This window comes from Hemibagrus wyckioides, linkage group LG29 (assembly GCF_019097595.1).
Source record: "Hemibagrus wyckioides isolate EC202008001 linkage group LG29, SWU_Hwy_1.0, whole genome shotgun sequence".
Classification (NCBI taxonomy): Eukaryota; Metazoa; Chordata; class Actinopteri; order Siluriformes; family Bagridae; genus Hemibagrus; species Hemibagrus wyckioides.
The window spans coordinates 14,155,003-14,222,336 of NC_080738.1; the positions used below are offsets into that span (position 1 = coordinate 14,155,003).

The 67,334-nt window shown below is 38.4% G+C and overlaps 15 protein-coding genes and 1 pseudogene across 15 annotated transcripts; 7 read left to right on the top strand and 9 right to left on the bottom strand.

The window, feature by feature from the left end:
• Positions 1-11,536: 11,536 nt before the first annotated feature.
• Positions 11,537-12,369, top strand: LOC131349298 (gamma-crystallin M2-like). Its single transcript, XM_058384887.1, has 3 exons — positions 11,537-11,659; positions 11,745-11,990; positions 12,087-12,369. The coding sequence occupies exons 1-3, from the start codon at positions 11,645-11,647 to the stop codon at positions 12,360-12,362; spliced, it is 537 nt and encodes a 178-aa protein (XP_058240870.1). The 5' UTR covers positions 11,537-11,644; the 3' UTR covers positions 12,363-12,369.
• A 1,989-nt stretch (positions 12,370-14,358) lies between these two features.
• LOC131349299 (gamma-crystallin M2-like) lies at positions 14,359-15,077 on the top strand. Its single transcript, XM_058384888.1, has 3 exons — positions 14,359-14,373; positions 14,461-14,706; positions 14,802-15,077. Exons 1-3 carry the CDS (start codon positions 14,359-14,361, stop codon positions 15,075-15,077), a joined length of 537 nt encoding a protein of 178 aa, XP_058240871.1.
• Positions 15,078-17,151: 2,074 nt separating this feature from the next.
• Positions 17,152-17,918, top strand: LOC131349135 (gamma-crystallin M2-like). The gene is made up of 3 exons (XM_058384548.1): positions 17,152-17,160; positions 17,296-17,541; positions 17,643-17,918. Exons 1-3 carry the CDS (start codon positions 17,152-17,154, stop codon positions 17,916-17,918), a joined length of 531 nt encoding a protein of 176 aa, XP_058240531.1.
• A 1,902-nt stretch (positions 17,919-19,820) lies between these two features.
• LOC131349136 (gamma-crystallin M2-like) lies at positions 19,821-20,713 on the top strand. The gene is made up of 4 exons (XM_058384550.1): positions 19,821-19,836; positions 19,947-20,014; positions 20,103-20,348; positions 20,438-20,713. The coding sequence occupies exons 1-4, from the start codon at positions 19,821-19,823 to the stop codon at positions 20,711-20,713; spliced, it is 606 nt and encodes a 201-aa protein (XP_058240533.1).
• A 3,320-nt stretch (positions 20,714-24,033) lies between these two features.
• LOC131349137 (gamma-crystallin M2-like) lies at positions 24,034-24,798 on the top strand. Its single transcript, XM_058384551.1, has 3 exons — positions 24,034-24,042; positions 24,174-24,428; positions 24,523-24,798. The coding sequence occupies exons 1-3, from the start codon at positions 24,034-24,036 to the stop codon at positions 24,796-24,798; spliced, it is 540 nt and encodes a 179-aa protein (XP_058240534.1).
• Positions 24,799-26,947: 2,149 nt separating this feature from the next.
• On the top strand, positions 26,948-27,664 carry LOC131348935 (gamma-crystallin M2-like). The gene is made up of 3 exons (XM_058384183.1): positions 26,948-26,962; positions 27,042-27,287; positions 27,389-27,664. The coding sequence occupies exons 1-3, from the start codon at positions 26,948-26,950 to the stop codon at positions 27,662-27,664; spliced, it is 537 nt and encodes a 178-aa protein (XP_058240166.1).
• Positions 27,665-29,000: 1,336 nt separating this feature from the next.
• LOC131349297 (gamma-crystallin M2-like) lies at positions 29,001-29,740 on the bottom strand. The gene is made up of 3 exons (XM_058384886.1): positions 29,726-29,740; positions 29,369-29,614; positions 29,001-29,276 (listed from the first exon to the last, which is right to left on the bottom strand). The coding sequence occupies exons 1-3, from the start codon at positions 29,738-29,740 to the stop codon at positions 29,001-29,003; spliced, it is 537 nt and encodes a 178-aa protein (XP_058240869.1).
• Positions 29,741-32,819: 3,079 nt separating this feature from the next.
• Positions 32,820-33,597, bottom strand: LOC131349138 (gamma-crystallin M2-like). Its single transcript, XM_058384552.1, has 3 exons — positions 33,589-33,597; positions 33,208-33,453; positions 32,820-33,095 (listed from the first exon to the last, which is right to left on the bottom strand). Exons 1-3 carry the CDS (start codon positions 33,595-33,597, stop codon positions 32,820-32,822), a joined length of 531 nt encoding a protein of 176 aa, XP_058240535.1.
• A 2,074-nt stretch (positions 33,598-35,671) lies between these two features.
• Positions 35,672-36,417, bottom strand: LOC131349344 (gamma-crystallin M2-like). Its single transcript, XM_058384949.1, has 3 exons — positions 36,403-36,417; positions 36,042-36,287; positions 35,672-35,947 (listed from the first exon to the last, which is right to left on the bottom strand). The coding sequence occupies exons 1-3, from the start codon at positions 36,415-36,417 to the stop codon at positions 35,672-35,674; spliced, it is 537 nt and encodes a 178-aa protein (XP_058240932.1).
• A 2,315-nt stretch (positions 36,418-38,732) lies between these two features.
• LOC131348933 (gamma-crystallin M2-like) lies at positions 38,733-39,451 on the bottom strand. The gene is made up of 3 exons (XM_058384181.1): positions 39,437-39,451; positions 39,104-39,349; positions 38,733-39,008 (listed from the first exon to the last, which is right to left on the bottom strand). Exons 1-3 carry the CDS (start codon positions 39,449-39,451, stop codon positions 38,733-38,735), a joined length of 537 nt encoding a protein of 178 aa, XP_058240164.1.
• A 2,539-nt stretch (positions 39,452-41,990) lies between these two features.
• LOC131348932 (gamma-crystallin M2-like) lies at positions 41,991-42,709 on the bottom strand. Its single transcript, XM_058384180.1, has 3 exons — positions 42,695-42,709; positions 42,362-42,607; positions 41,991-42,266 (listed from the first exon to the last, which is right to left on the bottom strand). Exons 1-3 carry the CDS (start codon positions 42,707-42,709, stop codon positions 41,991-41,993), a joined length of 537 nt encoding a protein of 178 aa, XP_058240163.1.
• A 4,306-nt stretch (positions 42,710-47,015) lies between these two features.
• On the bottom strand, positions 47,016-47,735 carry LOC131349291 (gamma-crystallin M2-like). The gene is made up of 3 exons (XM_058384880.1): positions 47,721-47,735; positions 47,387-47,632; positions 47,016-47,291 (listed from the first exon to the last, which is right to left on the bottom strand). Exons 1-3 carry the CDS (start codon positions 47,733-47,735, stop codon positions 47,016-47,018), a joined length of 537 nt encoding a protein of 178 aa, XP_058240863.1.
• Positions 47,736-49,262: 1,527 nt separating this feature from the next.
• On the top strand, positions 49,263-50,041 carry LOC131349139 (uncharacterized; annotated as a pseudogene).
• Positions 50,042-50,410: 369 nt separating this feature from the next.
• On the bottom strand, positions 50,411-51,175 carry LOC131349292 (gamma-crystallin M2-like). Its single transcript, XM_058384881.1, has 3 exons — positions 51,161-51,175; positions 50,827-51,072; positions 50,411-50,686 (listed from the first exon to the last, which is right to left on the bottom strand). The coding sequence occupies exons 1-3, from the start codon at positions 51,173-51,175 to the stop codon at positions 50,411-50,413; spliced, it is 537 nt and encodes a 178-aa protein (XP_058240864.1).
• Positions 51,176-53,387: 2,212 nt separating this feature from the next.
• LOC131348930 (gamma-crystallin M2-like) lies at positions 53,388-54,107 on the bottom strand. Its single transcript, XM_058384178.1, has 3 exons — positions 54,093-54,107; positions 53,759-54,004; positions 53,388-53,663 (listed from the first exon to the last, which is right to left on the bottom strand). Exons 1-3 carry the CDS (start codon positions 54,105-54,107, stop codon positions 53,388-53,390), a joined length of 537 nt encoding a protein of 178 aa, XP_058240161.1.
• Positions 54,108-56,374: 2,267 nt separating this feature from the next.
• Positions 56,375-57,087, bottom strand: LOC131348931 (gamma-crystallin M2-like). Its single transcript, XM_058384179.1, has 3 exons — positions 57,073-57,087; positions 56,746-56,991; positions 56,375-56,650 (listed from the first exon to the last, which is right to left on the bottom strand). The coding sequence occupies exons 1-3, from the start codon at positions 57,085-57,087 to the stop codon at positions 56,375-56,377; spliced, it is 537 nt and encodes a 178-aa protein (XP_058240162.1).
• Positions 57,088-67,334: the final 10,247 nt, after the last annotated feature.

Sequence of the window (67,334 nt, forward strand, 5' to 3'; positions counted from 1 at the left end):
GCTGGTTTACGTTAAAAATCTAGAGTCATACTATTTGAAGGTTATCTACATACAGCCTTTATAACACATTCATAAGCATTGCATAAATATTTGATAAACAAATGCTGGAAAATGTTCACGCTGATGCTTATGAACTCACATGAGGTAGCAATTTTAGCCTTTGTTGTGATCAAGATTTTTTTTTTTCCCTCTTCGCTAACTACTGCTTCATAACGGTTTTATACGCGAAAATCCAAAAATGCTTAGCCGTGGAAACACTAACGTCTTTTACGCTGTAAAAAGAGAGTTATGTATATTTTCCGGCCCTCAAATGAAGAGAATGTCGTATTTCTGCTTATGGCAAGTGCATGAGACTGTTAGGGCAGATTTACGCACATTTTCTCTAGCTTTTATGCGAAGCTCATAGTTTTATGACAGTGTCGTAACATTAGTTATGTGGCAGTCAGAGAATTATGGGTATTTTCTCTGATCTGGAATTCCGGGAGCTTGTTTGATTTAGATTTTAAGTCACATGACTGAGCTTATATGAATTGCATTTTGCTCTAAGGGCTGTTATGTCATAAGCTTTAAGAGTTGCGCATGATTTGATTAAACTACAGAGTAATGGACCTTGTGTTTAGCAACATGCTCTGTGGTAATGTAACATTTTCAGTCATTTAGCACTGTGATGGTTCCTCATTTATTCTTGGCACATGCTGACAAGAGGCCTTAAATGCAGCAGTCACCACCACAACACCCAACACTCATCCTGTTTCCAGCATTCATATTACACTAATTACAGATTCGATCCTCGATCATTACGACTGCCAGACCCACTCTCAGCTCAATGTTCAGCAGCAATTCATCCCACCCCCCCAGTTTCATTCCCCCATGAAGAACTAGAACATGACACTGGTGCGGTGATAGGAAAATAATCAACAACGGTGGTGATGTGGATTTAATGGAGTTACTGTTACCAATCAAAAGTTCATTATTTTCCAATGACAGCATGTGGTTTTGGTTTGAATTCAGATTGTGTGTGGCGTTGGCACAATGAGTGTGTGGTGGTGGTGGTGTTTTTACTCTTATTATTACTACTACTACAAAGAGTGCCATGGTGGCTTACTTGTAAGCTTTTTAATTTGCCCCACACCACTGGCTGGATTCCTGTCCTCGCCTGGTGTATGTGTAGGTACTCCAGTTTCCTCCCTCAGTCCAAAGACATTAAGTTGTCTTTATATATATTACTGCACAGTGAAATTCTTTCTTCACATATCCCATCCTTGGGGGTTCGGGTCAGAGCGCAGGGTCAGCCATGATGCAGCACCCCTGGAGCAGGTTGGGTTGGGGGCCTTGCTCAAGGGCCCAACGGTGGCAGCTTGGTGGTGCTGGGGCTTAAACCCCGGGCAACAACCCAGAGCCTTAACCACTTGAGCTACCGCTACCCCATGTGTTGTAAGCTGATTGGCAGCTCTAAATTGTCCATAGTCTGTGGATGTGTAAGGATGTTCCCTGTCTTGTGCCATGAATCCCCAGGGTTCCTTGCAGCCCTCAGGTTTAGAAGAGGGATGGATGGATGGATTATTTACATAATTTACATTTAACAAACACCCAGAGCACCACACAAGTAGTGGTGGTGGTGATGACGATGATATTTAAACTTAGACTGTTGGATATAATGTATCATCAACTTTAATTATCAAGCTATTCATTTATTTTTGCTCTCACATCTAATTAAGAAAATATGATGTATATATTCACTGTAGAAAACATAACATATTAGAGCATACATGAGTGCATTAACACAAACCTGCGAAATCGCCGTCCAAGCAGCGCTGTTATGGACAATTCACACCTTCTGAACCAATGAGAACTGAGAATTCAACACCGTTGTGGTTTAAAGAAACTGTGTGTTTATTCGATTGCTAGTTTTCTCTCTTGGCTCATCTCAGGCTGATTTCTTTATTCATGACTGGGCTTTAATTGACCGAATTCTCCACTGGATATTAAATCTTACAGCGAGCTATCTGCTCTGGTGTCGGTGCGAGTCAGCTTATATTTCATTTAGGGAGAACTGAGCCAACCTTCTAGATAGAGAGAGGAAACTTTCACTGCCTTCATTCTCACTCATGCATGTCTTCCTTTCTGACTTTTTCTCTCTCTCTCTTTCTCCGTCTTTGTTGTTTTTTTCACTATGGCACTGTCAGAGAGAGAGAGAGAGAGAGAGAGAGAGAGAGAGAGAAGGAACTGTGATACAGAATTGGCGACAGCTGCCGCCGCATAGGATTTGCATAGGATTAAGAACATCCAGAAACAAAAGCAGAGATGAAAAATGGAAAACAGGGAAGAAAAAAAAATCATGGAAACGTCTCTGTTGGGGGGAAAGAAGTCCAAATTAACGGCAGTGGAGATTCGCATCAAATTATGCCAGTGACAGATCTCATCTCTTGCGGCGTCTTCCATTAAAAATCTGCCAACTTGTCTCAGTGTCCCTCTCGGTGTCAGTGCTGATTTCAGATCAGCAGTCTATCAGAACGCCCAATCAAAAACTGTCGGCACCACATGATGGCACAGTGGCACAATTATGCAACATGGCAGATGTGACCAGGGAGATTTTTGGTCACAGACTTGAGCTCTTGCTCATTTTGAGATTCCTCGACTCTTTTTGAGGCGTTTTTTTTGTTCCGCAAAGAAAACCGATGTTACCGTAATAGCACATAATCATATCTATCATTTATTTTGGAGACTTTAAAGATTCAAAAGCATACTCTATAATTAAAGATTAAAAACAGATAGTGTTTTGGAAAAAAAATCCCAATTCCGCTGTGTATCCAAGCACTAAAAAAAGTATCAACAAGCTTACAGAACAAATCAAATTATAGTTTCTGTGGATCGCATTTGCATATTCCAGCTTCCTAATATATTTACTTTTACAACAACTCTGCATGTGCTATGCATGAATACATTAATCTAAATATCTCTGTTGCTGCTTCTGTGACTAACCTCAAATTTCTTTTTGGAACAATCCCCAGTGTTTTTTTTTTTTTAATACTTAGAAATAACTCCAAGGTAGAACTTTCAAGGACACATTTAATCACACACACTGTCATATCAGCTCATCTTTTTCAATCAATGTCCTCCTTCTTCCTGTTTATAACATGGAAGGTCTTCGTTCTTAGTGTGTTGCAAATTGTCTCCCTTACATATGCATTAAGGCTAAACACCTAAATACATTCACCCAGATTTACTTTTCTTCCATAGCATTACCTAATTCTCCATCGTTATGATACTGCATTAGTCATCTGCTTGGAAATGTGGAGGTATTTGGCCACAGTCATTCATCGACATGAACGTTTCTTTCTTATAACACACACATCTAGTAAAAAAAACTACCCCAGATGATTTATTCTGTATCATCTTAATGCGCAAGTAAACAGATTATACCAGCACAGTTAATGCCATTGACATTGATCTTCCAAAGTCTCCATGGCTAATTATTATTCTATGAATCCATACAAATTCTGTTAGGCAGTATTTGAGCACACAAGCCCCATTTTTTTTTTTTTAAAGAATTATTTATTTGCATGATTTCTTCTTTGGATCCATAGAGATCATAGAAGAATTAATGTAGAATGGTAAAGTGTTTATCTATACCTCCTACAAACCTCTAAATTCAATTAAGTGGCATCAACCTCTAGCGTGGTTGACACAAAAGTGTCCCTAAAGGAGTGTTTTTATACGCTTTTCTTTTCTTTTTTCTATGCAGTTGCGTGAGGTGAAAATACATTATTCATTGAGCGAGAGACACGGCTAAATATAAACAGATTAAAATTTGAACATTAGAGACAAACAGATCTCAAAGGGAATTGGCAATGTAACCCAGTTTCTGGATTTCTCTCCTTCACTGGCGCTAAACTGGAGGAACAGTGACTCGTCGGGCATGAGAGCGTTAGAAGTTTTGTCTTCTAAAGTACAGAAAAAGTGGAGTTACACAGAGAATGAGGTGAATTACATGGCGTCACGCTTTCACAGTGTGGAGCTTATGAAGGAGACTGGAAGTTGAGTAGTCTGTGTAATGATTGACGGCATATAAGTGTGTGTGTGTGTTCTGATTATCATGCACGATTACTCAGAAAGTGGTGATTAATTTTGCGCTTCCAGTTTCTCAGTAACATGACAAGCTGCATTTCTTTCATTTTTTTTTTTTTATTATTTGTTTGTTTGTTTTATTAACAGCGGGAATAAGAAAATGGCGAGGCCGATAAGGAAACGAGTCTTCATAGACGTTATAAAATGAGTCATAACAGAAATGTGTGTCATGGATGTTAGCTGATATTGTCAGCTGCTTCCTGTTCGGGGTCACCACAGTGGACCATATGCATAAGTTGTCTTTATTTGTCACATATACATTACTGCGCAGTGAAATTCTTTGTTCGCATATCCCATCTTTGGAGGTTTGGGGTCAGAGCGCAGGGTCAGCCATGATACAGCACCCCTGGAGTAGGTAGGGTCCTTGCTCAGGGACCCAACGGTGGCGGTGTTGGGGCTTGAATCCCAATCCACAGGACAGGTTTTACGCAATGTTTAGCCCTTCATGATGCAACCCTTCCATTTTAATCCAGGCTTGAGACTGGTACTGAGAGTTAACCCCCTATAGTGTCTAGGTTGGATCCCTGCTTGTGACTTGAACCCAGGCCATGATGGTGAGAGTCCTAACAAGATCCTTAACAACTGGACCACCAGTCTTTGTATTTGGGCAAAATTTAACTTTAAACAATAAATCCAAATCTTAATATGAATCAGAAAAACTATTCTAGTACTTCTTAGAATGTTTGCTTGTCTCCTACTCTGTTTGTATCCCTAGTTTCCTCTCCTAATTGGCTGTATTTTGACTACACCACATTATGGATCTGCCTATATTAACCCAGACTGCCAGCACTCAGCATCCTGCTGTGAATTCTTCCAGAAAAAGCTTAAATAATATGCAATTCTATCCTTCGCTGTCAGAATAATGGACTGTACAGGTTTGCCAGGGTAAAAATAATGTATTTGTGCCATCAAAGGTAAAACAGTGGTCCTTAAGGCCCAATTATATGATTTGGATGAGTTCTAAATGTAGACTACTTTCACATTCCCAGGAGGAAGGTGCATACTAAAGGTACAAATGATGTACCCTTGAGGATACCGTGTTAGTGACAAGCATTTGTGCTCTGAAGGGGACGGTTTTGTTACTCATCAGGGAAGATGAGGCTCGGTGGATAGCTTTTTGATTAGAAGGTTGAGAGCTTGAAGCCAACAGCTGGATCTTTGAGGATGAGCTCATCACTTATCACTCAACTAGCTTCATTCGTCTGTTTGGATACAAGAGTAATTTTATTCCTACTCAATTTCTTATAAAGAATTTTTGATTCGATTTAAGGTACAGCTTCATGAACAGACTAATCTAAAGTTACCCTGATGGTAAACTTGATGCTGTGGAACATCTGTACTGACTCAGATGTGTCACTTCACCTCTTCGTGATCACCCAGTAAGGCATCTTCTCCAACATGATAACAAGCTGTGCTGCTGTTTGCTCCTGTCAAAACCTGTTTTTTTTGTGATGCAAGGCAAGACACCAGTGACAGAGGAAGACAGGAATCATCAGGGGAGCCCGAAAAAGAGCCGATGGATCTCCTGCAATCTCGCCGTGTCCATTCACGGCCAAATCCAAATAAGATTCCACTCTGCCCTCGCCACACCTCACTGTCCTTCTAATCTCAGCCGCACAATAGAGGGAGGACATGAGAATGAAGAAAGAGAGAGTTGTGGGGAGAGAGAGAGAGAGAGAGAGACGGATGAAAAGAGAAAGCCGATAGGACGATACTGAAATGGACGTGCACTCACTGAAACGACATTAGTGGATCAGCCCGAAGCCATCAGATGAAGGAGAAAGCAGATTGAATAGAATGAGAGAAAAAGGGATGGACTTTAGAGTAATAGAGAAACGGATGGAGAATGCCTAGCTGTGCCTCCTGCTAATCCTATGGTTTCTGGTGCACTTGGTTTCTAGCGCATACCCACGGAACGGCTCCATAACCGAGAACACTTCGGTGTGTGTCAGGAATAATTATCAAGTCAACAGGTGTTGCTTTATGTATAACCCGATCTGTTGTGAAATAAGAAGTCAGAAATTGGTGTGATACGCCACTAAATCGGTAGACCTTTTTGAATCAATTCAGCGCTAGACAATTCCCAGTGTAAAAGCCCTCAAGCTTTTGCCAATCTGGGAATACGGTCATTTTATTCTTAACAGGTATTTATTAAAAAAAAATACTTAAAAGAATCTCAAAAGGAATTTGTCTGTTTTCGTCTGTTTTCAGTGATGTGTCTCACTTCTCTGAGCAATTAGTAAATTAATAGGACCACACAGAACGCTCAATCAAATCTAACACGCGTGCACTAATAACACAGGGAGCAAGGGAACGTTCTGGAAGAGCGTTTCGTGTTTAAAAAGATACTGTTATTTCGCCTTATACAACAGTCCAATTATGGTAATTACTCCGAACATGATAATTAACTCCCTGCAATTCAAGCACACCATATCTAGTTAACTGGCACAGAAGAATGAAACCAAATCAGCGTAATTGCTAGTTAGATTAAAAGTGATGTACGTCGAGGAAAACAACGAGTCTGAGGTTACGGGAGGAAGATGCATGCTAGGGTAAGCGAAAAAAATGAATGTCAAAACATGGAAGTGAAGCCGCTCTGTTTGACCTTCTTAGCAAAACAGAAACATGAGCGGAAAGGTCCGGGCACACATGATACTACGTGATGGTTCCTTGAAGTATGAGATCATGCTGCATTTGTTGCTCGCTGTATTGTAGATGTAACCCCCACCCCCCGGGTCCTACTCTCCAGTATGGGAGGCAGGCGCACTAACAAGGAGGCTAAAGACTACGGCCTCTAGCATCAGTCACTATTGTGCCTCTTGAGATCAGGGGAGTGAGGTTTACCTGCAAAGCACCTACTGCTGGCCTCCGAGACATAGCGGACATGCTTTTTATGTTTCTTCCACTCTGCTTATTTGTCATCAGCAGGTCCAAGCACAGCTCGGACTTCATGAAGTCGTAGTGTCATGTCTGCTAAAGAAATGCGTTCATATTTTCATCTAAAATCTGTACACTGAAGTCCAAATTATTTCCCTGGCATGTTGTTGTAGCATGTATTTATTTCTAGGCTATGACTCAGTACCCTGCCGCGTTATTGGCAGCCGGTACAGCACCAAACTCGGACGATGGCACCCTGAGGGAAATGTATGTGCGCACAGTGTGTGTTTCGGAGCTCTTTATATACAGTAGGTGATTTTCACTCATCCTGAAAAGTGATGAAACAATAGTAACTGTGAAAGCGCTCCCCAGCTCTCATTTATAACACCTTTTTTTTTTTTTTACATCAGTTTTATCCATGCACACACAGGCTCTTCATCTCTCTGCCACATACACCAACACTTTTGCCCCATACGATTACCCTTTCAACACCAGATAATCGGTGAGAAGGCTGCATTAACACATTTACATAACCGTCTTGTTTCGGTCATGCTTCAGTCTTCACACGTAAGAGGTGAAGATTGTTCAGAGTTAGGTGAACCAATCAAAAATGCATAAGACTACAAGCTTTCAGTGACCACGAGGAGCATTTAATTAGTTAGTATGACTTCATCACAATGAGCTCCTGATGTTATCGAGTTGCTTAGGTCTGCTTAAAAGTGCGTTCTCGAGAGATTTGTTTGCAATGAGAAAGCGATTCGACTCTGAATCGACTCACAGACGGAAAGCAGATCAAACATGGTTCATATTAGGATTTTTTGATAAGTGTGAACTGCGAAGCTCAGAAAAGCAGAAATGTGTTCGAAACAAAAAGAGAAAATAAACACTGGGGAGTGACAAAATTATTTAGATATTTCTATAATTATTTAATCAGAGCTGGTCCTATGTTTTCTGTGCATTTTTTTGTGATTTCTATGCCCACTCTGGCAGATGTCTGAACAGTGAACTTTAAGCAGAATTTTAAGAGTACCCTACTTGTCTCTTGACTAATTGCTTTTTCATCTCCTGGTGGTCCAGCAGCAGGATCCTGTGCTGTCGTGGTCCGGGTTCGATTCCCAGGTAGGGCGCTAACCAAGCCACTAAAGAGTTAGCTCTCAGTGCTGGTCCCAAGCCTGGATTAAATGGGGGGGTTGCATCAAGAAGGGCATCCGGTGTTAAACCTGTGACGAATTAAAACACGTGAACTAAGTGATCCGCTGTGGTGACCCCCAAACAGGGAGCAACCAAAAGAGCAACAACAACTCATATGGAATGAACCCAAACCAAAGCAAATAGAATTTGAAGACAAAAACCAATCAATTTTGCTCTGATTCTGACTTGGCAAAATAAGTGTGAAAGCTCCCTTAAGATTTTTTCCAGTGCCCTTGGATTATGATTACTTGCCCGACATTTTATCCGACGCACTCTGCAATAAAGTCCTGCAATCTACTCAGGTTTCAACTGTCTGAAATAAAAAAATCTTTGAAAATAACAATATTAGAGGTGTGAACTGGAAAATAGTCCCATCCGGAATCACAATACAGTGAACAAAGATTTCCAGTTGAGTTAAGGCTTGGCAGTACACAATTTTAATCTAGCAGACAAGGTCAATGTGTGTTCACCTGTTATGCTATTGATTATTTGTCAGAACAGGGAACATGTTTACACTGGCCAGGACACAAGCTATAAATAGCCGTGACAAAAAAAAAAAAAGCAAACCTGCTCCATTGGATGAGCAATTAGAGGCGGCCATTAGCGAAGTGTCCTGTGTAGATGGTAAGCTGGAAAGAAATCGGATAACCCGCTAACCCTACACATGATATATTGCTGTTAATCAGAGGCTGTAAGTGCTTGCCACGAGCAGCTGGTGTCACTTTCTCCGGGTTTCCTGCTGTTGCATCATTAGATGTGCTGGGAGGAAGTTTGGATGTGCAGATATTTCTGGCACATAGCACAAGGTTGAGACAAGGGAACTGTTACATTGAGATGGAGATTTGGTGTTCAATTGTACTCAAGGAAAGAAAAACTATATATGTCTAATATACTAAATACTGGATGATTTTATAATAAGATGGATTTAGAAGAAATTTTGATTCTCCTGTAATGGAGTTACCTAAAAACAGGATTAACATTTAGAAAGTTTTTTTTTGGTTGTTGTTTACCCATACACTGTGATATGATCTAGCCAGAACCCTGATTAGCATAAATCACAGCCTCACATTAACCAGTTACTGTTCTCAATACCAGTTGGAAGTTGTTATAAAGAAAGAAAAAAGTTTGATTTGGTTTGTATTTCGAATATGGATATATGATCAATCAACTCCTCCTGCGCCGTTCGGCGCATTGGATGGTGAGGTATCTCCAGTGAGATCGATCAGTGGCGGCCATGTCCAGGGTCCTTAGGTCGTCAATGAAAGTCCGGCGCCATGTTGTGCAAGGGTGGCCTTGTTTCCGTCTTCCTCGTGGTGGAGTCCAAGTGATGGCAAATTTTGGGAGCCGTGGATGCTGCTTTCGGAGGACATGGCCCTCGAATCGATTCTGCCGCTCAGTCACGATGTCACTGAGCGGTTGGGTTGAGGTTCGGCGATGAATCTCCTCGTTGGTGATGTGGTCACGATATGAGACTCGTATGGATATATGATATAATGTAGAATACAGACTTTTAAAGCAACAAAACAAAACACCAGATGTAAACTGCCAAATCTATGAGGAGACGTTAATTTAGGATTCATGGAAGGAGTCTCCAGTGCCGGCACTATGTCAGAGGTGAAGCGGTAGCTTTAAGATTATTTTATAATAAGAATAACAAGAACTAAATTCTTTTCTAGATGTTCTAAAACATTAAATAAAACTACTGAATAATATTATAATGTAAAATATAAAAATGTAATATTATTTAACAGATAAAAAATGTTAGATTTGGAACTAAGCTGCAGCTATTTACCCTTTACAGCATGTAATTTTGTAAATTTGTATTACAGCATGCGGCACATATATTGACCTTTTGTGTACCATATAAGCCCTTTTAAGTAACCATAAATATTCTTTAAATTCTATATTAGTTACTTTCCAGACAGAACTATAATCTATATATTTATTCTAAACAGAATAGCGGTAAAAACTTTTGCTATGTAATTTTTGCTATTTGACTGAATCAACCATTTCTCAGATGAGCTCCGGTTTCCACCTGCTTTCCATCTCTCAAATATCTCGAGTCATTTTTCTTGATATGCTCTTTAATGCCCGTGATGGACAGAGTGTCTGAGACAGACCATACAGCGAGCTATTGAACGTTCATTACGACACATTGAGACAAATCACCTATTGACATCTTAGACAAAAGCCCATTTATTTCTTTTTGAATAACCTTGCCAGTGGGACAGTTTTACAAATGTCCACAAATCTGTCACCCCAAGTACCAAGACACCTCTGATCAGTGTGTGTGTGTATATATATATATATACTCTATTTTTCTGTTATTGTACGGTTCTGGAGATCTATTAACAACCATATCCACAGCCTTAAATGAAAACATATACAATATCAAATCATCTTTTTAAAAATCTAAATATCCAACATATTTTTGTATATTATCTTGTATATAGAAAGATTTATTATTATTATTATTATTATTATTATTATTGTGATTACTGTTAGCATTATTTGTGGTTATTGTCTGAGGTAAAAATAGAAAAAGCTTCAGATCCATAATAAAAAAAGTTAGCAAGTCATTTACTATATAATCATACACCAGTCATTACTCATTAAGTTGATTATGTTGTGATACATACAGTTAAACTTCCATCATTTCAATTACAGTGTTCTGCAGAGTGACATATGGAGTCATTTGGAGTCATGTGGAGTCACCAGAATAGTAGAAGATAGATATAAGCGAGATGTTATTCAAAAACTCTAGGCACATCATAGAAACTCCTGGATTTTTTTTTTTTTTAAAAGAGAGCTGAAGTGAAAGTTACTCTTCAGTTAGACTTTAGTAAGATGGCGAGCTATCTTTTAACATTTTCTCAGTCATTTTTGTGAATTTGAGATTAATCCGATCTAGCGAAATGTGAAATAATTTTAGATTTATTGGCAATAATTCTGGGGTTCACTGGATTTATTGTACACGTCCACAACATACCAAATATTCTGTTTGCTACTCGAATGTGGCGTGCAATGAGAAAATAAACCAAGGCAGTCCTGGAAAACAGGGGTTAACAAAACATGGAGAGCTAGAATAGTTTTCTGGCAGTTTCAGAAAATATCTCCAACTATTTTTGGAGAAGAGGTTATGATACAGAAGGAACAAACATAGAAATGGCCCTGGCAGGTCTATAGGATGCACTGACCAAAAATAGCAAGGTACAGCAGATGTATTGTCTTGCCAATGGAAACCTTTCAAAAGTCTTCTGTGTCATATGAAAATGTAACAAAAACTCTCTGTGGGCCTCTCTCTCTGTGCTGAACTGCATATTCATGTGTTTTCCAAAAAAACAGAGCCAAGTTCTTTAGTCCTGGTCGGGTATAAATACAACAGTTAAACCAGGCAGGATGTCAGTTCACCTGGTGGATACAGTTTGGACCAGCCAAGCCAGTAATCATGACTATGGGCAAGGTAAAACTATGTAAAAGACAGATTGGTTTTAACGTTATGTAATTTGTGAAAGCTCAACTGATTCTGAAACTCTTCATCCAAACAGGTTATCTTCTATGAGGACAGGAACTTCATGGGGCGCTCCTGGGAGTGCAGCGGTGATTATGCCGATATACAGTCTTACATGAGCCGCTGCCACTCCTGCAGGGTGATGAGCGGCTGCTGGATGGTCTACGATCAACCCAACTACATGGGAAACCAGTATTTCATGAGGAGGGGCGACTATGCTGACTACATGAACATGTGGGGCTGGGGCAACAACTGGATCAGGTCCTGCCGCATGATCCCCATGGTACGCTATCAGACATGACATATCCTTTTTACCATACATATATCCCACTAGGTGATTTTATCCTAAAATGACAGTGTTTGTCTCTTCCCCAAACAGTACAGAGGATCCTACAGAATGAGGGTCTATGAGAGGGACAACTTCATGGGTCAGATGCACGAGATGATGGATGACTGTGATTCCTTCATGGATCGCTACCACTGGTCCAACGGCTGCATGTCCTGCCACGTGATGGATGGCCACTGGCTCATGTATGAGCATCCCCACTACAGAGGCAGGATGTGGTACTTCAGGCCTGGAGAGTACAGGAACTTCAGGGACTACGGTGGCATGAGGTTCATGAGCATGAGGCGCATCATGGACTCCTGGTATTAAAAGTAAACTGAACTAAAGTGAAAATAAAGAAATTTTGAATGAAATACAGGGAAGTGTGTCATTTCTCTGTTTGCACAACCTCTCTAGCAGCACAACAATAATAACTGATTATAATCTGAATTGATTAGAAGCTTATGTCTGCTTATGGAGATGGGTAACAACTGATGACCATCACAAAGCATGTATCAGATCAGATAAAATACTAAAACAAATGATAGGAAAATTAGTAAAATGAGTCTTTTTGTTTAATCTACAATGTATGTATGTTATAGATCAGATTCTCAGATTTCTGTCTTTTTAACCATTGTGAGGAATTATAATTTATAACTTATGTAACTTATGTCAAGGAATTTATGTAACATCCTATAAGCCCAGATCAGATCTTTTTAGATCTATAGATCAAATCAATTGTAATATAGTTACAATTAATTTGAGAGTGTATGAATTAAGTCCTTCTAAGGGAAAGTAAACACTGAGGTCTATTAGAAATGTAAATTTGTTAATGTGTGATGGATTGTGAGATTGTGAGTGATGAGAAACTGTAGCATAACAAGATGAACAAAGGTTGAGTTGCTTGTAACTTTGTATTAATTACAAGCAGCTGATCAGTTGAGCCTCATGGGCCAAGTCTCAGTTGTCTGACTGTAAATGGAGGTTGGTGCACGTAGTTTAGTCTGTCAGAAGTTTCCCAAAAACATGTAGAAGTTATTTATAGCAATATTTGTTCGACTTGTACTTATAACCCCAAGGTACATAATTATAAATCTGAGGTTAAATGTAAAAGTGTACTAGAGCAGAGTCTTGGTGCTGAGAAGACGTAAGTCAGTAGTTAACTGAACTGGGCCTATTACATTAAAATGTTTAATCACACAGAGTCCAGTGTAGTTTCCTGGTTTAACACCAGTTAGTTCCTCATGAAACATTTTCCCTGTTTGCACACTTGCAGTTTTCATGAACAGAAATAAATGTGTTGATGCGTGAGGTATGAAACCAGTCAGCACAGTACCATGATCAAACCTACATTGTCCATGAATCATATATGGGCTACTAATATCCCCTGTTATTACAGTCACAATGCTACTAAAGTGCTTTCTTTGAAACTTAAGCATCAGCTTATAATTCCTGTCTCATATCTTAACCCTCAGATTAAGATAAATATGCAAATTCACTCGAGAAACTAAATACAACAACTAATTATATATCTATAAATATTTATATAATATATATCTATTCACTTTTCTTGACTGATATAAATACATGATAAATATTTATATCAGTCATGAAAAGTGAATCAGGTCATGACATTACACACAAAACCTCAAACAATTAGCAAAGAATTCATGAAGAAAGTCTAATAAAACATTACAATTATTTATTTTATGCAAATAAACAATATTAATAAAATGGGCTCGTAAATACGAAGCAAAACTCTCTGGTGTTTGTTAATTAGCCTAGATAGATATAGTAGCTAGCTAACAAAGGTGCATGCTAAAGTAGATACAATGTGGTTGTTGTTTTGATTGAAAGGTTTGTTTTGAACATTTTTCACTCCAGCTGCTTCTGTACTGATTAACAAAAGATGTTAGGATTATAAAATTAAATTACATGTATGAAACACGTATAACCCATAAATAACTAGTTTAAACAGTTTCTATATTTTGTATAAAGAAAAAAAAAGTGAAGCATTACTAGAATTTATAAATACATAAATAAATAAATATTTTCAATAATGTATTTGTATTAAATTTGGACACAATATGTAAGTTTGCCATGCAGGCAGTATGCATTTATTTCTAATGTATTTATGAAGAGTAGAGTATAGGTACCGAAAAAGCTGGTTCTCTATGGACCCACTGTGCTGTGTTGCTTGTTCATTAGTTTTTACAAAAGGAAACATGTATTCTTTAGTCCTGTTCAGGTATAAATACAAAGGTTAATGCAGAGAGGATGTCAGTTCACCAGTTGGGAACAACTTGAACAAACCAAACCAGCCATCATGACTATGGGCAAGGTAACAGTATATTAGTGAACATGACAATGCTACTGTGTTGCTTGGACACATTCAGCTAACTTCCTGTGATCCTCTTCATCCAAACAGGTTATCTTCTATGAGGACAGGAACTTCATGGGGCGCTCCTGGGAGTGCAGCGGTGATTGTGCCGATATGCACTCTTACATGAGCCGCTGCCACTCCTGCAGGGTGATGAGCGGCTGCTGGATGGTTTATGACCGGGCCAACTACATGGGAAACCAGTATTTCATGAGGAGGGGCGAGTATGCTGACTACATGAGCATGTGGGGCTGGGGCAACAACTGGATCAGGTCCTGCCGCATGATCCCTATGGTACGCTATTAGGTGTAATATCCTTTTTACCATACATATATCCCACTAGGTGATTTTGCCTAAAACTGACAGTGTTTGTCCTTTTTCCCAAACAGTACAGAGGATCCTACAGAATGAGGGTCTATGAGAAGGACAACTTCATGGGTCAGATGCACGAGATGATGGATGACTGTGATTCCTTCATGGATCGCTACCACTGGTCCAACGGCTGCATGTCCTGCCACGTGATGGACGGCCACTGGCTCATGTATGAGCATCCCCACTACAGAGGCAGGATGTGGTACTTCAGGCCTGGAGAGTACAGGAACTTCAGGGACTACGGTGGCATGAGGTTCATGAGCATGAGGCGCATCATGGACTCCTGGTATTAAAAGTAAACTGAACTAAAGTGACAATAAAGAAAATTTGAAAATTCTAAATAGAGAAAAAGTTTTTCTTTCCATAATAATCTCACTGCATCTCCATAAAGATGTTTTAGAGAAATCTGCTCCATCTGAGAGTAATGAAGTATAATAGGTCCTCTAACAATCATGTCTGAGGGCTGCAGAATTTTCTGTAGTGGTTATCTTGCACTAATGGAGATTTATCCTTAAATTCTATGACATTAAATAAAGCCAGTCACATTTTTCCTGTAATTTCATTGATGATTTATAAAGTTATTAAACACTGAGTAAAGATGCCTCATTCCAGGTTCTGACATAAAACCACACCAACCACACTACGACTTTTCCACCGTTTACCTTCAAGCAAAAAATCTTATTAGAGTAATGTTTATCGAATCAGGCACATCCTGACATTTCATTAAAAAAACACATTCCAATCAATATGCAACAGAATTCAACAACAAAGTGTTGCAGTTTATAACCAGCCATCGCTAAATACCGACTCGGATCATATTTTAACCAAGTCACGTTTATTTCAAAACAATGCAGTCGACCCAGCTTGAGATTTTACTCCAGGTTTTTAGTTTTCAAGCACATGTTTTAAATCAGAAATGTTTTTTGGGCAACCTGACCAGATCTGACTCATAATTACACAGTTACTTTCCAGACAACATTTGGTTCATCAATTGCTGATGATTTGTGAGTGAATTTTATAGAGCAAAAGATATGAGTGTATACTCGCAGCTGATGTGCCAAAACGCAAAGATCTCTGCTGCTCATTTGGATTAATGTTAAATATTGACTTTCTTTTCAATAACCTGGTTCTTGATTTATTAATAGAAAGTGAAGAAAAGCAAAAGAATCTAAGTTAGTGATTGTGTCAAGGCAATTTTTTTATCATTTGAAAAAGTGATTAAACTTTAAGATTAGTAATTGGCAGACTCTTGCTACAAGTGAAATGCTCAGATAAATCTTCCAGTATGAAACTTTTGCCAAGCTTCCACAGAGCAACATCAGGATGATGAGCGTCATTCTTCCTTTACTTGCATGTTTAAAGTCTTCTGCACCGAGCTGTAAATATGAAGAATTTACTGAGGACATTCATAATCTGGTCTGAGCAAATCTTTTTAGTCTACTGTAAAATACTGTAATTAATTATGAAGTCCTGGAAGAGGACACCAATGGCACATCACTGTTTTAAAGGGTTAAACTTTTTCTCACTGTGTACTGGATTTCTGTGGCTGATATCAAGGTGTGTAGTAAAATAAATTTCAGGGTTCCTCGGTGTGGCCAATACATGAAATCACATATCTTGGGGCATTGCTTCTGGCCTGAAATAACATCATCTGTGCTAGAATATTACAGGACTTACCCTGTGTGCCAGTATGTGGAAAAATATAAACTGTGATATGAGGAAAAATACTGAATGTGTTTTGTTACCTTGGGGTATTTCATGACCAGGGAAGGAATTTATGCATAAATTGGTCAAGGCAGCACATTGGTGGAGTAACTCCGGTTTTATTTGTTCATTTTGAAACATTTTACTTTAAACTACCACAGAGATCTATTTAGACACACAGAAATGTCTATTTAAGCTTCTCAGAGCAATCGCTGTGTAATACTCCAAAGCCTCATTTGTATATCGGCCTGGCGAATGGATTATGCTACTAAACTCAGGGAACAACATTCTGCTTGTGATGACAATGCACTTTTGTCTTTACAGAAACATTTTGTCTTTTGCTTTGCAAAAAAGCATTCAGAGAAGTCAGGTACATGTCATTCACATGATTCAAAAGAACACAAAAGCGTGTCTGTAGACTGTAACGACCAAAATAGCTGACTACTGAAAGGTATATATGGGTTTAGCTTGTCATTTAAAGCCATCTGGAAAACACATCACATGGAAATGTAGCGAAAGCTCTTCAGCTCTTTGTTTATCTGTGTGCGTTATGTCTGGTCAAGAGTTTCTTTGGTGTAAATACAGGTATAAATACAGGAGTGTAACCAGACAGGTGGACAGTTCACCAGTTGGAAAGCGCTTGGACAAGTCAAACCAGCCATCATGAGCAGGGTAAACACCTCAAACATTTGTTTAATTCAAAATAATTGCTGATGTTGACCAACAACAGTTTGCTGAAAGTTTCTTTCTACCAAAAGCATTGGTACACTTTTGTAAAATTAATACTGAAACTCTTCATCCAAACAGGTTATCTTCTATGAGGACAGGAACTTCATGGGGCGCTCCTGGGAGTGCAGCGGTGATTGTGCCGATATGCACTCTTACATGAGCCGCTGCCACTCCTGCAGGGTGATGAGCGGCTGCTGGATGGTCTATGACCAGGCCAACTACATGGGAAACCAGTATTTCATGAGGAGGGGCGAGTACGCTGACTACATGAGCATGTGGGGCTGGGGCAACAACTGGATCAGGTCCTGCCGCATGATCCCCATGGTATGCTGCCAGCTTTTCAGAATCATTTTAGTCTCAATTTGTTATATTTCCTAGTTAAATGATGCTCTAAAATGACAGTGTTTGTCCTCTTCCCCAAACAGTACAGAGGATCCTATAGAATGAGGGTCTATGAGAAGGACAACTTCATGGGTCAGATGCATGAGATGATGGATGACTGTGATTCCTTCATGGATCGCTACCACTGGTCCAACGGCTGCATGTCCTGCCACGTGATGGACGGCCACTGGCTCATGTATGAGCATCCCAACTACAGAGGCAGGATGTGGTACTTCAGGCCTGGAGAGTACAGGAACTTCAGGGACTACGGTGGCATGAGGTTCATGAGCATGAGGCGCATCATGGACTCCTGGTATTAAAATATTTGGGAAAAATCTGAAATTTTTAAATAAAATTTTTAAATATTCACAAAATATGTTGAATTTTTTTTGTCTTATTATCAGCACATATTTCGCTAAACTCTGTTACATATAAATATGTTACTATAACTAGAACAAGGTACAAGAATTTGGTTAAAATAATATTATAAAAAATATTTTCCCAAAACCCATTTGAATAAAAATACATATATTTTCCCAAAAAAGTTTGAGATGTGGCTAGATCTGCATGTTTACCTTTCTTATGACTGCATATATATGAAATTAAACAATGCCCAACCACATCATCTTCAATCATTTAAATTCATATAGATTTCTCATAAGAATGCCTAGTAATGTGTCCACTGTAACCCAACCCCTTTTTATAAAAGCACCACTCTTCATTAGACTTCAATATCATCTATGTTGAGAGCCACAAACCCACAGACCATAGGAATTCAGAGGAGCCTATCAAGGAATGAGTGTGTGAATATGTATGTGTGTATCTGTGATAAACTGGTGCCCTGATAAGGATGTATTCCCACCTTGTGTCCCTAGGACAGTTTCCACCAATCTCACCACGATACAGTGGTAGCTATGCATAATAATTGATAACAGTTAAATTGTTATGACCACTAGGGGCAGATGATTAGTGAAAAAGATCCTGCAGGGAATGTTATCATGAAGTTGTGAGGAATGACATGGATAAATGTATCTGCCTTTCATGCTTTGTGGCTCTCACAAACAAGTTCTGCACTCCTTATTAGGGATTAATACAGCAATGATTAATAATACGCTGGAATACTACTTCGTACTGTATATGGACAGTCTGCAGACTTGGTATCTACCCTGTTTGTCTTTGTTTATGCTGAAATGCACAGACAGCTATTCAGTCTATGTAATGATGTAATGCAGCCAAGCTAGAATTCAGTATACAAGACAAACCCATAGCTATTATTAGCCCGAATCTATATATAGACTAATGCTCTAATTTGCTGCAGAATTACTACACTGTGATCAATAATGGAGTGTAATACTTCATACATGCACAATATTCCAGATCTTTACATGTCCCGGTCATATGTACTCTGATTAGAGTATGGATTAAGGTGATATAACGGCTTGTAATATCACTACATTAACAAATCGTTCTTTATATAGATGCAGTTTCATGATTTCAGGTTTATTCTCCTATATTTGCAAAGCAGCATGGCCAAACAGAATACATAGCCTAAAGTCTCCACAAACAGTAAACAAAGCTTTGCGGTACATTATTAATAGTGGCTGGAGTAATCTCACACCAGCAATGCAACGCTTTTCATATATATGCAGCCTTTAGGTGATATTCTATATTTGATATCATTGGATAGCTTCTCTACCATGAATCATCAGTATAAAGTATAATGCTTTAATATGATGCAGGATTATAATCCATGATCAATAATGTATGTATTTTATCTGAAGGGGAATGAAACTGACTGTGTGTGAGTATTCTAGAAATATGTCTATGGTCTGTTATGTAGGAAAACAAGAGAAAACTGTAGAAGGAGTGATATTACAGTGTAGCCTGGGATTTCACTTGCACAAGATTAGCTCGAATGTCATAGAGTAATGACCAACACAGGAACCTGTGTCTCTCTGTATCACTGTCCATCATTTTAATTTTTGAAGAGCGTCTGCTTGATACTACAAGGCCCCAATAGAATATTCTGGAACATGCTGCTAAATTTAAAGGGCAATTTTATTCTGTTTGTCCTCTTGTCTTTGCAAGCCCATTTTCCCATGCTAACAGAAAAAGAAAAACAGATCTGATACAAAAGAAACAAAACCACAGACTGCCTATATGTCTGAAATGCCTGAATGGTTTAAATATATGTGCATTCTCTGGGCAGTGTAAGCCTTTTAATGCCTGTGTCCATTGGTACAGGGAATAGAGACATGGCCTCTATTCACCTCTGAATTTTGTTACTGGTCATGAGTTTTCACAATAGAATTCATCTGTGCTTTGGAGCTGGTTGGGTATAAATACAGGGGTTGAACTAGACTTGGTGTCAAACCACCAGTGGAAACAGCTTGGACAAACCACAACCATGGGCAGGGTAAGCATCACAGATCAAACAAATGTCTACTTAAAAGTGTCCATTTTGAAAGCTACTATTTTTCATCTTATACTTTCTACTCAAACAGGTTATCTTCTATGAGGACAGGAACTTCATGGGGCGCTCCTGGGAGTGCAGCGGTGATTTTTCTGATATGCACTCTTACCTGAGCCGCTGCCACTCCTGCAGGGTGATGAGTGGTTGCTGGATGGTTTACGATCAACCCAACTACATGGGAAACCAGTATTTCATGAGGAGGGGCGACTATGCTGATTACATGAGCATGTGGGGCTGGGGCAACAACTGGATCAGGTCCTGCCGCATGATCCCCATGGTATGTTTCAGAAAGATAGAGTTTCAGAAAATGAGGTTTCTCTCCAAAAAAGTTACATTTGAATGGTATTGTTTTCTTCACCCAAACAGTACAGAGGATCCTACAGAATGAGGGTCTATGAGAGGGACAACTTCATGGGTCAGATGCACGAGATGATGGATGACTGTGATTCCTTCATGGATCACTACCACTGGTCCAACGGCTGCATGTCCTGCCACGTGATGGACGGCCACTGGCTCATGTATGAGCATCCCCACTACAGAGGCAGGATGTGGTACTTCAGGCCTGGAGAGTACAGGAACTTCAGGGACTACGGTGGCATGAGGTTCATGAGCATGAGGCGCATCATGGACTCCTGGTATTAAAAAGAACTCCTAAATGAAAATAATTTCCAATAAAGTCATTTAAAAAAATCACTGAAATGCGTAAATCCTTTTTGAATCTAAAAAAACACAGCATTAACAGAAGCTTAAGCTGATTATCACAGATCCAAGACTTACAAATCACTAACAAGCTGAACATTTGTTATGTTTTGAAAAAGGCACTAATTTTGATAAATGGTTACCTGCCAACAAAAAAAAATCAAAGCAAACAACATCTGGCCTGCTCTAAAACTGCAAAGATGTTCATATCAAATTCTGATGTTAATGTAAAACATCAAAATCAGACCCACCTTATTGGATATTATAAGTGATTGTTTCTAAATTTGGTAGACCAATACCAGTAACCATGCTGGGTGACACCTGTGTGGTACAATCTGTCATGTAAAAGCTAAATATAAACATGAGACTACTGTATTACAGCTGTGTGCACCTGCTATAACTTCCTCAGCTTCTCTTAGTGGCGAATATCCAAGTTCCTGTTGTCTGTACTATTGAAAAAACGAAAAAGCTTGAACCAAAAATAAACCTCAGAATACTGCAAAGCCAGCATTACAAATAAAGTCTTCATTTTGGACTTTTTGAAACATTGCAAATAAGCTGCACATTCTCAACTTTGGCAACAATAGTGGAAAGACCTCATTAGGAACAGAAGAATACACCATCACCTTAAACACATTTTGGAGCAGCAAGCACAGAATCACGATAACAACATAAGGCAAATATGACAAGTGGAAGTGAATAATGGCAAGCACCTTTACATCAGCTGCCCACACCTGACCCTGCTGGAGCTGCTTTTGCAAATGAGTAAGCACTTGCACTTTGCTAGATTTCTTGTAAGGTAAGCATCTTTCAAGCACACTTTCAATGCTGCCCAATTAGACTAAATGCATCACCAGGTCATCAGGTTAGACATGCCTCAGAATTACTAGTTAGAAGTCCTGTATTTGCTGAAAGGAGGTTTTTAGTCCAAAACACATTACCACATATTGGAGAATAAAATGGAGTCTTCTCCAATCCTTTTCTAATATATGCTTGGCTGACCTAAAGAGCAGATCCGAACATATTCATCTATCCATCCATATAAAGAACAGTAAAGAAATCTGCTTCAGTTATTGTGTTATCTTTCCTTTAGGCAGTATAGCGACGTTCCAGACATATTAAATGACTTTATAGGCATGCTAAATGGCTTGCTTTTCCAAATTAGTAAGCACTTTAGAAGATTTCTTGTAATATAAGCAAATTACAAGCACACTTTACAATTTAGCAGTTTGTTGGGGCCAATTATACTAAATGCATCACCACTTCGCCTGGATAGACCTCACAATTACTATTTCCTGAAACGCTTTTTGATTCTTTATTTGATGAATGGCAGTGGAAGTGTTTCAGACCAAAAAGCATGACCAGATATTAAAAGAAAAGTTTTAAAAGTCATTTGAAGTCCTTCTGAAAAGATTTACTTGGGCAAAAGAACAAGCAGATCCTTCTCTATTCAGCTAAGGATTTGTAAAGGAATCTGCTTTACCTTTACTGTAGGCAGAACAGAAGTTATTACACAACTAGAAAATGGTTTTGGTCAAGACTCTTGCTGGCAGCAACACTTTGGTGTATGGCTTGCCAAAAGAAGCATGGATAAGAAACTTGTTCAGGAGAACCTGTTATTTTATTTCAAGTACAATCGCTCATGCCAAGTCTCATAACCATGAAGGTGCCAGTAATCAGTTCTCAGAAAGCAGAGGTTGTGCCATTACCAGACTCCAGTGTCAAGTATCCGACATTTGTTATAGAGCCTTAGCAGAGAAATGAAGTGCAGGTGAAAGGGGTTCAACAGACTAGACTGCTCCTTCCCACTTTACACTAGCCTTCTGTTTGTAAGGCTTAATAGTAAGTGAAAACAGAATATTGATTTTGGCTTGCTTATTTGGGAGTATCGGCTGTGTCTGCTGATTCGGAATGGAACGTTTGTGTTAAATGTTAGCGTTGTCAGAATACATAGCATACTGTAAAATATTGCAAGACCTTTCAAGCTCCAGGGGTTACTAGAACATACAATAGCCTCTTAGAGCAATTTCCTGACCAGCAATTAGATCTGCTCAGAGTTCTATAGAAATTTCCATTTGTTCCAGTACATGAGGAAAAACATCATTTGGATCAGTGCTTGTTCAGTGAGTGAGCATATAAAACATGACTGGTTAAGTGGAATCTATTGATTATAATATATGTTGATACTTAATACTCTAGGCTATTCCCTTTGAGCGAGACTTTGTTAAAAAAAAAAAGGTTTGCTTGGGCCATGCCATGAATTTCAAGTCTAAATGGTTTGTGTGGATCATACTTGCATATTACTGAGAGTCAGAGGCTGCTTTTGAACGTTTGTGACAGAATAAAATTCATTGGAAATGAGAGATCACTGAAATGTTTTTGGATTTTGTTTGTGGTTTGCAATAAGTCAAGCTGAACTCTTGTTGAGACAAATTATGCGTTTCGAAAAAAACAAATCCTGATACTGGTGACATTTTTGTATAAGGATTTTTCTTCAGGTTTAACTTGGCTTAATAATAATAATAATAATAATAATAATAATAATAATAATGTAGACTGTAAACACTATCATTGAGGAATGTGTCGTGACTCTTCTTCACGTTGCTGCAGAAGCAAGTGTCTGGTTTGAGTGTGTTATCTATAAGCACTTTGTTGACTTACAGATTATTAGGAATTAGTTGAGACAACTGAATTACTACATTATTATTATTGTTATTGTTCAACGGCTACTCTTTTTTTTTGCATCCAACTGGCTAAGTAGCTAACCATCTTACAAGTACACAAGATTTGAATGTACAAAACAAATCATTTAATCTAAAAAATCAATTCAGGCAATTTCTAATATCTTTTAACACAGACTTTGGCTATGGCTGTATAACATGCTAACACAACAAGGAAAATGGAACGGTTTTGTCCATATGCTTCTAATCACAACCAATGTTTACAAAGATCGTTCACAATAGGCAAAAGCAACAAACACATCCAGTCTAAAATGCTCTTTTTTTTTGTATAAGCTTACATGTATTATCCTCTAAACGTTCTCTCTATGGACTTCTGGAGAAGTAGAGAATGTGGAACATTGGTGTGTAGAAAAGGCTCTTCAGCTCTTCTCTATGGGCCTCTGTGGTGTGGTGCTTGCTCAGGAGTTTCCACAATAGGAATCACAAACTCTTTGGTCCTGGATAGGTATAAATGCAAGGGTTAAACCAGGCAGGATGTCAGTTCATTAGTTGGAAACTGTTTTGACAACAAAGCAGGTCATCATGGGCAAGGTACGCACTAGAGATGTTGGTGTGATATAGAGTATAAAATAATATTATATTATATATACTGGAAGTAAGTCACCGTCAACTGTATTCCTGAAAAACTAACTGTGAAACAAATGTTGTTTTTATTTTTTTAACTCAAACAGGTTATCTTCTATGAGGACAGGAACTTCATGGGGCGCTCCTGGGAGTGCAGCGGTGATTGTGCCGATATGCACTCTTACATGAGCCGCTGCCACTCCTGCAGGGTGATGAGCGGCTGCTGGATGGTCTACGACCAACCCAACTACATGGGAAACCAGTATTTCATGAGGAGGGGCGAGTACGCTGACTACATGAGCATGTGGGGCTGGGGCAACAACTGCATCCGGTCTTGCCGCATGATCCCCATGGTAAGCTATCAGACATAACATCCTTTTTACCATACATATATCCCAGTAGATGATTTTATTATAAAATGTCAGTGTTTGTCTCTTCCCCAAACAGTACAGAGGATCCTACAGAATGAGGGTCTATGAGAGGGACAACTTCATGGGTCAGATGCATGAGATGATGGATGACTGTGATTCCTTCATGGATCGCTACCACTGGTCCAACGGCTGCATGTCCTGTCACGTGATGGACGGCCACTGGCTCATGTATGAGCATCCCCACTACAGAGGCAGGATGTGGTACTTCAGGCCTGGAGAGTACAGGAACTTCAGGGACTATGGTGGCATGAGGTTCATGAGCATGAGGCGCATCATGGACTCCTGGTATTAGACGCAATCAAATTTTTTGATGTAACCTTTTCCATCAATTGAAATAAAATCCTGAACAATCACAAAAATCTGTATTTTTTCTGATGCAAATGGTTAACCTTGTACGCTTTTTCCTCTATTATTATTTTGTGTGCGGAAGATCAGTTGGATGTGTTTGGACTGGCAAACAGCCAGAAAAGTAGAAATGTTGGATTCTGACCAAAAATGATGCACACAGCTTTCTATACCAAAAAAAAAAAACAAACATTAATATATTTCACCAAAACAACTTGGAAATATTTTATGCACTTTCTAACCTTGCCTTGGCTGTTTGCCTGCCAACCACAGTTTGTAAGGAGCCAGTTTATCACTCATGGTGGGAAAAACAGTCAGTCTGCCTAAAGGTTTCAAATCTTGCTTGCTGAGCTACATCTACTCCCAATGACCAGATATACGGCAGTGCTAAAAATGATGTAGCTTCAGTATATAATCCTTAAAAATGCAAGATAAATACAGTTTCTGTTAAAATGTTGAGCATGTAGGAATGAAGTCATGTCATGTTTCTGAGGGAAAATAGGCGGCTAATGTAAGAATATTACACAGTGGATGACTGCGAAGTTAAAAATATCAGCGCAAAGTTTTAACTAGCATAATGTACTACTAAAGTCGATCAATTTTTTAATCTGGCACACAAGCAAAATGCATTTCAACAACAAATTATTGGAAAAGTAAGATACTTAATAAGGCACTGCTTACAGAGAGGCAGTAATAATTGGAAATATATATAAGTGATTGTTTCTAATGTTACATAGAATAAGTACGGAATCACAGAATGGAATACATTTTGGGATAAAATTTCCAAATCTTTATTATTGAACATTAATTAAAATAGCAAAAATAGATATATATATTTTTTCATTTAAAGCTGAAAAACTATAAATAATTAGCTGCTGATGGAGCTTTTTTATTCATCTGGATCTGTAGCTTTATTTCATTTGGATCCATATCTCATCTATAGGATCCACTAAAAGTCCATAGCAGATTCCGGTCCCGACATGATCTTACCACCAGCCATGTGATTATTCTACTATATATAACTTTTATTTGTATAGCTGAATTTGTTCAGCCTATTGAACCAGTCTCCTACAGTCTTTGTGAGGTTTTGATTTTTACTTCCGTCCTTCATTTGTCCGTTTGATTTCCCTGTATTGTTCTGGATAATTGATCCATTAATGGTCGCCTGCTTACTGCTCATGATTTCGTTTGTTATTTTGGATGTTCAGATAAAGTTCATGCTAACGTTCGTCTGCCTCCACTTCATGACAATCTGTGTTTTTGGCTACTATTTTTATTTTAAGGGGCATTTAATATTTAAAATATACATGTACAGTCAAAACTGTTGTAGAAATATCTGCTTAATGAGGGATTTCCTTCATTTGTACTATTTTCAGTTACTTAATAACCATAATAATGATAATAATAAAGAGGTTAAAGCTGTTAAATTACGCATGCAATTATTCACAGACAAAGAAAGGTTTAATCAATACATAGTAATTGATACAAAGACTATATTAAATCAGATATATATATATATATATATATATATATATATATATATATATATGGGAATTAACATCAGTATTTTAGATTTGTCTTTTACAAAATATTCAAAATGAGGGCACATAAAAATATTTTAGAAACTACTGACTATTAGATTTAGGTTACTTATAAACATTCATTCCTATTAAATATGTGCAAAGCAAAAAGTTATTATATTTTAAACATCTCTTTAAATATTGTCTTTAAAAATGAAATAGAGTGTAGTAAATTAAGTCAACACCCAGAGGATGGAAAGATACATGGCTAGATGTTTGCTAATATCACTTCTAATAGAAGTAACAAATCAAAATGGCTATTGTATGTGGAGGAAAAATAAAAGTAAAAAGGTTTATTGTGGTGTTTTTCTAAAAGAAAATTCTAAAGATTTCTGGAGACCGGCAGACAGAAATGTAGCAAAAGCTTTTTAGCTACTGGTTGGCTTCTGTGCCATGTTGCTTGGTCAGGAGTTTTTTATAATAGGAGGCACACAGCATGTGATCCTGGCCTGGTATAAAAGCCAGCTTTACACCAGACAGAACGTCAGTTCACCAGGTGGACACTGAACAGCCATCATGACCATGGGAAAGGTAAATATATGTTTAATGTAAAAAAAAAAAAAATTCTAATATTAAATGATTCTGAAAGTTTTTATTCTTGCCCAAACAGGTTATCTTCTATGAGGACAGGAACTTCATGGGGCGCTCCTGGGAGTGCACCGGTGATTTTTCTGATATGCATTCTTACCTGAGCCGCTGCCACTCCTGCAGGGTGGAGAGTGGCTGCTGGATGGTTTATGACCAACCCAACTACATGGGAAACCAGTATTTCATGAGGAGGGGCGACTATGCTGACTACATGAACATGTGGGGCTGGGGCAACAACTGGATCAGGTCTTGCCGTATGATCCCCATGGTATGCTATTAGATCTAAACTATATATTCAGAAAGTAGACTATATGCATGTAAAAAGGAGATAACAGTAATATTTAAATTATGCTTCTCTTCCCCAAACAGTACAGAGGATCCTACAGAATGAGGGTCTATGAGAGGGACAACTTCATGGGTCAGATGCACGAGATGATGGATGACTGTGATTCCTTCATGGATCGCTACCACTGGTCCAACGGCTGCATGTCCTGCCACGTGATGGACGGCCACTGGCTCATGTATGAGCATCCCAACTACAGAGGCAGGATGTGGTACTTCAGGCCTGGAGAGTACAGGAACTTCAGGGACTACGGTGGCATGAAGTTCATGAGCATGAGGCGCATCATGGACTCCTGGTATTGAAATCGATCAAATTAATTGATGTACCCTTTTCTATCAATTTAAATAAAATCTTGAACAATCATGAAATCTGTATTTTTGTTTTTTGTTCTTTTTCGAATGTAAATGACATTTTTTTTTATTCTGACAAACAATGAGTTTTCTAATGCTAAATAAATAAATAAACAAATAAATAAATAATAAAAAACACACTGTAAAAATCATGTAAAAATATAAAATAGCAACAGTATGTATTTAATTAGTTTCTATTAACCAAGCTTTTTTTATTATTATTATTTTGTTTATCAACTTGACCTTTTACAACAAAACTGATTAGTGTAAATTCATGCAAAATCCTGGGGAAAAAATAACTTCTTTATTTTAATTTGGTAAATATAATACTTTAATTCAATTGTATTCATTTGCACAAATTAATATGAACTGTAGCATACTCTTTTAAACAAATAAATCTGAAAAAGGATGATAATGATTCATCTTATACATTTAGAAAGCGCTTTGAATAAACTCAGCATTTATAAACCAGTGACTAGCAAGCTCTCAACTGACAGTTTCACTCCATACCACTAGATGTCCCTGTAACCTGAATACCAATGCTACTTTTTTCACTTTTCACAGTTTGCCTGGTCCATCTTGTGTTGGTATGTTGATTGCTTGTCTTTTTGGTATTGGACCATTGGCAATGATATTTATTCATGACTTACTAATTAATTGTACCAACTGCCTCTCACCATATTATTAATAAACTCAAACCTGTCATAGGTTTTCAGGAGCTAACTCTACTTCCTTTTAGGGCACTAGCTAGATGGACATTTATAGCAGAGCATGTATAGCAGGTTTTCTCAAAGGGACAACCAAAGAATTTCTGGAAGAGTGTACAAACAAATGATAAACTATAGAAGTCAACATAATTTGTCTTCTGATTCTGAATCTGCAAGTCTCTGGAACTATACTATTGGCATGAACATTGTTCATCTCAAGCAAGCACTTGTGTCCTGTGGATGGGTGGGGCTTATCCTGGAAGAGACAACGTCCATCAGGATAGAAATGTTTCATTATGTAATAATGGTTATGAGTCACTTTGTATTGATTTGCAGTGGTTTCCCTCTAAGGGGACAAGTGGAGGCAAAGCATGCCAGAAAAATAGTGTTCCCCTAGAGCATAACAGCCCACTTGGATTTTCACTCATCTGTAGAAACTCTTTTAGTAGGTGCTTATGGTTAAGGCTTAGAGAAAAGCTCCTTTTACTCATTTATTTGAGAAAGAAACAATAAAACCACTGATGTACTAATTACATATTTTATTAGAAATTTGTTGGTTGCCGCATCACTGAAAATATTTTTTAATACCAGGAGTCCATGATGCGCCTCATGCTCATGAACCTCATGCCACCGTAGTCCCTGAAGTTCCTGTACTCTCCAGGCCTGAAGTACCACATCCTGCCTCTGTAGTTGGGATGCTCATACATGAGCCAGTGGCCGTCCATCACGTGGCAGGACATGCAACCATTGGACCAGTGGTAGCGATCCATGAAGGAATCACAGTCATCCATCATCTCGTGCATCTGACCCATGAAGTTGTCCCTCTCATAGACCCTCATTCTGTAGGATCCTCTGTACTGTTTGGGGAAATGTAAGCTTCATTTAACTAGGAAATGCACCATATATAATAAATTAAGATTAAAACAATACCGCAAAGCTGGCAGCATACCATAGGGATCATGCGACAGGACCTGATCCAGTTGTTGCCCCAGCCCCACATGCTCATGTAGTCAGCGTACTCGCCCCTCCTCATGAAATACTGGTTTCCCATGTAGTTGGGTTGGTCGTAGACCATCCAGCAGCCGCTCATCACCCTGCAGGAGTGGCAGCGGCTCATGTAAGAGTGCATATCGGCACAATCACCGCTGCACTCCCAGGAGCGCCCCATGAAGTTCCTGTCCTCATAGAAGATAACCTGTTTGGAAATTGAGTTTCAAAACAAACTTGTTCAACAAAAATAAGACTTTTTTTTTAATTATTGACATTCATTTTACATTAAACAAATGATTTACTATTTACTGCTTACCCTTCCCATGGTCATGATGGCTGGTTTGTTTTGTCCAGGCTGTTTTCAGCTGGTGAACTGACATCCTCTCTGGTTTAACCCTTCCATTTATACCTGGCCAGGATTAAAGACTACGTGCCTCCTATTGTGGAGAAAAATACTGACTAAGCAACACAAAACAGTGTCCCATAGAACATTGAATGTTGCCTAGTCTTCAGAAGTCTTCAGAATGTTTCACCAAGCCAACACAATGGCACTTTTTTGTTATCCTTTAAGCGTTGTGTCCTATATACAGTATCTACCTGAGTTACTTAATTTTTTTTGTATGTGTATTTAATGTGTGGAGATCTTTCATGTCTTTGTTTTATCTATTAGTGCCATTGATTTCATGTTTTAAAACAAAATTTCACCTAGAAAATCTACTACAGTAGTAAACACTGTGACAGTTCAGGAGGTCATGTATAGTGAAGTCCATTTACAATGACCTTTACCTCCTCTTTGCATTACTTAGAGTTGTGACCTTCCAGAAAACCACTGCTCTTTAAATTTGCTTGAAATAGATTGTCACTTTAATTTTCTTATTCATCAATGGACCTTAATCATTGATTGTTGATATAGTAATTATTAATTTCACATATTAAAAATGAGACATTGATTATTTTGACAAGAAATGTGGCAATTATGACCTCACACACAAACCACTAGGGGAGTTTGGGAATAAGCGCCATCCCTTGCTTGGCACAGAACCCCCAGACAGAGATTGTGGAAATTTTTATGTTTATTTTTACCCGGTTCTAAAAGGAGGATGTTCTTAAAAGTCCATAACCTTGGGATAACTTGCTACATTCCATAGATTCCAAGAACTTTACTGTTGCCTCCAGGAATCCTTCTCTACTGTCATCTTTCAAAGATCTCAGAGAACCCCCCGATTGTCAAAGCTCCACTCTACTGCTGTACCTATTTCTGATAGTCAGACCTGCCTCTGTCTCAAGACCTGTGGTTTTGATCATTGTTCTTATTTGTACCTTAGGAAGAAACCATTTTTCATTCTCAAGACCTGACTGATAAGATGAGAAACATGATTCTTTCGAATCCGACTTTTACCCATGTTTTAGGTCAAGGATCTACTGTATTGTTTCCTTGGTAGGTAAACCTTCACATCAATATGACCTTGTCATAAGTCACGATTTGTAAAATATGTCAAAATCACTGTCTCTGGCTCTATCAGTAACTCCTTATAGACTCTTTTGGCTCTGTCATTGCCTTTGTTTCTATCATTGTTGTTGAGTCTCCTCTCTAGCTCCTAGCATAACATCTTAGAGTTCTAGTTCCTGCTCCACTCTCGGATTCAGTCCCTGTTTTCCTGCCCTTCATTTGCCCTTGGTCTTTTATTGTCTTGGCATCTGCCTGCCATGGTCATGGTCTCTGACCCTGCATTTCCCTCATTCACCATCAGGTCATCTTCTATCTTTGTTCTGGCTCTTGTTGTTGGCTGTGAATCAGTCTCTGATCCCATGTCACTTTCAGCTCAGCTATTGATCCTTTTCCAGTATGAAGCTAAGACAAGGGATATTCCAAACTGTCAGTCTTCCTCAGTGTTCATGAGAATGGATTTCACAATAATAACCATGTTCACTGCGTAGGCATTCTGCTTGTATTCACAAGACATGACAGGTTTTTATTGATAAAAGACAATGTCGAGAACATACTTATGTTCAACCATTGCTGGCTCAAGGTTCTTACACAAATTGGGGTGTTAATGGTATTCACATTTATAGTAAGAATTGGTCTAATGATCACATTGTGTGGTACAAGAACGAGTACAAATAGGATAAATCACCTCCATTCTAGTCCCATGGCTTCAGTTGAATGAGAGAAAATGATCCAGAGCACAGACTATTGGTTCCCTAGTATTAGAACTGTGATTGACTGCCTTGGAAAGATTTAGATCTTATTTGTCAACCTAAAGGTTTAATTGGCAACTAATTTTTGACCCATTATTGAGCCCTTGAGCAAAGTCTTTAACTCACAGCTGCTTGAATTGGATTTTTTTTTTCATTAGCTCTTTAGGGAATAAATCTTTCTTTCCAACTTAATTAATGAAAAGTTGTGTGTGTGTGGTTTAGGATTTGGCACTTAGAAAAATGTCTTTTCAGGATAGAGTGTGGGAAGACAAAAATCGATTTTATTTATTGTTTTTATTAATATAAATGGTGTTATTTTATTTACAAATGGAAACTGATTTATTGGACTTTTATGATCAGGCTAAACAAATGATTACTTTAAAGCAATAAGTCTTTTTGAGATTCAGGATGCTGTTGGGTTTCTGTGTATAGAGTATCGTGACTCGAGACTCTTCACAATAACATTGGTACAGAGATGAAAACAGATAACACAACTATAGCTTTTTAAATAGTAAATCAAAATTTTATCCTAGTAGGAGATATATAAAAAAAAAGAAATGAATCTATGAAAAACTGCTATTTCTTATAGTGTCTTTTTCCATATGAGCCATTAAGCACTAATGTGGAGCGTGACATTAAAAATAAATACAATGATGAAAACAGGGAGGCCCATAACAGGTGGAATTTTTTCGGTATTTTCAGAATTTCAATCACATAGTCATGCTGAAACATAATCAAAATCCAGCTAGAGACATGGAAATCTGGGTCAGGATCATATCCTCTGTCAGTTGTGAGGTACTTTTCAAGAAGATCAAATAAAATTCAAGAAATTTTATAAGTACAGGAAAAATCATTTCTGCTGTTTATAAAATAGTTAATGATTTTTAGTCTGTTAACGGATATATTAATACGTTTTCATGTTTAATACTTTTTTTTGTATAAATGTACCGTACTGTACGGTTTCAGATTTGTTTCTTAAGCCTGGTTAACTGCTTTGTCTTATACAAGGTTGAGCAGCAAGTGTTAATATGAGTGAGGCGCTTTGAAAATGTGAAAAACTTTTATATTAAATTCCATTAAATTATGCAAATGTATTACTTGTTGTAATACATTTAAGAGTTGGTGTCTGGGAAGGAAGAAAATAAAACACTTCACTGAATTAATTTAGTTTATTTAAAATGTGTTTATTGTCACTTTAGTTCAGTTTACTTTTAATACCAGGAGTCCATGATGCGCCTCATGCTCATGAACCTCATGCCACCGTAGTCCCTGAAGTTCCTGTACTCTCCAGGCCTGAAGTACCACATCCTGCCTCTGTAGTGGGGATGCTCATACATGAGCCAGTGGCCGTCCATCACATTGCAGGACATGCAGCCGTTGGACCAGTGGTAGCGATCCATGAAGGAATCACAGTCATCCATCATCTCGTGCATCTGACCCATGAAGTTGTCCTTCTCATAGACCCTCATTCTGTAGGATCCTCTGTACTGTTTGGGGAAGAGGACAAACACTGTCATTTTTAGGCAAAATAGGGATGGGGGTATATGCACAGATGGGGATATATGTATCGTAAAAAGGATGTTACACCTAATAGCATACCATGGGGATCATGCGGCAGGACCTGATCCAGTTGTTGCCCCAGCCCCACATGCTCATGTAGTCAGCGTACTCGCCCCTCCTCATGAAATACTGGTTTCCCATGTAGTTGGCCTGGTCATAAACCATCCAGCAGCCGCTCATCACCCTGCAGGAGTGGCAGCGGCTCATGTAAGAGTGCATATCAGCACAATCACCGCTGCACTCCCAGGAGCGCCCCATGAAGTTCCTGTCCTCATAGAAGATAACCTGTTTGGATGAAGAGTTTCAGTATTAATTTTACAAAAGTGTACCAATGCTTTTGTTAGAAAGAAACTTTCAGCAAATTGTTGTTGGTCAACATCAGCAATTATTTTGAATTAAACAAATGTTTGAGGTGTTTACCCTGCTCATGATGGCTGGTTTGACTTGTCCAAGCGCTTTCCAACTGGTGAACTGTCCACCTGTCTGGTTACACTCCTGTATTTATACCTCTATTTACACCAAAGAAACTCTTGACCAGACATAACGCACAAAGATAAACAAAGAGCTGAAGAGCTTTCGCTACATTTCCATGTGATGTGTTTTCCAGATGGCTTTAAATGACAAGCTAAACCCATATATACCTTTCAGTAGTCAGCTATTTTGGTCGTTACAGTCTACAGACACGCTTTTGTGTTCTTTTGAATCATATGAATGACATGTACCTGACTTCTCTGAATGCTTTTTTGCAAAGCAAAAGACAAAATGTTTCTGTAAAGACAAAAGTGCATTGTCATCACAAGCAGAATGTTGTTCCCTGAGTTTAGTAGCATAATCCATTCGCCAGGCCGATATACAAATGAGGCTTTGGAGTATTACACAGCGATTGCTCTGAGAAGCTTAAATAGACATTTCTGTGTGTCTAAATAGATCTCTGTGGTAGTTTAAAGTAAAATGTTTCAAAATGAACAAATAAAACCGGAGTTACTCCACCAATGTGCTGCCTTGACCAATTTATGCATAAATTCCTTCCCTGGTCATGAAATACCCCAAGGTAACAAAACACATTCAGTATTTTTCCTCATATCACAGTTTATATTTTTCCACATACTGGCACACAGGGTAAGTCCTGTAATATTCTAGCACAGATGATGTTATTTCAGGCCAGAAGCAATGCCCCAAGATATGTGATTTCATGTATCGGCCACACCGAGGAACCCTGAAATTTATTTTACTACACACCTTGATATCAGCCACAGAAATCCAGTACACAGTGAGAAAAAGTTTAACCCTTTAAAACAGTGATGTGCCATTGGTGTCCTCTTCCAGGACTTCATAATTAATCACAGTATTTTACAGTAGACTAAAAAGATTTGCTCAGACCAGATTATGAATGTCCTCAGTAAATTCTTCATATTTACAGCTCGGTGCAGAAGACTTTAAACATGCAAGTAAAGGAAGAATGAAGCTCATCATCCTGATGTTGCTCTGTGGAAGCTTGGCAAAAGTTTCATACTGGAAGATTTATCTGAGCATTTCACTTGTAGCAAGAGTCTGCCAATTACTAATCTTAAAGTTTAATCACTTTTTCAAATGATAAAAAAATTGCCTTGACACAATCACTAACTTAGATTCTTTTGCTTTTCTTCACTTTCTATTAATAAATCAGGAACCAGGTTATTGAAAAGAAAGTCAATATTTAACATTAATCCAAATGAGCAGCAGAGATCTTTGCGTTTTGGCACATCAGCTGCGAGTATACACTCATATCTTTTGCTCTATAAAATTCACTCACAAATCATCAGCAATTGATGAACCAAATGTTGTCTGGAAAGTAACTGTGTAATTATGAGTCAGATCTGGTCAGGTTGCCCAAAAAACATTTCTGATTTAAAACATGTGCTTGAAAACTAAAAACCTGGAGTAAAATCTCAAGCTGGGTCGACTGCATTGTTTTGAAATAAACGTGACTTGGTTAAAATATGATCCGAGTCGGTATTTAGCGATGGCTGGTTATAAACTGCAACACTTTGTTGTTGAATTCTGTTGCATATTGATTTGAATGTGTTTTTTTAATGAAATGTCAGGATGTGCCTGATTCGATAAACATTACTCTAATAAGATTTTTTGGTTGAAGGTAAACGGTGGAAAAGTCGTAGTGTGGTTGGTGTGGTTTTATGTCAGAACCTGGAATGAGGCATCTTTACTCAGTGTTTAATAACTTTATAAATCATCAATGAAATTACAGGAAAAATGTGACTGTCTTTATTTAATGTCATAGAATTTAAGGATAAATCTCCATTAGTGCAAGATAACCACTACAGAAAATTCTGCAGCCCTCAGACATGATTGTTAGAGGACCTATTATACTTCATTACTCTCAGATGGAGCAGATTTCTCTAAAACATCTTTATGGAGATGCAGTGAGATTATTATGGAAAGAAAAACTTTTTCTCTATTTAGAATTTTCAAATTTTCTTTATTGTCACTTTAGTTCAGTTTACTTTTAATACCAGGAGTCCATGATGCGCCTCATGCTCATGAACCTCATGCCACCGTAGTCCCTGAAGTTCCTGTACTCTCCAGGCCTGAAGTACCACATCCTGCCTCTGTAGTGGGGATACTCATACATGAGCCAGTGGCCGTCCATCACGTGGCAGGACATGCAGCCGTTGGACCAGTGGTAGCGATCCATGAAGGAATCACAGTCATCCATCATCTCGTGCATCTGACCCATGAAGTTGTCCCTCTCATAGACCCTCATTCTGTAGGATCCTCTGTACTGTTTGGGGAAGAGACAAACACTGTCATTTTATAATAAAATCACCTACTGGGATATATGTATGGTAAAAAGGATGTTATGTCTGATAGCGTACCATAGGGATCATGCGGCAGGACCTGATCCAGTTGTTGCCCCAGCCCCACATGCTCATGTAGTCAGCATAGTCGCCCCTCCTCATAAAATACTGGTTTCCCATGTAGTTGGGTTGGTCGTAGACCATCCAGCAGCCGCTCATCACCCTGCAGGAGTGGCAGCGGCTCATGTAAGAGTGCATATCGGCATAATCACCGCTGCACTCCCAGGAGCGCCCCATGAAGTTCCTGTCCTCATAGAAGATAACCTGTTTTTGGATGAAGAGGTTCACAGTGAGCTGTGCAAATTTGTCTAAGCAGAAAAAGCAGCATGGCTATTCATTAATTATATCTTTTACATTAATCGAATCTTTTGGCACTTGCCTTGCCCATAGTCATGATGGCTGGTTTGGCTTGTTTCCAACTGGTGCACTGACATCCTCTCTTCTTTAACTCTTGTATTTATACCTGACCAGGACTAAAGAACATGGGACCTCTATTGTACAAACTCCTGAGCAAGCAAGAGTGAACAGTGGGGTCACATAGAGCTGAAGGGCTTTTGCTATATTTCAGAGTGATGGCCTCCAGAAGACTTTAGAATTGTCTCTTCAGTAATACAGCTTATCTTTAGGACATTCACTTGTACTTACCATCATCATCCTTTAAAAATACTGTATCTACATTTGTTACTTCCTTTCTCTTTCAGTTGTTTTTGTGACCTTTTATCATTTTTCTCACTGAGTAGTTTTAGTGACCTACAGCATTTTTGCGATGTCATTGCAAATGTTCCTTTTGTGCAGTGCCTTTATTCAGCTTTAATGGTTTTCCACAAATTTCTCAAAAACCTTAAAATTACATCCTTCAATTTCTTTTAACTTCATTATTGCCTTTGATTCCAGACGTTCTATATGCTGACATATTTCCTTTTAATGGGAATAAATGGGCCTAACATTTAAACTGAAGTTCATACTCATAAACTTACCACCTAATTTTGGGACCTCAGAGTTCCTGGAAGTTATTATAGTCATTATCATTATGACTCATTATTGTAATAATCAACGAGTGGCATTGCCTCTGGAAAAAAAAAAAAAAAAATTGAAATAACAAAAAAAATTAAATCACTACCAACATTTATTCGTGAAGTGATTTTTGACTGACCGTAGCTAATTCCCCAGAAAAGGAAATTGTAACTGTATACTAACTCTACCATTATACTGCTTTATTTGGTGCTAAATGCATCCCCAAATGAGGACATTTTCTTTTCATACATTCTGTGTTATGATCAGTTTCGCATTCCCCAAACTTTAAAACCAAAGGTGTAATTTGGGTATGGCAGCATGCAGCACTTTCCATATTACTTGGCTTTGCATCGGATCTTGGACGAGTCTCTTTATGGACCAATTTCAAACTATTAAAAATTGGCAAAAATGCCTCACTATCAAATTCTACGGGATTTACTGTAGACAACACAGAACACTGCCAAAAAGAGTATATGAGGGGGCATTTCTTTTCAAAACCATAATGTGTTTTTCTCAAAATAAAGGAAATGGTACTGAATTCCTGGAGGTACTTGCTGACACGGACAATTCAAAAACTAGTGAAGACGCTCAAATGATTATATATTCAAAGAATGATATGATTCATGCCATTTAAGAAACTGCCAGTGAGGTAAAGAAGACAGATTTGTTTGGATTTTGGTAAATAAAACTAATGATACTTTAAACAAAGAGCAGCTTGCTATCGTTTTGTTCATGACAGCTTTATTAAGGAGAGAGCTTTTGGCACATTGCACATGACAGACCTCATGAGTGTACTCTTTCTGAATCTCTGACATCTCTGAATATTAAATAAAGCTGTATCGGAGACAATATTATAGCTGAATTTGCAAACAGTGTCTGATGCATATATGTACTGTTATATTTCTCAATTGATTCTGGTGTTAGTCAGCATGAAATATCAAAGTTTTGTTCTACTGTTAATGTCAAACTCATTACTAGGAGTTTTACGCGATATCTGCTGCGAATAAAGCACATATGTGCATTACAAGTTGCATCTACTGATTCCAAGTACTTGTTAAGCTCAGTAAGGGCAGCTGCCTTTGCCACCAACACAAAATTGCCACTATTTAGCTTTATTCTTCTGCACTGTGGACCTAAAAAGGTTCTAGGACCAACTCAGACACTGTAACAGTCATTCTCAGCATGAAGGTCTGGCTGGGGAGGCTGAGATCAGCAGATGAATGAAAAGCCACACAGTGAGATAAACATTCAGAGCAGCAAGGTGGATGTCTAGACTGCTTACTGGATATGTGAAAGCAGTATAAATCTATTGAAGTGATGATGTGATTAGGGCAAGAGGAACTATTTTGAAGTTTCTAACTGGTTTTACTGGAATGTACCTGAAATATCTTTATTTAAACTTGCAATTTAATAATTAAAAAGTAAATATAGATATTGAAGATATCAAACTCTCCACTTTGGCTTAGCTCTTGGTTCTTTTAGTCAGACCATCAAACGTTGAATTCTGCTACATTGAGAGTGCCTACTGCACCTGATTAAGAATTTTGTTCGTTTTAAAGAAAGAGTTGTAGGCTCAAAACACAAAATTCAGACATTTGCTAGGAAAAAAGTATATATGAAAAAAGAGATAAAAGATACAATTCTTTTATAGTGAGTTTATTCCAAATGTTTTTATCATTTTAATACATATTTTAGCTAATACCAGGAGTCCATGATGCGCCTCATGCTCATGAACCTCATGCCACCGTAGTCCCTGAAGTTCCTGTACTCTCCAGGCCTGAAGTACCACATCCTGCCTCTGTAGTTGGGATGCTCATACATGAGCCAGTGGCCGTCCATCACGTGACAGGACATGCAGCCGTTGGACCAGTGGTAGCGATCCATGAAGGAATCACAGTCATCCATCATCTCATGCATCTGACCCATGAAGTTGTCCCTCTCATAGACCCTCATTCTGTAGGATCCTCTGTACTGTTTGGGGAAGAGGATAAACACTGTCGTTTTAGGATAAAATTACCTAGTGGGATATATGTATGGTAAAAAGGATGTTATGTCTGATAGCTTACCATGGGGATCATGCGGCAGGACCTGATCCAGTTGTTGCCCCAGCCCCACATGCTCATGTAGTCAGCGTACTCGCCCCTCCTCATGAAATACTGGTTTCCCATGTAATTGGCCTGGTCATAAACCATCCAGCAGCCGCTCATCACCCTGCAGGAGTGGCAGCGGCTCATGTAAGAGTGCATATCGGCACAATCACCGCTGCACTCCCAGGAGCGCCCCATGAAGTTCCTGTCCTCATAGAAGATAACCTGTTTGGATGAAGAGGATCACAGTGAGTTAGCTGAATGTATCCAAGCAACACAGTAGCATTGTAATGTTTACTAATATACTGTTACCTTGCCCATAGTCATGATGGCTGGTTTGGTTTGTTCAAGTTGTTCCCAACTGGTGGACTGACATCCTCTCTGCTTTAACTCTTGTATTTATACCTGAACAGGACTAAAGAATACATGTTTCCTTTTGTAAAAACTCATGAACAAGCAACACAGCACAGTGGGTCCATAGAATTCCAGAAGACTTTAGAACGGTTACCATTGGCACACCAACACATCACCTTTCACTAAGTTTACTCATGACTCCCTATAGATATACCATTTCTGTTTATGGCACTTTTTTTTTTATGTGGATGAATTTTTCATCTTTACACAAAGATTTTTGCTTTTGATGGTGGACAAATTAGACATCTGACAAATCCTGGTTGGGTATAACATAGAATTATGTTATATTGTCTAATGTGCATGAGTTATGTGGGGCAGTCTAATACAGTATTTAATCTGTGAAAAAAATCCTATATGACACTTAAAATCCAGTTATATGCTATAAGCTATGCGTTATCAATGATTTATCGTTATCTCAAATAATAGCTATACAATTTACATATTTCCAGCAGCACAAAATCAACCTGAAGTTGAACAAGTCTGAGAAATGATCCTTTCATTTTTGAAAGCAATCATTCTTTATTCATAGTTCTCAAACTATACCCCAGATAGGCTAGTTATAACCACGAGTCATGCTAGCTTGACATTTCAGGCCCATATATCTATGATAATGGCACAGGTGTAAAACAAGACATGAAATCCTTTTTATAGACTGTGACGTTTTAGTGATTATATTTGTTTTTAAACATTTTGTGGGTAATCCATGCAAATATTTGATTTTTGAGTACCTAAATATTAGGTAGTGGTGGTTATACAGAGAGAGAAATTATGTGCTTTACTTTTTTATTTAATATGTTTAATAGGCAAGTACAACATTGCATTATCAGCATGAACATAAAGAGATACTGAAACACCACGCAGCAGTAGACATGTCATCACCACGACAGTAAACTTTTATTAAATAAATAAGATCAACAATAAGAGCAGTCCCCAAAATTTCACCACTAGAAATTTACATTCTTTGTCTTTTTAATAAATGATTGCTTAAGTATCAAATTATGAATACAGTGAATATAGATGTTAAGATGAACTAATGACAAAGTTAGCAGCATGTCCTCCGTATTATATCAATACAGTGCTATGGAGCAGCATCAATATATATTTATGAGATATATTTCTGAAAAAAATGGGTAAATTATCAAAAATATTGTACATATGCCATCATTTTATTTCACATGGTTATTTGGATCAACTCTTTTGGCTCTCTACTGAATTCATCTTTTTTTCATCAATCTGACTTGGTCATATTTGTTGATGATAGATCAGTTGATCAGCTTGATGATAGATTAGTCGATTCAGCCTCTCTTGTCTTCCCTCAGGAGTCTTGGAATTTGTGGAACAGCATGGGAATGGTTTGCTTCCTAGCTAGATGGTCGCTAGTATCGGGTAACATCGGCATCTGCTCCACGCAGACTCTCCACTGGTGTCCCACAAGGTTCAGTACTTAGTACTTTTCTCCCTCTATATTCACTTTGTTGGAAACCTTATATCCTAATATGGGTTCTCTTACCACTGCTATGACAATGACACTAAACTTATCTTCTCATTCCCTTCTTCGGATACCAGACACGCTCATGTCGGTTTCTTCTGTACAACATCAGAAGGATCCAGCCATTTTTATCCACACACGTTGCTCAGGTGCTTGTTCAGTCTCTTGTCATTTCAAGATTGGACTATTGCAACTCTCTACTGACAGATCTACCTCTGAATGCAATCAGTCCTCTGAAAATGATCCAAAATGCAGCTGTGTGACTCTTTTTAAAACTACCTAGATTCTCACACACCACCCCACTGCTGCTCCTTCACTGGCTTCTGGTAGCTGCATCAGATTTAAAACACTGATGCTGGCCTACAAAGCCAAGAATGGACCAGCAACCTCTTACCTCAAAGCTCTTATTAATCCTCACACTGCACCACGCTCCCTCAGGTCTACTAGCACTGTTCGACTGATCCCATCATCTCTCAGTGTAAGAGGAAGTTATACAAAAAAATATCTGTGTTCTTGCACTGAGGTGATGGAATGAATTTCCCTTAGATGTCAGAACAGTTGAGTCACTGGTTATCGTCAAGTGACGGATGAAGACCTACCTCTTCAACACTTAAACTAGCTCTTATTGTTCCTGTTTGTTTTATGTATTAATAAAAAGAATTGTGCTATATTTCTTCCCAAAACAGTTTTTTGGCTGATGGTATCCTTAGTCTGGGACCTACTGAACCAGTGTTAATGTATTCATTGATAGAGACCTCAAAGTACTTTTGTACGTTGCTCTGGATAAGGCTATCTACAAAATGGCAGAAATGTAAATGTAAGTTTATTTATTTGAAAAAAAAAATCTAATTTTACCCATGTATTTTGTGGTGCTGGTTGAGACGAAAACAGAAATGATACACTTCACTAATTTGCTGTATTTCATTCAAACTGTGTTTATTGTCACTTTAGTTCAGTTTGCTTTTAATACCAGGAGTCCATGATGCGCCTCATGCTCATGAACCTCATGCCACCGTAGTCCCTGAAGTTCCTGTACTCTCCAGGCCTGAAGTACCACATCCTGCCTCTGTAGTGGGGATGCTCATACATGAGCCAGTGGCCGTCCATCACGTGGCAGGACATGCAGCCGTTGGACCAGTGGTAGCGATCCATGAAGGAATCACAGTCATCCATCATCTCATGCATCTGACCCATGAAGTTGTCCCTCTCATAGACCCTCATTCTGTAGGATCCTCTGTACTGTTTGGGGAAGAGGACGAACACTGTCAGTTTAGAGCAATATCACCTAGTGGGATATATGTATAGTAAAAAGTATGTAATGTCTAATAGCGTACCATGGGGATCATGCGGCAGGACCTGATCCAGTTGTTGCCCCAGCCCCACATGCTCATGTAGTCAGCATACTCGCCCCTCCTCATGAAATACTGGTTTCCCATGTAGTTGGCCCGGTCATAGACCATCCAGCAGCCGCTCATCACCCTGCAGGAGTGGCAGCGGCTCATGTAAGAGTGCATATCAGCACAATCACCGCTGCACTCCCAGGAGCGCCCCATGAAGTTCCTGTCCTCATAGAAGATAACCTGTTTGGATGAAGAGGATCACAGGAAGTTAGCTGAATGTATCCAAGCAACACAGTAGCATTGTCATGTTTACTAATATACTGTTACCTTGCCCATAGTCATGATGGCTGGTTTGGTTTGTTCAAGTTGTTCCCAACTGGTGGACTGACATCCTCTCTGCTTTAACTCTTGTATTTATACCTGAACAGGACTAAAGAATACATGTTTCCTTTTGTAAAAACTCATGAACAAGCAACACAGCACAGTGGGTCCATAGAATTCCAGAAGACTTTAGAACGGTTACCATTGGCACACCAACACATCACCTTTCACTAAGTTTACTCATGACTCCCTATAGATATACAATTTCTGTTTACATCACTTTGTTGTAAGTGGATGACCTTTTCATCTTCACACAAAGATTTTTGCTTTTGGATGGTGGACAAATTAGACCTCTGACAAGTTCTGGTTGGTACAAATTATTGTATAATGTGCATGACAAAAACACAAGACATGAAATCCTTTTTCAGACCTTCAGATTTTACTGAATTTATTTATTTCATAAAAAATTTGATGTGCAAGTTGTTTTATTTGGAACAGATATTCAATCCTGTCAGTTGTATTTATTTTCATAAATAATGATTTTCGAACCTTTATAAACCTTACTCTACACACTAAAATTGATCCACAATAAATAGATTTTTTTACTTATTAAAAAATCAAAAATGTTCCCAACTATGATGTACTGATGGTTATGCAAACTACACCCTAAATAAGCTAATTATAAACACACGTCATGCTAGCTTGAGATTTCAGGCTCATATTTTTATGATAACGGCACAGGTGTGAAGCAAGACACGAAATCCCTTTTTAGACTGTGATGTTTTTATTGATTGTATTTGTTTTAAAATATTTCATGGTTAATCTAGGCCAATATTTGATATTTGGGTTGTTTTATTTGGAATAGATATACATACACTGCTTAAAATTAAAGGAACACTTTTTGATCAGAGTATAGTATCAAGTCAATTAAACTCCTGGGATATTGATATGGTCAGTTAAGTAGCAGAGGGGGTTGTTAATCAGTTTCAGCTGCTTTGGTGTTAATGAAATTAACAGCAGGTGCACTAGATGGGCAACAATGAGACGACCCCCAAAACAGGAATGGATTTACAGGTGGAGGCCATTAACCTTTTTTCCCTACTCATCTTTTCTGACTATTTTTCACCAGTTTTGCATTTGTCTAGGGTCAGTGAAACTACTGGTAGCATGTCAAGATACCTGGACCCTACAGAGGTTGCACAGGCACTCCAACTCCTCCAAGATGGCACATCAATACATGCATTGCCAGAAGGTTTGCTGTGTCTCCCAGCATAGTCTCAAAAGCAGGGAGGAGATTCCAAGAGACAGGTAGTTACTCTAGGAGAGCTGGACAGGGCCATAGAAGGTCCTTAACCCATCAGTTGGCCCGGTATCTGCTCCTTTGTACAAGGAGGAACAGGATGAGCACTGTCAGAGCCCTACAAAATGACCCCCAGCAGGCCATTGGTGTGAATGTCTCTGACCAAACAATCAGACTTTATGAGCTTGGCCTGAGGGCCCAACGTTCTCTAGTGGGCGCTGTGCTCACTGCCCAGCACTGTGGAGCTTGATTGGCATTTGCCAATGAACCCCAGAATTGGCAGGCCAACCACTGGCACCCTGTGCTTTTCACAGATGAGAGCAGGTTCACCCTGAGCACATGTGACAGATGTAATAGGGTCTGGAGAAGCTGTGGAGAACATTATGCTGCCTGAAACATTGTTCAGCATGACCGGTTTGGTAGTGGGTCAGTGACTGTCTGGGAAGGCATATACATGGAGGGATGCACAGACCACTACAGGCTAGACAACTACGCCCTGACTGTCAGTAGGTATTGGGATGAAATTCTTGGACCCATTGTCAGACTGTTGTAAGTGGATGACTTTTTCACTTATTTTTCCCACAAAGATTTTTGCTTTTGGATGGTGGACAAATGTGATGCCTGACAAGTCCTGTTTGAGTATAACAATTAAATGATTGTATAATCTGCATGACAAAAACTTTCTAAATGAATTACCAGTTATTTGTTGCAATCTAATACAGTAGTCATACTGCATAAAACGTCCTATACATTATGTATAATCTAATTATATGCTATAAGCAATGTGTTATAAATTATTTGTATCTCCAATAATTGCCATACAATTTACATATTTCCAGCAGCAAAATAGCAACTCAAAGTATTGAACATGTCTGAGAAATGATTCATTCTTAAAATTGCAATTTTTCAACCGTTCCTTATTTTTAGTTCATAAACTACACTCTAGATAGGCTAGTTATTAATATGAGGCATGCTAGCTTGAGATTTCCGGCCCGTATTTCCATGACATTGGCACAGGTGTGAAACAAGACATGAAATCCTTTTTTAGACATTCAGATTTTACTGACTGTAATTATTTTATAATATTTTGTGGCTAATCCATGCAAATATTTGGTATTTGAGTTGTGTTATTTGGAACAGATATTCAATTCATGCAATTGTATTTTTTTGTGTAAATAAAGTTTTTCAGACCTTTTACTTATGAAATAATATTAAATTTACCCAACTGTGATGTAGTGATAGTTATGCAGAGAGAGGAATTACATGCTTTAATGTTTTTTATTTGAAATGTTTAATGTACCAGTATTATGAACAAGTACATCCTTACATTATCAGCATGAACATAAAGAGATATTAAAACAGCATGCAGCAGTAAACATGCCATACCCAAATCAGGGAACTTTTATTAAATAAATAATATTAACAAAAATAGCAGCCCTCAAAATTTTACCTCTAGAAATTTATATTGTGTCTCATTAATAAATGATTGCCTAAGTATCACAACATGAATACAGCAAAAATAGATGTCAGTCTTAACTTATATCACACATAGCAGCATGTCCTCCATATTGTATCAAAACTGTCAATGGAGCAGCATCAATAGATAGGTATGAGAAACATTTCTGAAAACAATGGGTAAAATATCATAATATTTTACGTATTTCATAATTTTATTTCATATTTTTATTTGAATGAACTATGTTGGTTCTCTACTGGATTCATCTTTTTTTATTAATCTGACTTGATCATATTTGTTGATGCTAGAACAGTTGATCAGTTTGATGATAAATCAGTTGATTCAGATTCTCTTGTCCACCCTCAGGAGTCTTAAAATTCATGGAACTCTCCACTGGTGTCCCACAAGGCTCAGTACATTTTCCTCTCCTTTTTTCCCTGTATACTCACTCTCTTGGCAAAGTTATATCCTCACTTGGGTTCTCTTACCACTGCTAAGCTGATGACACTCATCCTATCTCCTCCTTCCCTTCCTCAGATACTATGGCTTCTGCTTGGATCTCAGCATGGCTGGTGGACATATCATCGTGGATGAGCTGAAACTCAATCCCAGCAAAACTGAACTGCTGGCCTTCGGGTGATTTATCCCCAGCCCAGGATCTTGTGATATCCCTGCACAACTCTCTGATCTCCCCTTCAGCCACTGCTCACAATCTTGGGGTAACCATAGACAATCACCTGTCCTTTTCCTCCTGTTTTGCTAATGTGATGCACTCTTATCATTTTCTTCTGTACATCAACAGAGGTTTTTGGCCATTTTTATCCACACAGGCTGCTTAGGTGCTTGTTCAGTCTCTCATCATTTCAAGACTGGTCTACTGCAACTGTCTACTGACAGATCTACCTCTGAATGCAATTCGTCCTCTGCAAATGATCCAAAATGCAGCTATGTTACTTGTTTTCAACCTACCTAAGTTCTCACACACCACACCACTGCTGCTCCTCTACTGGCTTCCAGTAGCTCTCTCAGATTCAAAATACTGTTGCTGGACTACAAAGCAAAGAATGGACCAGCTCCCTCTTACCTCAAAGCTCTTATTAATCCTCACACTTCACCTCGCTCCCTCAGATCTACTAGCACTGCTCAACTGGTCCCGCCATCTCATAAAGGTCAGAGGTAGGTGCTAGACTGAACTTTCCCTACATGTCAGAACAGCCGAGTTATTGGTTATCTTCAAATGATGGATGAACCTACCTCTTCCTGAAGGACTTAAGCGAAATGTGCTATATTGCCCCCAACACAGTTTTTAAACTGATGGTATCCTAAGTCTGTGACTTATTGAACCAGTGTTAATGTAGAAACTTCAAGGCACTTTTGTATGTTGCTCTGGATAAGAGCATCTGCCAAATGCCAGAAATGTAAATGTAAGTTTATTTATTTGAAAAAAAAAATGTACCCATATATTTTGTGGTGCTGGTTGAGACTGTATACAAAAACAGAAATGACACACTTCACTAATTTGCTGTATTTGATTCAATGTGTGTTTATTGTCACTTTAGTTCAGTTTGCTTTTAATACCAGGAGTCCATGATGCGCCTCATGCTCATGAACCTCATGCCACCGTAGTCCCTGAAGTTCCTGTACTCTCCAGGCCTGAAGTACCACATCCTGCCTCTGTAGTGGGGATGCTCATACATGAGCCAGTGGCCGTCCATCACGTGGCAGGACATGCAGCCATTGGACCAGTGGTAGCGATCCATGAAGGAATCACAGTCATCCATCATCTCGTGCATCTGACCCATGAAGTTGTCCCTCTCATAGACCCTCATTCTGTAGGATCCTCTGTACTGTTTGGAGAAGAGGACAAACACTGACATTTTATAATAAAATCACCTAGTGGAATATATGTATGGTAAAAAGGATGTAATGTCTAATAGCATACCATGGGGATCATGCGGCAGGACCTGATCCAGTTGTTGCCCCAGCCCCACATGCTCATGTAGTCAGCATAATCGCCCCTCCTCATGAAATACTGGTTTCCCATGTAGTTGGCCCGGTCATAGACCATCCAGCAGCCGCTCATCACCCTGCAGGAGTGGCAGCGGCTCATATAAGAGTGCATATCGGCACAATCACCGCTGCACTCCCAGGAGCGCCCCATGAAGTTCCTGTCCTCATAGAAGATAACCTGTTTGGATGAAGAGGATCACAGTGAGTTAGCTGAATGTTTCCAAGCAAACACAGCAGCATTGTAATGTTTACTAATATACTGTTACCTTGCCCATAGTCATGATGGCTGGTTTGAGTTGTTCAAGTTGTTCCCAACTGGTGGACTGACATCCTCTCTGCTTTAACTCTTGTATTTATACCTGAACAGGACTAAAGAATACATGTTTCCTTTTGTAAAAACTCATGAACAAGCAACACAGCACAGTGGGTCCATAGAATTCCAGAAGACTTTAGAACGGTTACCATTGGCACACCAACACATCACCTTTCACTAAGTTTACTCATGACTCCCTATAGATATACAATTTCTGTTTACGTCACTTTGTTGTAAGTGGATGACTTTCATAATCACAAAGATTTTTGCTTTTGGATGGTGGACAAATGAGACCTCTGGCAAGTCCTGGTTGAGTATAACATAGATATTATTGTATAATGTGCATGAGTTATGTGAGGCAACCTAATACAGTAGTCATACATGCAAACTACACCCTAAATAGGCTACCTATGAACACAATACATCTATTTTAGAATGTGACATTTTACTTATTATTTTAATTTCATAATATTTTTTGTGTAATCCAAACAAATATTTGATATTTGAGGTGTTTCATTTGGAACATATATATACAATTCAGTCAGTTATTTTTACTTGCACAAATAATATATTTTTAGCACCTTTGTAAACCTTTCTCACTAAAACTGATCCACCATAAACTGATTATTTTCTGATTATTTTACTTAATGAAAAAACACAAAATCTTCTTAATTATTATGTAGTTGTGGACATGCAGAGAGAGAAATTACACACTTTATTGTTTTTTATTTGAAATGTGTAATGTACCAGTATTACAGCCAAGTACATCCTTACATTATTAGCATGAACATGAAGAGATACTGAAACACCACGCAGCAGTAGATATGTCATCCCCAATACAGAGAATTTTTATTAAATAAATAAGATAAATGAAAACAAAAACAGCCCCAAAATTTTACTACTAGAAAATTTATAGTATATATGTCATTAATAAATGATTGTTGAAGTATCATACTATGAAAACAGCGAATATAGACATTAATATGAACTACTAACAAAGATAGCAGCATGTCCTCCATATTTTATCAAAAGAGTGCAATGGAGAGGCATCAATAGATATTTATGAGAAATATTTCTGAAAACAATGGATAAATTATCAAAAATATTTTACATATTTCATGATTTTATTTCACATTTTTATTTGGATATAATATGTTGGGTCTCTACTAAATTCATATCTTTTTCATTAATCTGACTTGGTCTTATTTGTTGATGATAGATCAGTTGATCACTTTGATGATAGATCTGTCGATTCAGACTCTCTTGTCCACCCTCAGAAGTCTTGGAATTTGTAGAACAGCATGGGAATGGTTTGCTTCCTACCTGGATGTTCGTTCATATCAAGTAACATAGAGGGGATCGACATCTGCTCAATGCAGGCTCTCCACTGGTGTCCCACAAGGCTCAGTACCTGTTCCTCTCTTTTTCCCCCTCTATAATCACTCTCTTGAAGAAGTTGTATCCTCACTTGGGTTCTCTTACCACTGCTATGACGATGACTCTCAACTTCTCCTTCCCTCCCTCATATACCATGGCTTTTGCTCAGATCTCAGCATGTCTGGAGAACATTATGGCTCATCAGCTGAAACTCAATCCCAGCAAAAGTGAACTGCTGGTCTGCCCAGGTGATTCATCCCCGACTCAGGATCTTGCGATATCCCTGCACAAATCTCTGATCTCCCCTTCAGTCATTGCTCTCAACCTTTGGGTAACCATGGACAATCAACTGTCCTTTACTTCCCATTTTGTTAATGTTACAAACTGTTGGTTTCTTCTATACTACATCAGAAGGATCTGGACATTTTTATCATTTTTCTCTTGTCATTTTGAGACTGGACTATTGCAACTCTCTACTGGCAGGTCTTCCTCTGAAAGCAATTTGTCCTTTGCAAATGATCCAAAATGCAGCTGTGTGACTTGTTTTTAACTTGCCTAAGTTCTCACACCCACCCCACTGCTGCGATTTCTCCACTGGCTTCCAGTAGCTGCATGAGATTTAAAACAGTGATGCTTGCCTAGAAAGCCAAGAATGGACCAGCTCCCTCTTACCTCAAAGCTCTTATTACTCCTTACACTGCACCTCGCTCACTCAGATCTACTAGCACTGCTTGACTTGTCCCACCATCTCTCAGGGTAAGAGGTAGGTGTAAATCTAGACTCTTCTCTGCTCTGGCACTGAGGTGGTGGAATGAACTTCCATTAGATGTCAGAACAGCTGAGTCACTGACCGTCTTGAAACAATGGATGAAGACCTTCCTCTTCATGAAACACTAAACACTTTAAACTCTTATTTCTTCTGTTTGTTTTATGTATTATTAAAAAATTGTGCTATATTTTCCCCAACACAGTTTGTAGGTTGATGGTATCCTATGTCTGTGACCTATTGAAACAGTGTTGATGTATTTATTTATAGAAACTTCAAAGCACTTTTGTGCATCACTTTGGATAAAAGCATCTGCCAGATGCCAGAAATGTAAATGTAAGTTTGTTTATTTGAGAAAAAAAAAAAATAATAAAAATAAAAATTACCCATATATTTTGTGGTGCTGGTTGAGACTGTGAACAAAATAGAAATGACACACTACACTAATTTGCTGCATTTGATTCAATGTGTGTTTATTGTCACTTTAGTTCCGTTTACTTTTAATACCAGGAGTCCATGATGCGTCTCATGCTCATGAACCTCATGCCACCGTAGTCCCTGAAGTTCCTGTACTCTCCAGGCCTGAAGTACCACATCCTGCCTCTGTAGTGGGGATACTCATACATGAGCCAGTGGCCGTCCATCACGTGACAGGACATGCAACCGTTGGACCAGTGGTAGCGATCCATGAAGGAATCACAGTCATCCATCATCTCGTGCATCTGACCCATGAAGTTATCCCTCTCATAGACCCTCATTCTGTAGGATCCTCTGTACTGTTTGGGGAAATGTAAGCATCATTTAACTAGGAAATGCACCATAGATTATAAATTAAGACTAAAATGATACAGCAAAGCTGGCAGCATACCATAGGGATATATGTATGGTAAAAGGGATGTTATGTCTGATACCGTACCATGGGGATCATGCGGCAGGACCTGATCCAGTTGTTGCCCCAGCCCCACATGCTCATGTAGTCAGCATAGTCACCCCTCCTCATGAAATACTGGTTTCCCATGTAGTTGGGTTGGTCGTAGACCATCCAGCAACCGCTCATCACCCTGCAGGAGTGGCAGCGGCTCATGTAAGAGTGCATATCGGCACAATCACCGCTGCACTCCCAGGAGCGCCCCATGAAGTTCCTGTCCTCATAGAAGATAACCTGTTTGGATGAAGAGGATCACAGGAAGTTAGCTGAATGTGTCCAAACAAACACTGTAGTATTGTATTGTTTACTAATATACTGTTACCTTGCCCATAGTCATGATGGCTGGTTTGGTTTGTTCAAGTTGTTCCCAACTGGTGAACTGACATCCTCTCTGCTTTAACTCTTGTATTTATACCTGAACAGGACTAAAGAACATGACTCTCCTATTGTTAAAACACATGACCAAGCAAACAAGAACAGTGGCTCTATAGAGAACTAGCTTTTTCTATTCCATGAGTCTCCAGAAAACTTTACAATAGTCCTTACTTTTAATACAACACTGTACATCTGTACAGTTAATTTTTTTGGTTTTATAGGTTTACTATTATTATTTTTGTTATTTTATTTAATAAGAATAAATTATACGTGTACTCCACTCTTCATAAATACGTTAGAAATAAATGCACACTGCCTGCAAGGCAAACTACATATTGTGATTAATTGTAATACAAATGCGTAATTGAAAATATGTTTTAAAATGTATTTATTTATTTAAATCTCAAGTCTAGTAATGCTGCATTTTTTTCTTCATACATAAAATAGATAAATAAACAAATAAATAATAAATAAATATTAATTTAATTTATTATTTATTTTTTTATTTTATTATATATATTGTATTATTATTTTATTATTTAATTTAATTAATTAAAAAATAAATAAAATAGTTCTTTATGGGTTATACATGCTTTATAGATGTAGTTCTTATAAAAAAAAAAAATTGTTAATCAGTACAGAAGTAGCTTGAGTGATAAATTTTCAAAGCAAACCTTTCAATCATTAAACCACACATTGTATCTACTTTAGCATGCACCTTTGTTAGCTAGCTACTATATCTATCTAGGCTAATTAACAAACACCAGAGAGTTTTGCTTCGTATTTACGAGCCCATTTTATTAATATTGTTCATTTGCTTAAAATAAATAATTGTAATGTTTTATTAGACTTTCTTCATGAATTCTTTGCTAATTGTTTGAGGTTTTGTGTGTAATGTCATGACCTGATTCACTTTTCATGACTGATATAAATATTAATCATGTATTTATATCAGTCAAGAAAAGTGAATAGATATATATTACATAAATATATATATATAGATATATAATTAGTTTCTTGAGTGAATTTGCATATTTATGTCAAACTGATGGTTAAAATATGAGACAGGAATTATAAGCTAGTGCTTAAGTTTCAAAGAAAGCACTTTAGTAGCATTGTGACTGTAATAACAGGGGATATTAGTAGCCCATATATGATTCATGGACAATGTAGGTTTGATCATGGTACTGTGCTGACTGGTTTCATACCTCACGCATCAACACATTTATTTCTGTTCATGAAAACTGCAAGTGTGCAAAAAGGGAAAATGTTTCATGAGGAAATAACTGGTGTTAAACCAGGAAACTACACTGGACTCTGTGTGATTAAACATTTTAATGTAATAGGCCCAGTTCAGTTAACTACTGACTTACGTCTTCTCAGCACCAAGACTCTGCTCTAGTACACTTTTACATTTAACCTCAGATTTATAATTATGTACCTTGGGGTTATAAGTACAAGTCGAACAAATATTGCTATAAATAACTTCTACATGTTTTTGGGAAACTTCTGACAGACTAAACTACGTGCACCAACCTCCATTTACAGTCAGACAACTGAGACTTGGCCCATGAGGCTCAACTGATCAGCTGCTTGTAATTAATACAAAGTTACAAGCAACTCAACCTTTGTTCATCTTGTTATGCTACAGTTTCTCATCACTCACAATCTCACAATCCATCACACATTAACAAATTTACATTTCTAATAGACTTCAGTGTTTACTTTCCCTTAGAAGGACTTAATTCATACACTCTCACAGAAAAAATAATTGTAACTGTATTCTAAGATCTGATCTGGGATTGGATCTTATAGGATGTTACATAAATTCCTTGACATAAGTTACATAAGTTATTAAATTATAATTCCTCACAATGGTTGAAAAGACACAAATTTGAGATTTTGATCTAGAACATACATTGTAGATTAAACAAAAAGACTCATTTAACTAATTTACTAATTAATTAATTAATTTACTAATTTTATCTGATCTGATACATGCTTTGTGATGGTCATCAGTTGTTACCCATCTCCATAAGCAGACATAAGCAGAAATCAGATTCTGATCAACTATTATTGTTGTGCTGGTGTAGAGGTTGTGCAAACAGAGGAATGAGACACTTCCCTGTATTTCATTCAAAATGTGTTTATTGTCACTTTAGTTCAGTTTGCTTTTAATACCAGGAGTCCATGATGCGCCTCATGCTCATGAACCTCATGCCACCGTAGTCCCTGAAGTTCCTGTACTCTCCAGGCCTGAAGTACCACATCCTGCCTCTGTAGTGGGGATGCTCATACATGAGCCAGTGGCCGTCCATCACGTGGCAGGACATGCAGCCGTTGGACCAGTGGTAGCGATCCATGAAGGAATCACAGTCATCCATCATCTCGTGCATCTGACCCATGAAGTTGTCCCTCTCGTAGACCCTCATTCTGTAGGATCCTCTGTACTGTTTGGGTGAAGAGACAAATACTGTCATTTTATGATAAAATCACCTACTGGGATATATGTATGGTAAAAAGGATGTTATGTCTGATAGCGTACCATAGGGATCATGCGGCAGGACCTGATCCAGTTGTTGCCCCAGCCCCACATGCTCATGTAGTCAGCGTACTCGCCCCTCCTCATGAAATACTGGTTTCCCATGTAGTTGGGTTGGTCGTAAACCATCCAGCAACCACTCATCACCCTGCAGGAGTGGCAGCGGCTCATGTAAGAGTGCATATCAGCACAATCACCGCTGCACTCCCAGGAGCGCCCCATGAAGTTCCTGTCCTCATAGAAGATAACCTGTTTGGATGAAGAGGATCACAGTGAGTTAGCTGAATGTTTCCAAACAAACACAGTAGCATTGTAATGTTTACTAATATACTGTTACCTTGCCCATAGTCATGATGGCTGGTTTGGTTTGTTCAAGTTGTTCCCAACTGGTGAACTGACATCTTCTCTGCTTTAACTCTTGTATTTATACCTGAACAGGACTAAAGAACATGACTCTCCTATTGTAAAAACTCCTGAGCAAGCACACCACAGTGTTTGTCCACAGAAAGCTGAGTGACCAGCAGAAAGCTGTTATTTTTCTAAAATATTAAATATATTCTTAAAAAAAATATATTCATGTAAACAACGGCTAAAAGACTGGCAGCAGAGGTGGCAGTAGAAATCTGTTAAATTGCAGTAATTTGCTGTGTGGAATAATAACATGAATAAACTGTGAACAATTATAATAATTGAGCTTCTGGGAAAAAAAAACAAAAAACAGTTCCTTTTATTTGACAGCAATATACCAGGTGCAATTGTAAAATATTAATTAACGGTAAAAACAAACAAAAGATATTTCTTTACACATGTTAATGTTATTTATCAGTAGCATTAGATATAATATTTATTGTAATGCAACATGAAACAATTTTTAAAATATTGATAGAATAAAAGTCCACCATCCTTTTTATTTATTTGTGATTTTTTTCAATAATACCACAATGTCTGCGACATGCTAACATGTTTTTTTTTTTTTTTTATAAAAGATGTGCATATTTGTGTACATTTACTTAGAAACAGCAAACATAAATAACAACAGCAGATTTTAGGAGAGAAATTGAATCATTTTAATTCATTTTCTTTGCAATCAAATAGTTTTCCAGGACAAAATGGCTTAGAATTTTACACACTTTATAGTCTGCAAACAACACTATAGCACCACCGTAGTGAAATAAAACTTGTAAAATCATTGTGATAATAAAATATATCATAAAATGTACTTAAAACAAATTGCTCATTAATTCTACTGTTAAAATTCTATTTAAATTCTATTAGAAAAGTTTAATCTGCACACATTCCGGTCTTACAAACAATAATTAATTTTTATATATTAATATATAAAATATTATATTTATATATAAAATATATAAAATATATAAAATATTATATATATATATATATATATATATATATATATATATATATATGTGTGTGTGTGTGTGTGTGTGTGTGTGTGTATATATATATTTTTTTGCATTTGTGCTATATTAAGTAATTTTTTTCCAAAGGTTGTTGATTATAAAATCAACAAAAATAAATATTATAACCTGATTTTAACTCTATATACAATATAAGTCTTTTTAAGTTTACTGTACATGTGAATGAACTCTAACGGTCGTATACTTTCGTGCAAAAACATGAATCTCTCATGGCAAGCTTAACATTTCTACATTGTTTTTATATATAAATGCATTTGTTTAAAATATATTTCAAACGCGTTAGTTCATTTATTTGTCTCATTAATGTATGAACAATAACAAAAATGTGATCTAATGTACATGTTAAAGATTTCTCAGACTGATATTGTTGCCAGTTTGGGGAAAATAGAACACAATTTTAATGCTACATTCATTTTTTCAATCATGTGTATGTGACAAATGATCTAAGTTCAAAAGTAATCATCGAAATGATTGCAAATTTTGTTCAGGAAATGACTTTTAAATGTAGACATAGAGAGGAAATTTGGAAAGCCAATTCTCTTCCATCTTTATGTAGTTTTATTTCATTTTAAAGGATGTTATGTACAGGATATTGATGCTAATGTTTCACCTGTCATACATCTAGCTAAGTGTAAAGCTTATTAATTATCTTAAGAACCAACTGGGTAATTTACTGTTAGCTTGTTGCTAAGCAACAATATTAAAAATCCCATAGATACGCTAGGGAAAATATGCATTAGTCATAGTGGGAGTAATAATACAAAGATGAACAGCACAGAAAGTTTAATCATGTTTGCTGGTAGGTTTTGTGTGCTTGAATACCAATAGTTCAAAAGTACAAAAGTGTCTGGAGTGGATTAAGATATGTTTATTTTATTTTATTTTATTTTATTTTTACAATGCTTCATGTTTTATTAAAAGGCAAGATGTGTATTTAGTTTTATTCAACATTTTGGAAACAGAAATTTTTAATATTTGTATTTAGTAGAAGTTTAATATGAATGCTTTGTTTCATACATTTTATTTACATTTTGTTATAAGGAAACATTTTTTTCCCCAAGTCATATTCCATTTTCTGATCTCTGAAAATGTCTTTCTTGTGGGAGGGAAATAATACACATCACTGATCTGCTGGATTTTATTCAAAATGTGTTTATTTTCACTTCAGTTCAGTTTACTTTTAATACCAGGAGTCCATGATGCGCCTCATGCTCATGAACCTCATGCCACCGTAGTCCCTGAAGTTCCTGTACTCTCCAGGCCTGAAGTACCACATCCTGCCTCTGTAGTGGGGATGCTCATACATGAGCCAGTGGCCGTCCATCACGTGGCAGGACATGCAGCCGTTGGACCAGTGGTAGCGATCCATGAAGGAATCACAGTCATCCATCATCTCGTGCATCTGACCCATGAAGTTGTCCCTCTCATAGACCCTCATTCTGTAGGATCCTCTGTACTGTTTGGGTGAAGAGACAAACACTGTCATTTTAGGATAAAATCACCTACTGGGATATATGTATGGTAAAAAGGATGTTATGTCTGATACCGTACCATAGGGATCATGCGGCAGGACCTGATCCAGTTGTTGCCCCAGCCCCACATGCTCATGTAGTCAGCATAGTCGCCCCTCCTCATGAAATACTGGTTTCCCATGTAGTTGGGTTGGTCGTAGACCATCCAGCAGCCGCTCATCACCCTGCAGGAGTGGCAGCGGCTCAAGTAAGAGTGCATATCGGCACAATCACCGCTGCACTCCCAGGAGCGCCCCATGAAGTTCCTGTCCTCATAGAAGATAACCTGTTTGGATGAAGAGGATCACAGTGAGTTAATCCAAATTACTTGAAACAACCATGTTGTATTAACAAAAGGGTTGCCCACCTTGCCCATAGTCATGATGGCTGGTTTGGTTTGTTCAAGTTGTTCCCAACTGGTGAACTGACATCCTCTCTGCTTTAACTCTTGTATTTATACCTGAACAGGACTAAAGGATGGGACGTGACTCCTATTGTGAAAACTCCTGAGCAAGCAACACAACACAGCACAGCACAGAGGCCCACAGAGAGTTGAAGAGCTTTCATTACATTTCCAGGTGAAAGGTGTTTTGTTGGTCTTTACATGCTGTAGACGTACCCATTTCACTTTCATATGAAGCGCTGCCACTGAGCTTTTTCCCCTGCTTGCTTTAATGGTAATGATTACATGCAGTTTTGAAACACACATGAAGAGATAATGGCATGAAGTTGGCATTGTGTGGAAAGGCTATTTACCCCTTACTGCCGTATGTAGCTTTGTTCACAGCTACGGTTTCACTAAAGCACCTCTTAGCACCTTAAATGATGCTGGAGAGTCCTTAATAACTCCCCTGTTTGACTAACACTCTATATTTATAATGAAACAGACAGGCATTTTGTCTAGCAAAAGATGAGCAACGAAAATCTGATGCTTTAATATAATCTGATGGAAGGATTGGTGTTGTTGAAACTTTCGGGCTTGAGATTTCTCAGCATTTATTTGGACGTACTGAAGCTTTCTGTCCATGAGGATAAAATAAGCACCACATGATGCGAGAGAATGCAATACAGAAGAACTTTTCTTTCCACCTCACTATATATCCTGTCTATTGGTGCATCCTTCTGGAACGTTCTGAGGTATTTATTATGAGACATAAAGAAAGAAATCAGATTAATATCAATATAAGGGGTTGGTTTTATCATTCTATTAAGAATTTAGATATTGTGTGTGTACAAATTCTGGTTGTGAAGTCCAAATGGGATTTTTTGTGTATTTACACCAACACAACATTCTGTAGCTGGTAGACTTTTTTAAGTACAAGCTATTAACTGCATTTCAACTGGGGTTTTTCTACTCATCATATACAATACTCCCCTTACTTACACAACACATACAGTAGAATTGCTATTGTAATATACTTCTTACACATATAATTACAGACATAAAATTTGATGCTAAGTCTATAAAAGTAAATCCATAGTTTTCTTATCCTCCTAGTAATTGTAGAATGAAGGATTAGATAATAAAGCCCATAACATGATCATTAATAAAGTAGATATTGGGCTCAATGGGTGTTATGGCCAATCGATATTATAGGACCTGTGTTTATTACCCATGAATTCACAGTTTCATAAAAAAAAGACACTTAAAGGCTTCTTCCACTTTGAGCACATATTTATTGAGCCATTTTCGCTCAAAGGAAATAGGTCTGTTTGTGTGTAAATCACTTCTGTTCCGTCGGTAATAAAAGAGTAATAGTGAAAAGTGAAAGCGGTGAGAGGAAAAATGAAACGTGATGGCTTAGCTTGGCTGAGGTGCGGCAAAGTGGTACATGGGAATCATGGACGGTTTACGTATGCATAACTGTTCTTTATGTAATCCTGACACACTTCTCCTGCTGTTTCCTCTCTCTTGACTTCCTGCACATTTGCCTCATTTTCTGCTCCAGTGGATAGTCCTACATGGATTCCACTTCCCTGTGGTCATTTCTTATAGTTCTGTGTTTTCCTGCAGCACCATAGTCCTGGAGGAACGTCGTTACACTATACTACACCAGTTGTAAATGGATGGAATGACTATAAAATGTCCTTGACTTGACCTGATTTACCCTTGTTTCAATGAATATTTTAGATTTGTATCTAAGACCGGCTGCTGTTGTAATGGAGGCCAGCGGTAGGTGCTGTGCAGGTAAACCTCACTCCCCTGATCTTAAGAGGTGCACTAGCGACTCATGTTAGTGGCTGCAGTGGCCTCTTTAGTGCGCCCACATCCCATGCTGGAGTCCCGCTTGCGAGCAGGCGATGTTACATTGGTGCCGTGACCCGCATTTAGGGGGTTGAGTGTAACGGAGGCCATTGGTAGGTGCTGTGCAGGTAAACCTCACTACCCTGATCTCAAAAAGCACACTGCAGTCTTTAGCCTCCTTGTTAGTGCGCCCGCCTCCCATGCCGGAAACCAGGGTTCGAGATCCGCTTGGATCGGTTGCGAGTAACACCCTTAATTTTGCCCTGTGCTAATCCCAGGACTCAATATGCTAATACAGAACACACCATGCACTCTTCTACACATTCTGTACTCATTTTTAATCTTCTCGCTATCCATTGTCCTGCAGAAAAAGGATGGTTTCCCTTATGAGGCTGGTTCACCTTTTCATTTCCTCTGGCTTTCTTATTACGGATTTAAATCTCCATCTATATTCCTGTAAAGCTGCTATGTTGGATGTTTTTACTAAACTAGCCATTATGTCCAAAATCATAGCAAATCCAAATCCAATACTACCCTCTCATTTGGATGAATTCCTCATCATTAGTACCGAGAAATGTAAATACAGCAGTAATATATGTCTCAACCAAGCATTCAAAGAAAGATTTTTTCGACATCATATTTATTTAAACCAGGATGTCTGCATATTTAGGTTTAGTCAAAATCCTGACTCGTTTTGTCAGACAATCGATAGCGTTTTCGTAGGCCTTCTGTCACACACCGTGTACGTAGTCCAGTGTCAGTAAACAGCCCAGAGCAGCCTGTAAGCTAAATTTGAGTGAGATGGATGACAACAAATCAGCACCATCTGACTCCAGGAACACTAAAACAACTGTTTTTGCAGCTGTATAAGGAGAGACAGTCACGCATATCAGCCTTAGAATCCACTCTGCTGTATAAGTGTTAGCATTCCAACTCTCTCTCTCTCTCTTTCTCTCTCTCTCTGTGTATGTGTATTAGGGTGTACTGACATAGCAAAAAAAAAAAAATCTTGATAGAAGCTCCTCAGATGCGAGACCAGTTTTTCCACTAGCTCTATAATGACCAAGGTCGAGCGTTAAGTGAGTTAAGCTGTTCCCCGAGCAGCGCTTTTTCCCCTCGAGGTGGTCTGACTGTGCGTTTTAACACACTCATCTGTCTTCATGTGGAGACACACGAGTGTTAAGAGAGAGGATGAAAGGCAGCAGTCTGCGACACCGAGAGACTTAAAGATAATCACTGCATTCCCTCAGGAACTGCTAGAGAAGAACCTGTTCCTGCTAGGATTCAATAAAGGGGGTGTGTGTGTGTGTGTGTGTGTGTGTGTGAGGAAGGTCAGAGACTCAAACCGTGATTGCTAGTTGCTAATGCATCACAGCTGATCCTGGTGTAAATTTATTACCCTTCCCTTTAGATCAATAAAAACATGCTTAGTGGATAAGTAAGGTAGGTGTGTGTGTGTGATGTCGTGCCGGGAAATTTTTAGCAGTAAACGTGACTAAATCTTCGTGTTTGTGTATTTAAGGCTCGAGTAGAGAGCTTTTCTTATCTGCGAGCTCGTGTGTCTTTTGGATCAACTTCTATTTCTTTAATGGAAAAATAATACACACCAAACAGCAGCACCACGCCGGCCGCCTCCACCTCCGCCTCCGCCTCCAGAAACTTAGGCACCACATGCAATATATTGGATAGGAATAAAAATAGCGTGATGGCAAACAAAAGTTTGATGTGAATGCTGTGCAAGAGGATGAAATACGCCTTACATAATATCAGAAAACAGTCCAAAACAGCATTTTATTTTTAATGCAAAGCATGACAGCTGTGGGATTTATAACTGTCTTTTGTCTTACATAACACTCACCCTAAGGATGGGAAAAAACAAAAAAATCTAACACACCCCACCCATAAAAATATATATATATATATATATATATATATATATATATATGTATATATATATATATATATATATATATATATATATATATATATATATATATATATATATATATATATATATACGTATATATATATATATATATATATTCTCCAACTCGGAGGGGAAAAAAAGTAAATAAAGTACACTTCTTTTATCCTTTGCTTTATTTTCCAGCTTAGAATAGTATAGAATACGGCGTGCTCATCTGTGTATTTGAGAAACGCTAGGACACGTTTCTACACAAGCAGCATCCGGAGAGGAATATGTTTTGTGTTACACAAGAATGTCATCATGCAAAGCACCTTTCTCTGTCTAGAAATAGATCATAGCGTCCTTTGCTTGCAGCTGAATGTGGTGTGCAGAATTGAGTACGGAATCTGATTAAAATCCGACTGTAATAGTCTGAAAATGGTATTATTTATAGCTTTAACGCTCTACACTGAAATAGCTAGGAAGTGTCATGAATTCTTAATATCTGCTTAAATCCTGCTCTGGCTCCGCCTTTTACAGTTTGTAAAAAATAAAACAACGTCTTTTTGGGTCTGCGATGCTGTTCCTCAGGCTGTAGATCATCCCGAAGCGATTCGCGATCATGACGTACTCCTGACTGCCTCCATGTTTCTGTCATGAGGGTTTCACTTTGTAGAGGATGAAAATAGCATTCGGTGTCACTTTTCAAAGCTGAAACCCGTTTTGTTGTGGCGAGATCGCTGACACTTATGCCAAAAAAATTAAAAAAAAAGGCGCGAGACTCGAGTCCGGTCTGGAGATGTTTTCTGTATGGGCTTGGATTTTGTCAGGAGAATTTCAAATGGTATTCTGGTGTAGATGAAATTGGAGTAAAGGCTTGTGTCTCGACTCACTTTCATTCGGACTCCGTCTCGACTTCGCCTCAAACCCTGTAGGACTCTTGACGCTTGAGTCTTGCCTTGATCTTGACTAATCCTGCTCTTGGATTTGACAAATGCAGCTTTGACTATAGCTCTGTATCACAGTTTTCTGTGAGAAGTTTCATTAGAAATTACAATCCCATTCGACTAAGTCTGATTCTTTGCAAATTTACAGGAACAAATAAATACAGATGCACTAACTGTATGACTTTGAGTTAAGCTTCACTAATACAATGTGTAATGTTGCTATATCGCTATATATATGCTTGAGCTTCATCAGAAAAGCAGTGAATCAAATCTCAGAAGACCAGAGACCAAAAATTAGAGCCTGTTTTGTTGTAGTCCTGATCAGCATCGTATTTCTTTATCACTTCACACTCTACAGCATTGGCTAATACCTCTTATACAATCAGAGTTTTAAGAATTTATAGTGGTTCATAAATATTTCTGTTTTTATCAAGCCTACAAGGGGTAACATTCAGAGAAAAGTTTTTTAACATAGGTTGGGTTGTTTTTATTCATAAATGTTCAAAGTAAATGGTGCTATCAAACCCATTTCTGCTCTCTGAGATGCCCCAAGTGCTTGTTCATAAGCATCTAATATTTAAAGCCGTTATGTTCATCCAACAGAGGGAAAAAAAAATACTGAAAGCTAACAGATTCCTGACTCATTTTATATCAGACCTGCGACTAGAGACAACATATTTCATTTGTTTATACTGACTGTCCTATAAGTTGATTTCAATTACACAGGTGCAGGAATAGAAATAACCAATGTACTGATAAAAAAGTGGTGATCACTTTGGGGTGGTGGTAGTTCAGGGTCGTTGCCTGGAAGATTTGCCAATGTTGTGCCCTGTATCATGGCTGACCCCGTGCTCTGACCCCAATCCTCAAGGATTGGATATAAATCAGAAGAAAGAATTTTGCTGTGTGGTAATGTATATGTGATAAATAAAGAAAACTTCAATTCGTCCAGTGTTCACCAACGGCCCAACAAATGGCTAGAAAGACCCGAGTGTCCACAGCAATGAATCAAGCCGTTTCTCATGTTGCTTGTTTTGTATTTCCCCGTCTTTATTTCTGTATATATTTTTACACAGGGAACTGATGCTAAAGAAGATGGCTAATGAAAGTAACATTTCCATTGACTCGATTGTGAAATAGACACAGCTGTTATTATTATTATTATTATTATTATTATTGTTATTATTATTATTATTGTTGTTGTTGTTATTATTGTTGTTGTTATTATTATTATTATTATTATTATTATTATTATTATTATTATTATTATTATTATTATTATTATTATTACTATTATCATTTTTTTTGCCTATCTTCCCCTCTTCCCTGCTTGCATGTTAAAGGTGATGTGATGAGAATGATGCTAATTAATTATATGGAAAGTGCCCCAGCCAATTCAGACAAAGCCGATGTCCAGCTTTAAGCAGGTTTCTATGATAAATGCCTGTTTTTCATTTCTGGGAGGTTTTGTTGCTCTGCTACTAAAAATAGCTTGTAGGTTGCCTATTTCAGTAGGGCTTCCGAAAAAAATAGATAAATATTTTTTACTGCAGTTTTAGCCATCGACAGAGCATCATTTTGTTATTTATCTATCTATTTATTTATTTATTTTATTTTTAGGAACTCACCTTGTTCCAATCACCCCTCTTTAGCTTGCAGTTTAGTCTACTCTAGACTCAGTAGAGATATCTATTAATAGTGGTATTTTAACCAGGTCTAATTATGAATATTACACTCTCTTGTATGTGCTTTGTGGGAGGTATGTCATTCACATCATAAACTCTTAATGGTCTCTCGCCCAACTGCAGCATGAAACCGAGACAGGATGATTGGAGAAGTGCTCACGCCGACGGCAGCTTCCCTGATTGTAAGTGATCGCGGATGTGTGTGTGTGTGTGTGTGTGTGCGTGTTATGATATCTGTGTACTAAAAAGAGGCTCCTGTGAAGTGTGCAAGCGTGTGTACGGTTCGAGCGTCTGATCGTGCCGCTCAAAGTCGTCTCAGATGGAGAGTAGGTGTGCTTTTTCTCTTTCAGGTGAATTCTGTCAGGCTCATGCCAGATATAATTGGTCTTTCGCCTTCAGCACACACACACACACACACACACACACACACACACACATGAGCGCATCAGCAAACCCACACATACAGAAAAGTTTCTTAACTCGTGTCAACTTTTTAAATTATTTCCCCAAAGAAAAGCGTGTGTACAAGATTTTTTTACATGTCACCAAATAATTTTCTCTCTCTCTCTCTCTCTCTCTCTCTCTCTCTCTTTCAAAACCCACAAGCAACAAACAGATACAGGTTTAAAAACAGCACTTTAGATCGGAATCAACTATTTTCTTTACTTCGTCCAACGATTCTTAAATGAACTCCAAGAGCCGTGCAATTCCCAAAGTCGCTCCTTATTATGTGCTAACGTTTAACCTTCGTCTCTGAGAGAGCGAGAGACAGAGAGAGAGAGAGAGAGAGAGAGAGACAGAGAGAGAGAGAGAGCGTTCCAAGGCGATGTGCACTCCACCGTGTCGCAGCTGTCTTGATTTGTAACCTGATTTACAGTGCTCTAACTCCCAGCCAATCTCTGCCATATTGCTAAATCAATATAGCTGTTGACAAATGTTCCTGCTGACAAACGAGGCACCGGAAATCGACTGAAAACATTCGGCCAGGCCCTGCTTAACTCTCCATTTGTACATAGGCAGCGCGAGGACGCTTCCTCCACGTCCAGCGCCTAGACTCTCGTTCAATTAGGGCGAGAGCGGCAACCTCCGCCTCCCTCATCCATTCTAAATGAGGACACATGTCACCAATAATGCTATGGATGATTTTTTATTTATTTTTTTTTTTTACTTATGAAACCCACAAATTGGCAAAATGTTACTCTTAGGGCATGAGGAAAATATAGCAGAGGCGGATCAAGCTGTGACCAAGGGTTAGGATGAGATACAGTACTTAATATATACTTTTAATTTTATTAAAAAGCACATTATAAGTGTATATTGCTTTAGAACAAGAATCTCTCTCTCTCTCTCTCATATAAACATACAAGATGGGCCTTTTCTTTTCCCCTTAATGCTGCGTTTTGGATCCCACAGCAGTAAATTTTTTGCATGTCGGTAATAAATAAGGAGATCTTCCCCACCCTCCAGTTGAAATAATTGCACTTGCGATGCTAAACTGTGTGTAAGATTAAAATGAAGAGGCAGGAGTGATGCTCATTGCTCCCAGTGAGTTCATGAACCCATTTCTTCGTGATGAATACTCGACTTGCTCTTCTCGACCACGTTCCCCGACATTTTCATTTAACGGTGCTTGGGAAAAGGAGCGATGTACGTAGCTCACTCGGCCGCGACCGCGACTGCTTAGCCAGCACGAGCAATTAGACGAGCTAAACTCCGACATGAAGAGTGTAGAGGCTGGGAGACTGATGGTGTAGCCGAAGTGAACTGAAGCACTGAAACGCACAGCCGCCATTAAAGAGAGGCGTCTCGCTGCTAGCGCGCTCACCGTGATGAGATCTATTCGTATTCATGAGTGTTCGTATTAATTGTTGTAGCTGTTTATTGTTTAGAAACATTTGTAGGAAGTTCTCGAACATTCGCTCCGGTTGTAAACGCGCTGTACGGGAACAATATAAGGTCAGGTTTTAAGGAAGGTTATGATTTTATTTATTACTATGGTCGTTTTTTATACATAATGTTATGAAGTGATTATATGATGAAGATAATTCATGTGTGATAGTTCTATCTAATCATCTCCAGAGCTTCATGCCTCTGGGAAGTCCCATGCATGGAAATCCCAGGAGTTTCTGAAACAGATCAAGTCACTGAGGTCATGTTGTTGGCGGATTTACGGCTTATTTTAATAGACTATGCTCAATATTAATGTCGCTTTACAGCAGGAGAAGTGTGTGTGTGTGTGTGTGTAAAAGAGAGAGAGAGAGAGAGAGGGAGAGAGAGAGAGAGAACAAGTATGCACATGTACTGTATAAGGTGGGTTGATCTGACAATCATCAGACAGACTTATCAGCAGGGAAGTGGTTCAAATGCTGCTCTCTGCATTCAGAAGGAGAACTCTGTCACACTCATCCACTGCTCTCTCTCTCTCTCTCTCTCTCTCCATTTTACTCTTTACTTTCTCTGTGTTCTCTGTCTTCTAGTCTCCTCTTCTCTGTCTGTCTCATATTCTCTCTCTCTGTCACTGCTGTCATTTATATGTGGCAATATGACCAAGGCTGTCTCGCTGTCTCGCTGTCTCTCTCTCTCTCTCTCTCTCTCTCTCTCTCTCTCTCTCTCTCTCTCTCTGTAGTGTGCCATTTATATGAGAACATGAGCAGCAAAGATGTCTTTCTCTCTCTCTCTCCCTCTCCCTCTGTCTCATTCTTTCTCTGTATCTCTCTCTTTCTCTCTAGTGTCATTTATATGTGAAAACATGAGCAAGGATGCCTCTCTCTCTCTCTCTCTCTCTCTCTCTCTCTCTGTCTCTCTCCCCCATTCTCTCTTTCTCTCTTTCACTCTACCCCTAATTCTCTCTCTCTCTCTCTCTCTCTCTCTCTCTCTCTTTCTCTGTCTCATTCTCTCTCTCTCTCCCTCTTTCTCTGTCTCATTCTCTCTCTGCCACTCTCTCTTTCTCTCTGTCTCTCTCTCTCTCTCTCCCTCTTTCTCTGTCTCATTCTCTCACTGTCACTCTCTCTTTCTCTCTGGTGTCATTTATATGTGAAAACATGAGCAAGAATGACTCTCTCTCTCACTCTTTCTCCCCCATTCTCTCTTTCACTCTACCTCCCCACCTCTCTCCCTCATTCTCACTCCCTCTTTCTCTCCCTCATTTTCTCTGTCTCTCCCTCATTCTCTCTCTCTCTCTCTCCGATGCAGACGCACATGAGCGTGATGAGATGTGAGAGAATGAGTGGCTGTAAATCACGCCAGCACGTTAACAGGATGGTGCAGGTGTGGGCGTGGTTTGCCGTGGGTCTACGATGGAGCGGATGTGTTTGAGAATGAGGTAGAGGCATGATAACTAACGTGGCACACCTCAGCTCTGTTGTCCCATGAATATTTATGCGATCATTTACCAAACCTAAATAAAAAGGCTCATGTGCACACTTCTCCTGGGCGTCTGTGATGTCTAAGAGGCATACCGCTGAGACTCTTAGAGAGGATGAATTGATGTTTCATGGAAATACAACAGCTTCTTCAGCGACATCTATTTTTCTCTGCTGGAGAGCGTGATTTTGATCATCAGGGGTTTATAACACTGTTTAATGTTCCTGATCCCTGGCTTTTACTTTCTAGCCCCTGTGCTCACAGCTTTCAGCACTTTATGGAGAAACACATGCTGCAGAGACACACACACAGTAGATGGCTTGTTTTCCAAAGCTAAACAGGCTAGCTGGAGCTAGTTAGCATGCTATGTTTCTAGCTAGTTTGTTTCTGTAATCCAACCATAACTTTTTTTTTTTTTTTTAATTTTTATGGGGATCCTGGATGACTCCACTTTGACCAAAGAAGCTGTCATACAACGAAGAT

Coding starts and splice junctions, on each gene's coding strand:
- LOC131349298 (XM_058384887.1), top strand. Junction 11,991..12,086: donor CCTGCCGCATGATCCCCATG/GTACGCTATCAG, acceptor TTCCCCAAACAG/TACAGAGGATCCTACAGAAT.
- LOC131349299 (XM_058384888.1), top strand. Junction 14,707..14,801: donor CCTGCCGCATGATCCCTATG/GTACGCTATTAG, acceptor TTTCCCAAACAG/TACAGAGGATCCTACAGAAT.
- LOC131349135 (XM_058384548.1), top strand. Junction 17,542..17,642: donor CCTGCCGCATGATCCCCATG/GTATGCTGCCAG, acceptor TTCCCCAAACAG/TACAGAGGATCCTATAGAAT.
- LOC131349136 (XM_058384550.1), top strand. Junction 20,015..20,102: donor AAACCACAACCATGGGCAGG/GTAAGCATCACA, acceptor CTACTCAAACAG/GTTATCTTCTATGAGGACAG. Junction 20,349..20,437: donor CCTGCCGCATGATCCCCATG/GTATGTTTCAGA, acceptor TCACCCAAACAG/TACAGAGGATCCTACAGAAT.
- LOC131349137 (XM_058384551.1), top strand. Junction 24,429..24,522: donor CTTGCCGCATGATCCCCATG/GTAAGCTATCAG, acceptor TTCCCCAAACAG/TACAGAGGATCCTACAGAAT.
- LOC131348935 (XM_058384183.1), top strand. Junction 27,288..27,388: donor CTTGCCGTATGATCCCCATG/GTATGCTATTAG, acceptor TTCCCCAAACAG/TACAGAGGATCCTACAGAAT.
- LOC131349297 (XM_058384886.1), bottom strand. Junction 29,277..29,368: donor CCTGTCGCATGATCCCTATG/GTATGCTGCCAG, acceptor TTCCCCAAACAG/TACAGAGGATCCTACAGAAT.
- LOC131349138 (XM_058384552.1), bottom strand. Junction 33,096..33,207: donor CCTGCCGCATGATCCCCATG/GTATGCTATTAG, acceptor TTCCCCAAACAG/TACAGAGGATCCTACAGAAT.
- LOC131349344 (XM_058384949.1), bottom strand. Junction 35,948..36,041: donor CCTGCCGCATGATCCCTATG/GTACGCTATCAG, acceptor TTCCCCAAACAG/TACAGAGGATCCTACAGAAT.
- LOC131348933 (XM_058384181.1), bottom strand. Junction 39,009..39,103: donor CCTGCCGCATGATCCCCATG/GTAAGCTATCAG, acceptor TTCCCCAAACAG/TACAGAGGATCCTACAGAAT.
- LOC131348932 (XM_058384180.1), bottom strand. Junction 42,267..42,361: donor CCTGCCGCATGATCCCCATG/GTACGCTATTAG, acceptor TTCCCCAAACAG/TACAGAGGATCCTACAGAAT.
- LOC131349291 (XM_058384880.1), bottom strand. Junction 47,292..47,386: donor CCTGCCGCATGATCCCCATG/GTATGCTATTAG, acceptor TTCTCCAAACAG/TACAGAGGATCCTACAGAAT.
- LOC131349292 (XM_058384881.1), bottom strand. Junction 50,687..50,826: donor CCTGCCGCATGATCCCCATG/GTACGGTATCAG, acceptor TTCCCCAAACAG/TACAGAGGATCCTACAGAAT.
- LOC131348930 (XM_058384178.1), bottom strand. Junction 53,664..53,758: donor CCTGCCGCATGATCCCTATG/GTACGCTATCAG, acceptor TCACCCAAACAG/TACAGAGGATCCTACAGAAT.
- LOC131348931 (XM_058384179.1), bottom strand. Junction 56,651..56,745: donor CCTGCCGCATGATCCCTATG/GTACGGTATCAG, acceptor TCACCCAAACAG/TACAGAGGATCCTACAGAAT.